The sequence below is a fragment of the Aplidium turbinatum genome, chromosome 6, assembly GCF_918807975.1.
Source record: "Aplidium turbinatum chromosome 6, kaAplTurb1.1, whole genome shotgun sequence".
NCBI lineage: Eukaryota > Metazoa > Chordata > Ascidiacea > Aplousobranchia > Polyclinidae > Aplidium > Aplidium turbinatum.
Window position 1 is genome coordinate 28,070,017 of NC_137477.1, and position 63,683 is coordinate 28,133,699.

General features: G+C 37.6%; 2 protein-coding genes across 3 annotated transcripts; one reads left to right on the forward strand and one right to left on the reverse strand.

Moving 5' to 3' along the window:
- The first annotated feature begins 10,391 nt into the window (after positions 1-10,391).
- LOC145772156 (cilia- and flagella-associated protein 53-like) lies at positions 10,392-32,583 on the forward strand. Of its 2 annotated transcripts, XM_082583998.1 has the most exons (12): positions 10,392-10,596; positions 16,468-16,556; positions 21,929-22,051; positions 22,982-23,091; positions 24,754-24,927; positions 25,730-25,939; positions 26,246-26,416; positions 27,606-27,798; positions 28,297-28,462; positions 29,191-29,293; positions 30,353-30,503; positions 31,128-32,583. In XM_082583998.1, exons 1-12 carry the CDS (start codon positions 10,575-10,577, stop codon positions 31,227-31,229), a joined length of 1,614 nt encoding a protein of 537 aa, XP_082440124.1. In that variant the 5' UTR covers positions 10,392-10,574; the 3' UTR covers positions 31,230-32,583. The 2 variants fall into 2 exon arrangements, with proteins under 2 accessions (XP_082440124.1, XP_082440125.1); XM_082583999.1 differs by lacking the exon at positions 16,468-16,556.
- A 1,551-nt stretch (positions 32,584-34,134) lies between these two features.
- Positions 34,135-41,832, reverse strand: LOC145771533 (septin-2B-like). Its single transcript, XM_082583231.1, has 9 exons — positions 41,804-41,832; positions 39,883-39,988; positions 38,473-38,683; positions 37,866-38,000; positions 37,183-37,402; positions 36,931-37,076; positions 36,212-36,307; positions 35,856-35,919; positions 34,135-35,365 (listed from the first exon to the last, which is right to left on the reverse strand). The coding sequence occupies exons 2-9, from the start codon at positions 39,890-39,892 to the stop codon at positions 35,261-35,263; spliced, it is 987 nt and encodes a 328-aa protein (XP_082439357.1). The 5' UTR covers positions 39,893-39,988; positions 41,804-41,832; the 3' UTR covers positions 34,135-35,260.
- Between the last annotated feature and the right edge of the window lie 21,851 nt (positions 41,833-63,683).

Sequence of the window (63,683 nt, forward strand, 5' to 3'; positions counted from 1 at the left end):
GAAGGGAATTATCTTGCAAATATTAGGATACATAAAATTCCGTGAAGTACTACTACCATGGCCATCTTACCCGGCACAAAGTGGTATTGGTACGGACGAGGTTATATTAAATTCTAACCGCTTCAACAGAGAAAACCTCCGCTATTTTTCCGTCGAATGAACGTTTTTTTTCGTGACTTCAAATGCAAACTTTTCTTCATACTACACATTTACAAAATTATAGTAAGTCGTTAATGAGGCTGTCTGTTGGGTGACCCCGTTGTGTCAACAAACATTAGACAATACTATGGTGTTTACAACATAACATATCGACAAACTAATTGTTAAAAAGTATAGATAAAAAGCCTAATGATCAAGCACAAAAAACTACAAGATTCACTCCGATAAACCAGCATCCTGGATCAGATAACAACTGCTCCTCCAAAATTGCATGTTTACTTGGCATGAGACTACTTGTAGACTTTCTTACTAACAAGCACAGAGTGAGTATTGCTTTGGGAACATACAGCACACTTCGAATGAAAGACTTAATTTCCCAAAATTTCGATAGCCCTCAAGATTTGTCGATTACTTTTTCTAAATAAAGCCCAACCATGGCCCAACAAAGCTTGCTTAAAACTACAAAAAATATGTTAAATCACAAGCGTCCTTCTATGGATCGTGTTGGACTAAAAATGATCCTATTATAATTTCCACCGCTGGTTGACTTTTCGATATAATAGCCCCGTAATAAGCACCAAACAGCCTACATTAGATGCAAATTTGAAATCTCATCATGAGAATATGTTTGTGCAGAACAAAGTTCATCGTTCAATTCTCGTCCGACGCGCAAGCACAAGGGTCTTCAATATGCGTCTTGATTAGTTTGGTGTTGATGCATTACAAGTTTATCAGATTTCTTATGCTTAGCAGTCGAGAAAAACCATTGATCTTTTGAATTAAGTTATATAGAGCTACCATATGTAAGAGAATTTGTCCTCTTTTCTTGAGAAAAATAAATGGTCCTCCGAGGACACTGAAAAATGCTCAAATGTCCTATTTTTAGCATTTGAGTTTTTTGCTTATATTTTTAACAGGATTTTATTGTTGTGTGACTTTTTAGCGACGGCGATTTCATTTTTAAACGGCTACCAAAAATTGGTAAATTTTGGAAAAGTCTTGCAGAATAGACTATAAAAATCAGACTGTTAAGAGAACTGTAAAATATTCATGGGCCAAATCTGACAAATAAATTTGTCTTTTTTTTGCGTCTGTTATTTTGCTGCATAGGGTTATATTTATGCAAAAAAATGTAAAATATTTTTCAAACGTAAAATTATACTTGCATTTTATTTGCTGGCAAAACATGTTCTCTTTTTAGGCGATAAAAATATGGTAGGCCTGGTATTTTACTCTAAATGGATACCATGATCTTAAACCATCCTCAGAAATAAACTTCCCTTCGATAAAAAGCAGCTTTAGATTCGAACACTAACGTATGAGACTGAAAGAAAAGCAGTTTTGAAAATCATCAATACAAAACTGTCACCTATTGATTTTCACATACAGTATTATATCAATGGCAAAACAAAGAGCGCTTTTGACCCTACTATTATTTCAGCTGTTGCGTGCACAGACAGCGCTCCTTTGGATAGCAACTTCGCAAGTAACTTTGAGATAAAGCAAAATACTGGTTTATTAAAATTTTAATAAGAATGCATGTGTATCGTGGACATATTGTGACGTGAAAGGAATGCACAAAAGGTTTTTGCATCGTAAAGGGAAAGGAGAAGTTAATCTTATTCTTTACCAGGCATGAATACACGGATGGTGTCACAACAAGCCTTCTATCAGATAAGATAGTTTCGCTGTGTTATCTCAAACAATCTACTGCGGCTTGAACTTTAGCTTACGTCATCTAACAATGAAATTGAGCACAAATCGTCAAATACGTTTTAGACAAATTTTTGAACAATTGAGTTAGCGCGAAAACAGTGATTCGATTGAAGAAAATACTAGTTTGCCTATAATAAAGAATTAATTGCAGGTTTAATAGTTGTACATCTTTCTTGAGGGAATAATTTTCACAGAATTGTTTTTCTTATTAGCTGTGGTGATGACTACTGATACCGAAAAACTGATCGAATCGCAATTTCTGTAAAGAACCACACAACGTAAAACTGTTAAACTTAACTCAAGAACCAGATTATTTCAGTTCGAGCAAATGCGCGGTTTCAAACGAAAAGGATTTTTGTTGCATTTTGTTCCTTTTCGTATGATAGGGGTGTCCAAAGTCCAGCCTGCGGGCCAAATTCTGCCAGCGATACGTTTTTGGATGGCCGGCGCCTGTTGTTTTACAATGTGTTACTTTTGACCCAAGACCAACAGAAATGATGCCAATTCAACTTGTATTATATTATAAAAAAAATGCTTAAGACAGCATTTTCTTACAAACAAGAAAAATGATATGTGACATGTAACTTATATAAAATAACTTAGCCTACTTAAACCTGCATATTGCTTTGTTGTATGAAAATGATATTAAATAATACAATGTTGCCATATAATGCACTTTTCCTTGAGCAAAACAAGATTATCTGATATCGTCGGCCCGCGGACTCTTCGGCATTATCAAATTTAGCCCACCTGGGGACAATTTTGGACACCCCTGCCTTATGAAGTACGAAAGTTCAGCACTTCTGCGGGTTGGTTAAACAGTAAACACGCGAATTTGATTATGTGCTTTTAAAAATGCGGTAACTTAAAATTAATAGGCTGAATTGGGGTGAGGATTGATCCCATATCTTTTGTCCAGCCGTAGTCTATAGCTTACCTGTAGGCCATCATAACAACAGTGCAGAATCCAATTAGTACCAATGATGCTAATCTTCAGTAGTAATTTTTTAATCTGTTCAAGTAAAACACTTTTGGAACCTATCTATTAGAAATAGCCACCATAAGTCACCACTGCATTATAGAATACTTAACTATACATTAAATTAACGGTTTTGTGCTTTGCAAGGCTAATTATATTTTCATTATTTCATAAAATTTTATGATTTTTCCTTCTTCGATGAATTCTAACATGCGTTATAAAAAGCTGAAAGGTGACGTGTCATGTGACCTGCATTGAGAAAAAAATGATGACGTAGCTACTTGAAATGCGTTCTCGATTAAAATCAGCACAAACTATTCAGAAACAAAATAAATAAGTTGAAAATTGCACAATTCTTGGAAACATAATGAAATTTATTTCTAGATTTCTTTAAATTTTTGCAAAAAACTGAAAGTAGCCAAGTTTATGACCACAATTGACAAACGGCCACACTGAGCCAATCTTGAGAAGTGGTCATACATCAAACTTCAAAATCCAATGTTTGTGTGGTCAACTTATTGGCAAATTGCTCAACATCTCATCAAATCTGGCAGCCCTTGTATAAATCAACAAAGTGCTGCGAGCTTCGCGTGAATGAGTTAGGGTAGCTGGCCGTCTAGGGTATTGCATTGGGCCATGATTTGGGTTTTTAAATATGTCTTTGGCAAGTTTTTGAATTTTTTTTTGGCTAATGCTACACAAAAATTAGTCACATCCTTCATTTGAAATCTAATCACCTTATAAAAAAATTGACGATTGGATGCCACAACCCGGTCCGCCCGGTTAGCTCAATAGTTACGCGCCCGGCTCAAGATCACGCGACGCAAGTTCGACTCTCGGGGTGTGCGCTTGAGCAACGCATTTCAGGACTGCTCTCCATTCAGCGGCACCTAGTGAATGGAATTATGCCCCGGCAAAAAAACTTCAACAATCGGAAAAACTTCACTCTGCCAATCTCGGTAACCGTCCCTGCGGCAAAAGCTTCTAATCTAGAAGTATGCGAAACTACCAGGAATAACCAATCAAGGCTTTGTCAGTCCGAGCATAAAGATTCAAAACCAACCAAACCAAACCAAACAACCAACCCAAAGGTCTCCCTTGCATACGTCAGATCGTCTTGCCTAAAGCCAAATCAGCGTGCAAATCCGACCAACTTATCACAAACATGGGCAAACTACAAACTAAACGGTCTTGTAATATTCAATGACTTCTTGGAAATGATTATTTTCTTTGATGTGCTTAAGAATTCATGGCTTGCACCTAGACATCGCAGCATGCCATGTAAGTTAGCTGTCATTTAAAAGTGTGGCATCAAATTTAGCGCATCAAAGAAGATTTAACTTTATTAATCGCATTTCTATATATTTAAAGTTTAATCAGATCTATAGGAAAGCGTTTAGGATGTAATTTGTAATAACAAAGTTTCAAATGCACAACTAATGAAAAATTAAATCGGATTACTTAAAATGTATAGCCTAATTCAGTTTTTGGTAGAAAATGACATGTCTTCGAATTTTAAAAATATTTAGAATTAAAACCAATTCATGTTTATTTATTGGTTTAACTTGTAATCAAAAAATATAGGCTATGAACCTCATAAAAAGTTGCTAACTTAAATGTTAAGGATCCTTCTCGTTGCAGCTTTAAAAAAATTCAAGCACGTCTGTTTTTCATTAGACTTGCTCTCTTGCATATTTCACCAGATGAAAAGCAAGAAATGTACACATATGGGGTTATCTGTGACGTCAGTGGAGTTAAAGTATTTCTTTTGTGGTTAAACAATCTTTTTCTTACAAAGTGGTCAGCCATGTTAAGCATATTAGCGGCCCTTGCGTGACACAACACTAATTTAAAGCCTGGTGTTAAGTGCTCCTTATCCGAAGTTAAATACCTTGCTACACTTGAAACTAATTTTTAAGAAGGTGTTTTAGCCTTCAGCCCTGCTTTGACATGATAAGATGCCTGCTGTGTTTTTTGCCCTTCAAAGTATTTGTATTCCTGGCGGACAGTCGTAGTAAACCCAGTTTTAAAAACTTGCAACATCCTAAAAATTCAACCTTTAAAAAAGTTGCAGTAATTCATGACAAATCAGAGTATTTTCTCAAAGAAATGTCATTTACGCTTTAAAATTTTACAATTTATCAAGACGAACAAACAATTTGGCCGAGCCTTTTAGTCGCAATGGCAAAGCGCATTGAACATAAATACTGTAAGCTATGATGGAGAAGAATGGTTTTCAAACTCTTTGGATTATGATACACCAAAAAGTTTCGGAACCAACCGGGGCACGTTGACTTATTTTGTCAAAGTTTTTTCGAACTATTGTTTTTCATGTGCTTCTTTTAATCAACTATCCCTGATAGAAATACTTAGTTAGCTTTAGTTCATCAGTAGGCTAGACCTACCAGTAAAATTTACTTTTACTGCGATGCAAAAGGCGTGTCTGCTTTTGTGCATAAATCGTGTTTATTCGTTGCCTGACATCAGTTGGAAGAGGTCTGATGATTAAGCAACTTGCGCAGTTGATCGTGGTCAACCGTAACACGAAAGCAAATGCTCCCCTTTAGACTAATTTGACACTTTGCACCTGTACGCTACGGCTGCAACTTTCAAATCACTAGACTTTTACGGCACACTTGCGACCCTGTCGTGGCACACCAGTGTGCTGCGCCTGCGCCACACACTTTGGGAAACCTTAATGTAAAACGTTTTGTGCAATTGTTTCATCAGGACTCTTCACATCTTTTTTTTCATTATTTATCTGCCCTTCAAGAGGTAGGCCTGATCAACTCAAAATAGCTTAAATGATTCAAGTGACCAACAACATTTATAAATTAGCATCGATACATTTGCTGTGATCTTTTGAAATTGAAGTAAAAAATGTTCAGGTGTCAAGTCAAACCACGAGCGCAACCACTCATTTGCTGATACCTGTTCATTGTTCAAGTGGATGCTGATATTGCTAAATTCCAAATCAACTTGTAAATGTTGACTGCCACTGTGCCAAACAACTTTAGCGGTCACAAAATTTATAGCTACTCAACATCAATTGCGACAACTGTCAGTCGTTGCGGTTTTGTTTGAACCTTTTCAACTAAACTTTGTAATTATATTTTCATAGTTTCAAAACTTCATTTTAGATAAAAACAAAAAGCAGATTAATGCAAAATAACTTTTTGGTTGTAGAGTTAATTGCGCCACTCTTTTAGTTGTCAAAAAGCCTTTTGATCACAGAAAATTTCAATTAAAATATCCGATAATTATCATTTAGGCCTATAAGGTAATTCCTTGTCATTATGTCAGTTTAGTTCTCATGAGGACAGCACTTCAGTTCACTTCAAAGGGCAATCTCAGCATGTCACGTTTTTCTTTTTATCTTTGGCTAACTGGTTGATATAAAACAAGCCACCTATAGCGTATAGGGCACTTGGTCACCTCATGTACCCCTATCAGTGGTTCCCAACCTTTTTTGGCTGACGCACTCTACAGAAGAGAAAGGTATTTTGTGGCATCTTGCGACAGACCAACGATTTTTCACCTCGAATGTATCAGGTTGGTAAAACAATGATTGATTGAATCTTTATCCTCGGACTGGGAAAGCTTCTTGAAGAGCTTAATCCTGGGCCCTGGCAGTTTCGCATGTAGACGCTTTGAACCACTGACGCAGGCCCGGTCACCGAGATTGACAGAGTGAAGTTTCCGATTGTTGAAGTCATGTTGCCGGGGAATTATTCCATCCATTTGGTGCCGCTAAATGGAGAGCAGTCCTTAACGTGAGTTGCTCAAGCGCACACCCTGAGAGTCGAACCAGCGCCGCGTGATCTTGAAGCTTCTTCGTTCCAGAAGTGACCCGCTAACCAGCTGAGCTATCGAAGGTGGAACAAACGTTTCATACCAAAGATTTAAAAAATGGTAGGGCCTACTGTATTTATTGCTTCTCTGCATGACATTCAGCTCTAATGCAGTGTAGAGAAAAGTAGGCAAGTTGGCTTGTTGTGAGTGCCCTTGAAAATGATTAAAAACATCGGTAGCCTACTGCTCTTTCATCAGAAAACAAAATGGGCAAAAACCTTGCCATGCACAGCATTCACCTACAAAACTACAATAGACAACCAGGATAAGTTGTACCGATATCAACTGTGACATCACAAAGCAACAACAAACAGAAAAGTGCCACATTAAGAATTTCTGACCAGGAAACATTAAAGCCACATAGCCTACGATATCACAAAAAAATGCCCTTAAATGATGTAACCAAAACAATCGTGCATGAAAATTTTATCAGCAGCAATGATATTAGCTAACCATTTCAAGATAGATAAAACTGAATATGAGAAACAGCTTGAGGCACCCCAGAGTATTGTTAATGGCACGGTACCTTAGGGTGCTGCGGCACAGTAGCGTATTTAGGGGGGGGGATAAGGGGCGATGCCCCCCCCTCTAATGATCAGGTAAAAAAATAAAAATATATAAGTTACAAATTTTGCAAAAAAAAGTTGTAGCAGAAGACATAATTGCTTGGATGATTCATCCTAGCGCGAGGGGGGGGGGGGGGGTATAGGCTACTTTTGCGATGCAATTTGCCAATATTATTCTGAGTTTCCAAATCAACTTCTAGTTTAATCTTGATTACAGTAAGTTAAAAATATTTAATTAAGCAAGCAATCACTAGTATAGGCTATACACTGCATACAGTGGCGGCTCGTCTAATGGTGCTGCAGCACCACAAATAAGCTCCTGCAAGGACCTAAGTTACACATAGGCTAGGCTACGTTGAATTCTGCAATGGTGAATGTTAGAAGCTACGTAACTGTGTTGCAAGACCTAAGGGGCGATAATAGGCTTTTTCACCAACTTTTTGGCAAGGCTTGCTCAGTTTTTGGCGAAGAAATCCGAATGCCCCGGAGAGCACCTAGACAACAACATCAACCTAACATTCCAGCTGAAACTGGGAAGATCTATTTTAAACAAACAGTTTTTCTTCCTTTTCTTGACAATTGCATGGCACTAATTCACGAGAGATTCAATAAGCACTGCTCGCTAGCTTTTAAAGTCAGCACATTTCTGCCGTCATTGATTCATGAAGATGAGGACTGCCGATCGACGAGATTTTCGACTTCTACCATGAAATGCTGGATGTTGAACCAAGCAATTGCTTTGCAGCTACCATTGAGTTGCGAAGATGGAGAGCAAATTGGCTTGCAGTTTCTGTGGATAAACGACCTGCGACTCTTCTGGATGCGTGTCAAGCTGCTGAACAACTCGACACTAATCCGATTACCCATAAATTATTTCGAATCTTTGCTACGCTTCCAATTACAACTGCCTCCAATGAGCGATGTTTCAGTTCACTAAAGTAGCCTATCTGAAAAATTATTACCGCACGACCATGACCGAGCCACGTTTGGATGGTCTAGCTCAGATGTACACAAGGATATTGTACTCGAGTATGATGCAGTTATTGATATATTTTCCAAGCGCAGCCATCGCATGGAACTGTAAATTGTCGTTGCAAATCGCCAAGAATTTTCAAAAGGTATTCGAGGTCGGAAGGACTAACTTATTGTTTATGTTCTGAAGTGATGATATCTTTTGTTGGTTCATTGATTGGAACAGTAACTTACTTCTACGGATTCGCTCTTGATTCTGGACTCCCCTACCTGACAGTATTCTGACGGTTTCATCTAACCTCCTCCCCCCGTTCTGACGCATCATATGACATTTTGGTATACCTCACCCCTATTAAAAGGGTCAAAAAATCTAATTTTAACCCAAATAGAAAAAATTTGAACCGATTAACAGCCATCTATTTTCACCAAATTTGAGCTTTCTGTGTAGGCTACTATACCATTGAGACTACCCCGTGTGTACTACTCTGAGACCCCCATTGGCATCCAGCCACCAAGTCAGCCGCTACGCGGCTGACTGACACAATGTCTTGGCCCCCCCTAAGAAACTTTCTAAATACGCCACTGCTGCGGCACCCCAGTTGGGAACAGTGGTGCCGAAGTAGGGGGGTGGGGGGGATATATCCCCCCCAATATTTTGGCAGCACCCCCCCAATAATTCAGAAAAAATTAGTTGCTATGAAGTTGTACTTCGATTTAGTTGTTTGTAAGCATCTCGAATTGCTGTTGTTTTTCTTTTATTGATGTTTAATCACAGTTCTAATTGTCTTGGATTTGACGCTAGACAATGAATTAAGGACCTTCATTGAAGGTATTCCGGAAAAATTTGCTGCTAATTTTATTTGCAAGCACCACGGCAAAGAAGAGTCCCTGAAAGATTGGGTGGAGGCTCGATGGCAGCTACTGCAGACACTCAACTGCATTAAGTTATAAAATACTTTACAATCAGTTCATGGACAGAGTTATGTCTGAACTGACCGAGAGGTTTGAAAGTAGCCTGAATTCTGATTTGGCAAAGTATAAAGAACTTGCACGAATTTTCAAGACCGGCTTAGCTCCTGAAATGGTCAAAAATTATGCAGAGCTGAATAGACAATCGATGAGTTATCAAATTGATTCATTCAGCAAGGCAACAGCACCAAAATCTCTGTACGATGCCAAAAGAGCTTACCAGGCATTGTCCGAGTTGAAAAAAACCTCTCTATTCTCAAATACTCCAGCTGATTAAGAACCTCTTTTTGCCCGATAAGCTTTGCTGCTTGTGAGGGGTCGTTTTCCAATCTTCGTAGATTGAAAACCTGACTGAGAAATACTTTGGGACAGGAAAGGTTAAATGCTAGCATTGCTTGCAACATTGACCAAAATATTCTTAATGACATCAGCATAAATGACAGTGCTAATGTATTTTCAATGAGCACTACCGTAAAACGCAATTTGGTTGTAACAAGTTCTTGTGATGTGTTTGAAAGTTAGCATTTTTGTCATAAATTTGCAAATGTTCTTCTGTAGCTTCGATTGTTTTCAGTCTCCTGACTAGTGACTTTGTCCTATAGCGCACTAAGTGTAGTGATTCTAGTGAAGGAGAGGGTAAAAAGAAAAGTAGCCTATAACTTCTGTTGTTTTTTTTGGAAAAACTAAGTATTCATTGGAAGGTCATAGCTCTTCGAATCCAGCTGGAGGTACCAATTTTTCTTTGCTTGTTTCTTAATCTTGCAGCAGTCATTCACAAGAGCACAGGTAGCGCTTTTATCTCCACTATTTCTTGTCTGTGTATTATGCTGTTAGCAGCTAATTTACCGAGGTCCGGTGATTGTTTAATAAACCTAATAGGCCTACCACAACTACTAAAATTGTGTATAAAAGTATGCATCCCCCCCAATGTTCAAAATTGTCTAAAATTTGATAAAATTTTGATTTATCCCCCCCAATCCTCAACTAACTTCGGCACCACTGGTTGGGAACCACGGGTCTTATAAATTAAACTGAATTTGTTCTAAAAAAAACTTTTTCTCTCAAAATTGAAAAACTTAACTGAATACGTTAAATAACAACATCTGTGACGTCATAGACAAGCAAAAATGCAGTAGACCAGTGGATCTCAACCTTTTTAGTTTGAGGACCGGTAAAGTTTTTACACAAACTTTGCGGATCGGTGGACCTTTAAAATCATCCCAAAATGTAATTACATCAAAAAAATGAAATTTAAAAGCAAAGAAGTATAAAAAATTCAATTTAATGAGAAACTTGCAGCTGTCTTTCTAATGAAGTTTCTACAAAGCGAAGTAGCGCGTTGGTTTTGATGAGAAATAACGATGCAAAGCTTTTTTCAGATGGGTAAGTTGTACAAAAACCAACAGTAATTTCAAGGTTTTGTCACTGAGCTTAGGATATTCGTTTTTAAGCGATATCCAGAACTGAGTCATTCCACTATAATTCAACAAATTTTGAAGAAATTTTACACCACCATTTCTTAGATTTTCTTTATTTTTACATATTTCGTTCATATTTTAAATTTTAGAATGATTTTCATAACTGTTGGAATTTTTTTGATATCATGTGTCGCTTTCAAGTTATCGCAGTTTAAAGTTTTACATTTTTGCCACTAGTGGCGCCATTGTGCGTGAGAATATTTTGTGAAAAATGCTCTAAAGTCATCATTTCTTGTCCAATTATGATGAAAAAAGTGTCTATTCCTATGTTCTCAGGGGTGAGGAACTCAATTATGCTTTAAAATATCAAAAAAACAATTGCTTGATATGAAAATCCTCATGTTATTTTTTTTAAATTCCTCAAACTTTAAGGTCCCCCCACTCTCCCATGATTGCATAATTTTTTTTCTGATTGGCTCGATTTTGTAAAGTGATTGTTTAGTTACCAACAAATGAAAAATCTTTCATTGAACTTTTCTCTAAGTGTTTTTATCAGTTTAACTGTTAGCATACCTATTGCAAGCTAATAATTAGATTTACGCTATTGTGAAGTCTTGGACCGTTAGCCGTCCTCTCCTTTAGCTTAGTGATTAAACGCCTGACTCAAGATCAAGAAGCGCTGGTGCGGCTCTGCGTCAGTGGTTCAAAGCCTCTACAACTATACGAAACTGCCAGGATCAAGCTCTCAAAGAAACTTTCTCAATCCGAGGATAAAGATCAAATCAATCAATCTTCTTCTTTCGTATGAGACAAGATTGTTCAAACTTCAGGGCAGGTGATGGAAAGCTAGGTGATTGTAGCTTCGTCTAGTGCTGCTATACCATGCATTCCATTTGGTGCCTTGTAATGGACATTTAGGAATGACATGGTCAGGAATTTGTTCCTCCACGTCTCATTCACAGACTGATGAGGGAGCCAAACCCCACTTGTAGGCTACATGTTGGAATGAAAGCGGCCAACTCCTGTTTGGATTTTGTTTAGCTTAACTTAGTCGGCCAGGACAGGTCCATACCAGGAAAGAGTGCCACCGGGTAAGATATAAAACAATGGAGTTTCGTGTCAGCGGCACACCATGCTGCACACCAAGTGTCTTCATATAATGTGCTTCACTGGTGGTATGATCGCTGAATGGCTGTAATAATTCAGCGGCAGCTGGTACAAACTTTTATAAAACTTCATGAAACTAAAGTTCTTTCGTATACTAGTCTTACTTTTTGGCTTGTTTACATACTTTGAGCATCAAGGCAAGTAGGCTACACAAAATAGCCTGCAACTTTTCCATCAACCTAACATTGACTAAAAACATTTTTTCTAGGCTCCTTCAAATTTACTAACAGTGAAACAAACCGAACAAAGATTAATAAAAATTGCACAGACAAAGCCTAGTCCTCCTTACTAAGCGAGACAGATAACTAAAAGAAGCGATAAGCAGCACATATTGTTGAAAACCAATCAAGCGTGACGTACTCTAGGGGCGATGACTTGCCATACATGACTTGCCGCACTGTTTATAAATGTGTGTGATAACATATTTATTAATTGCTAAAACAATGAAAACTATTAATACTACAAAAAGTGCTCAATGCCAAGCAAAAAGGCAAAGCAGAGCGAATTAAATCAAATATAGTTATTACTATCTGAAGACTTTACAAATTGTTTCACCTAACGGATCATCAGAAGGTCTTATTCAAAGTCTTCAGATAGTAATAACTATATTTGATTTTATTAATTGCTATATATCTTAATATATCTGTTGTGAATTATTATATTCACGTACAGTATTATTAATGTAATATATTCCATAATATTCGTATATTTTGCCGCCCCCAATAATTTGCCGCCCTAGGCAACTGCCTACTCTGCCTACTGGTAAATCCGCCCCTGGGCGGATGTAGACACTACGGAACCAGGCAGGGGCGCAGTATTCAGCAGTGGAGTGAACCAGAGCCAGGGTTGCAGTGCGCAAAGTGTCAGCGCCTGCACCCCACGTTGTGCCTGCCAAGCGTTTTAGCAAAGCGACGTGATATGTTAGTTTTTAGCGTAGTGAAGTGACTGTAAATGGTGACGGTATGCGAGTGACCTGTCAAGCGTAACCCCAAAGTTTGTTAGTTCTGGACAAGATGGCAAGATCTTGCCGTTGATAGTCACGTCCAGGTCACGTTGAGCTTCCCTGTTGTTGAGATGGAAGGCTGCCGTCACCGTTTTACTTTCGCTGAGCTTCAGTTTCCATTGATAGAGGTATCCTGATATGGTCGTCTTGTCTTGGCTCAATGTCGTTTCTAATGACTGCCAGTCTTTCGCAGAGTGCGAGGTGGCCAAGTCATCAGCGTATGCATACTTCTCAGATGTTGTAGATGGTAGGTCATGCATATAGACGTTGAAGAGAAGGGGTGCCAAGACTGATTCCTGTGGGGCACCATTTTTGAGACCCTGCAGTCTAGGTTTTCTAGTTCCGGTGGTAAGTGTAAAACTCCTGTTGTGGATCAGCTCTATAATCATTTTGACCATGTGTCTTTCAAAGAGTAAGCGCAGCAGCTTGTAGACTAGGCCACGGTGTCATAGGCTGCTGTTAGGACAACAAACACCGTCCCCGTTTTCTTTTATTCTTTCCAAAAAACTCTCCTCAATGTCCCAAGTTAATAGTGTGACTTGATCTACGCGGTTGACCTCCCGTGTTGGAATCCAACTTGTTCTTTGGGAAGCAATGGGTCAATTATTGATTCAACGAGCATAGATCAGTCTCTCAAGGATGTTGAAAGACTGATTTACGCATGTATCGAACCAGTATATAATCATGCTTCCAATGCTGTTGATCAGAGCTTGAATAAACCGATTATAGTCTTCAGAAGCGTACCGCGGTAGTCTCCATGTCGACCTTCCAATGATCGACTGATCCAATGATATGGTTATCAGTGACGATCGGTGAGGGAAAGCAAGGAAAGCAGTAGGCTACTTACCTGAGCAAAAACTATGCAAAATATAATGACTGAATTCTAGGTTTAACTTATTATTATTTTTATCACGTCTATTTCAACTTGAAAATTACTGTATTCGTGACTAGAATTACTCGTAACGCTTGTGAGTAGTCTAAGTCCTGACCAAACCGCATGTCTTGCCTATAAATGCCAATTAACCCAAACGCTCCTGTCAGAAAAAAACACTGAGGCTTCAAGGAAATCAACTTGCAAAGTTGCTTTCCCCACGTCCAAAAACGTCAAAAAACGCCTTCGTTTTATCCAATCCTCAGTCGCTTTGCAAAACGTCACCAGCTGATTAGCCAATCAGATGTGTTATGGTTAGAGTTGCTTTCCCAGTGACGTCAATGCGTTCAATCGCTAAACTAACTGGTCATACGCACAGAATGGTCTCTCGTCACGGTACACAGCACAGCATCATAAAGACGAAAAGATTGTTGCTGTTTTTTGATGTCTCCTCGCCATGTAGCCTACTTTAGCCTACTAGCTTTCATAGTCATGCCTTTGCCCTTTTTACAGCGTTGATTTAACGTTACTTCGCCAATGAACGTTCAGGTGCGGATGCAATATTTAGTTCGTGCTTCTATACGCAGGAGGCAAACTTATCCAGCTTTTTGTACAAATTGCTTGCGGTTGTAATGTTTAGGCCTAAGTGTTAGTTTTTGTAGTGTAGGCTTAACTGAATAGCCTATCTGAGAATGAACATTCATGACAAATTAAATATTTAGACAACTATTATTCTATGTCTAACACTGGATTTAGGTCCTGCAACGTTAAAATTAAGATTGTTCATGACTTCTAAACATTAAATGGATGTATGATCACGACATAGGCGAAGCACAATTTGACAGATTTTTATACACGCCTTCGGGCTTCGCCCGACGGTTACGCCCTTCGTGCCTACTACCTTGCTGCAGAATATTTCCAAGTTGCTTTCCCAACGGTTTAAGCCACCGAACGTCAGTGATGGTTATAAGGAGTAGGCCTACGGTAGTTTTCTTTACTTCGAAGGCTCAAGTTAACAACTTCATCCAGGGGTACTTGTGCTGACTTCATCAAAAAAATAGCCTACTTTCCTTCTTAAACAACTTTTTTAGTTGAGCGGGAGAATTAACATCCATTGAGTTTGACGATTTGCTACTACAAAATATATAGTCCTGGTCTGGAGAGCTTATAACAAAAGCGCAAACTGCCGATAACAATCTTTTAAATGCGTTTTTTTCAATGACTGACGGCTCACTCAATGACGGTTCGTCATGAAAATAAGGCAAATTCGCACAAAAAAGGTTAATAGCCTAATCATTACAGAATATCCACTTTGAGAACCACTGGGAACTGGGCTATACTGTGTTGACAAACCATTCCACAGAAAATTAACAGTACAAAGTAAGGATGCACCTTGACGCACAGTAAGCATTTTCATGATTAGGTCATAAAGACATAAACTTACCTCAATTTATTTTAGTATTGGTCATTCACACGTTGGTGATGCGAATTCTAAAAAACTTTCAAATCTCCAGGTCCAAGTTTAAAAACTGGATTTGTGCAAATTTAGGACCTGGAGATAAGCTAAACTCAAGAAAATATAAAAGAAAAATTACAATTTCATCTTCTTCAAACGTTTGCAAAGAAATTACGAATAGAAGTGGAATGTCAGAAAAATGTGAAGAAAAAGAGAAGACAAGAAGTAGGCTTTCCAATGGAAATTCGGTTAAATAACAAAAACTGCTTGTGTTGGACAAAGATGTGATTATTTATCCTTAAAATACAACTTTAAATTGTGCAAATTAGTTATTTTTGCTCAAATTGCTCATTAAATTGTAATATGTTGAATGGTAGCCTAACTATAATTTCTAGAAATAGTGCTGCCAGATCTTTTTTTTGTACTAAAATTCGTTTCATCAAAATTATTTTACATCTGCAGCTTTAATGTTTTATACAAATTGTTGCAACTATAATCGTTCTCGTTAATTTGCTTTTGACTACAATTTTTGTTGTTGTTGCATTTTTATCACTACCCTTTTGGTGGAAATATAATTGCATTTATGATTTAAATTTTAAATCGCCATAAATTATTTCACTTGTAACTTTTGTAAAACTTTTGGAAAGTGAAATTGATTGAACAAAGTTTATTTGAACAGAAAAGTAGTATGTCTTTATTTTATTATGCTTAATCATATCTCTATTTTATTTACTTTTTTCTGAATCCGCATGGTCACACTGAGCCGGTCTCCTGCAATTTTTATTTTTTTGAGTCTTTTATGACATCACAACCAAGTTTTGAATGCGAGACTCTCAAAGTAAAAACTTCGGGAAACTTGTCACTTTTAGAATTTCTTTTGTGTTAAATCGCCCTTGCTACTCTAGCAAGTGTTGTAGGTCTATCTTATTATCGACGAAATAAAAGTTTTCTTTTTTCGCTTTCTTTTCTAGGTTTGGTGGCTGTGCGTTTTTAAGATTATGTTTTTCAAACAGTTTTATTGATGCATATTTTAAACCTTTTGGTTTTGTCATCTTCTCCTTTTGTTGGTGTAAAATTCGTGTGATTACTTTATCGTTCTCCGCATGTTCGCGCCAGCTAAGAAAAATAAATTGAATTGAATTGAAATAGCGACACCACGCGACCAATTGGTCGTTATGACAACAATGAAAGATTACAAGAGTTTTGTATGAGGTTTTGTGTTCACTTGTTTGGTTGTTGATATTGCCTAATTACGGTGCCGCCAATATCTTTTGTCACATCAACTATTAATTGAATTTAAGAGAAGCCTAAATAAAAACAATTACATATTCTGAAACAGACAGCATAAAAAAGTTGAGGATGTTGGTTACACAAAGGAGAAGGAAAAACAGAGAATATCCAGGACCAACACCCCATTCAGTAGCAATAGTAAGCAAAGTCTTTTACTTTTGTGTTATCTTTTGTTGTTGATGTATAAAATTTCATAGAGCTTTAGATGGATTTTTAGAAATTGACTTTACTGATATTGCTTGTTGATAAGAACTCTTTATTTAGAAAGCACCATAGACCTGAGTGATACTAAAGTCACAGTGACTTGACTAGAGACATTTTAGCATAGCCTACTGTACATATTTAACATCATTTTAACTCTAGCCACAAATCAAATATAGTAGAATTTAGTTATAATAACTTCAGCTATAGTGACACTTCTTGAAGGTCACTTTAGGTGTCCCTATAGATGAGTTCTACTGTATTATGAAACACATTTTTGATTTTATTTAACATGTTTTCAAGATCTCGCTTAAGTAACTACAATGGCAAGGTAAGGTGATTGCCATTAATTTATTATGTAGACTAATTGTTCTATGTGGGATTGTGGGGGCACCTTAACTTAGATAAGCGCATGTTATATTTATGTCTCCATGATGTAGGCTAATTTCCATATCGATAAAATTAATAGCCTATATTATATTTTGTGCTATTTGTGCATTGAAATGAATGTGGAGCTATGCCGAAACAAAGTTGATTGATTGATTAGATTATAGTAAACTGTTTAATAGCCATGGGTCAGCAACCTATGGTTCACAAGCAGGATCTGACCCGGCAATCAAAGTCATTTGGCCTGCAGCTTTTTTTTCAAATTTTAGTTTTTACACAGTCCATCAAGTGATAAATTATCTGATAAATTTTACTCTATAAATAACAACATCAATATGATGGCAGTAACAACTGAAAAATCGTTGACAATGCTTGGAGAAACTACTAGAAAGGTTTTGTGTAGCCTCTTTGCTACAAAAGCACATGAAAGACCATGCAATAAGTGTCACAATCAATGTGCAAGGCCTCGCGTCGGGCTGCTTTGCGTCTTGACAGAATGTGCTGTTTTCATTATGGAATTTTGAGCGATGTGTTATTATTGGGTATTGACCTGAAGTAACCTTTGAATGAGAAATCTGTATTATGTAACGCATTTCCGGAATCGTCTGTAAGCATGCAAATCTGGAATGTTCTGTTGTTTTTCATAATTTCTGAGCGTCGTTTGTCATAACGTCATAAGGATGTTTACCAGTAGATGTCCGATTGCAAAATATTTATTATGTAAGAATCTTATACCCTACGTGACATTCTTTAGACTTCTTTAAGCTTCTGCTTGTTGACATTTATTTGCAACTTGACAGAACAATGTGACATTACGTAACCTTCTCGATGTTACTAGACTGAACAAACCTTTTATAAATAGTGGTGTGATTTGCGTAATGATTATTATGAGAGTTTGTTATGGGAGTTGTATTATGACGAGTTGATTATGAGAGTTGTGTTATGAGTTGTGGATTGGTAGTTGGTGCAGAAATTATTGTTGATTGAGAGTTGAAGAAATCGAATACAAGTAGATGAGAATTGGTGCTGATATAAATTGTGTTCGAAATTAGAGTTATTTGAGAAGCCGTTCGTTAAAGTCCTTCAAGAAGTTAGATTATCATTTCACTAGTGGAACCTTTCAACATTTAATTGACTGCTTTTCGGTTATAACCCATTAAACTACGTCATTGAACCTTTCCAAGTCTTTTTCCTGGTAAGAGATAGAAAGAAATCGTGACAATAAGCAACAATATTGTAAACTTACAGTACGGTATCTGATTTACTAGAAAGTGTTTGCAAATGTATCAAGCCTTAAGGATGCCATGGACATAGAGGTGAAGGTTGCAAACTTTAGTGCAAACATGCAATGATGCAAATGTTTGCAATCAAAAACGAATTTCTAATTTTGTAATTTTGATCGATTTAACATCGTGTTTAAACAACTTCAAAGTTGCAACTTTAGAGAAATGTCCAATTTATACAAAAGATGTAGCAACACTTACAGTTGGTATTCAAATTCGAAACAAAACCATAACATGGAAAGTCAAATAAAATGCTCACTGCAATTCTTTCATGCTACCCGGCAAGAGGACAAACCTACAAGCAGTGTTATATTTAATTTTGTTATACTTTTTAATAATTTTTAATAATACTTTTTAAGAATTTTTATTAAAAAATTAATTACATTTTTATTCTGCTTGAGTGTTATATTTTGTTCTCTTGAAGGTTGCATCAAATTGTTCAGTAGCTCTATTCTATTTGATGTACAGCAGTTAATACAGCTTGAGTTTTATAAAAAAAAAATGTCTTGAATACTGTCAAACAGACAGCTTTGATATAGGAGCACTTTACTTATGTAAACAACCAGGATATTGTCAACAACAAACTTGTTTTCGTTGTATCTGCTGGATGGAGGATAAATTTGATTCATTGAACCTCACCAAGAGCCAGTTAAGAGTAGAAGCAGAGGTGGGCAGTAGCGCGCTACTGTTGTAGCGGTGCTACTAGCGGCGCTACTTCTTTGGTAAAAGTAGCGGTAGCGGCGCTACTTTTTAGTTGGAGTAGCGGCTGCAGTAGCGGCGCTATTTTTATTCCAAAGTAGCGGGAGAGGCGCTACTTTTTTTCAGTCGCACTCCCGCTACCGCTACTTTTTAATTTAAATTTAAAAAAAAATGCTTGTTTTTTTTGCAATACTGGCGTGGTTAAGCAGCTATATAGCCTAATCGGCTTGATTGTAAAGTTTCGGTCTTTTCTAGCTGACGTCAACTTCTTCGGCGAATATCTCCGTGTGATGAAGCCTATCTGCCAGGCTTTAGACATTCTACAGGGCGAGTCCAAGGCATGTTAGGCTACGGAGTCTTGCTTCCAACCATCACAATTTGCGGGAAGAAGTTGACCGAGATCATTGATCTTGTGACCTGTGAGGAGTTGAAAGTGAAAGTCCTTGAAGGGGTGAAGAAACGATTCAACAAGTGCTTCAACAACATGAAATGCGTTATGGCATCATGTCTTCATCCCTCCTTCAAGACGCCGTGGCTACAATTTCTGCACTACGTTTCCACGGATGATGCTGACGCACTGCAAGAAAAAGTCAAGACAGATGTAATTCGACTGTTGCGGGAGACATCAAGCCTGGTTGATACCGAGAAGAATGACACCAACACCAGTCATGACTCCGAGGATGTAGGCTATTTTTGGAGTGTTTGCGCCATCCCGTGAAACGTCGGTGCAGAAGGAAGCAACAATTGTGGATGCCTTTTTTTCGGACAAGAGCAAGTTCTTGAGCTTTTCGAATACCGAGTTAAAACATCTGTTCATTAAATACAACACCCCCATTCCTTCCAGTGCTGCGATAGAGAGACTTTTTTCTGTTGGAAGAGATGTGCTTAAGCGAAAGCGGGCAGGACTTAGTGACTCTCATTTTAAAATGCTCGTGTTTTTGAAAGATGCGTAACAATAAATTTCCCTTAGAATGTTTTCCTATAACGATGTCAAAATGACAGCGTAAACGAATGATAACATTCGTTTTCAAGGTCATTTTTGCGTCCATATAGGGACTTGAGTGTTTCCTAGTATCATTTTAGACAAAAGTAACGGAAAAAGTAACGGTAGCGCGCGCTACTTTGGCCCGAGTAGTGGTAGCGGGCAGCGCGCTACTTTTGTAAATTGGTAGCGGGTAGCGCGCGCTACTTTGGCCCAGGTAGCGGGTAGCGCGCTACTTTAAAAGTAGCGGGTGCCCACCTCTGAGTAGAAGTTACTCATAAGACCACTAGCAAGATGTTATCTGCTTCTTTCTACATCCAATCAGCTACCATACCTGAAGTTCAAAATTTTTTAAACCAAAATAACATGAAAAGTCACGTGAATGAAGGCGACATCAAATTTTAGATTTTATTATAAACTGTTAATCTGATCAAAACTTTAACCAGTTTGCAAGCTTTATTACGATCACAAATCGTGAAAAGGAATTGTTGGTTGAAAATTAATGTGGCCTGCGGAGATCTTATTGAGTTTAGTTTTGACCCATGATTGGAAATAGGTTGCTGATTGCTGAACACTGCACTGGCCTCAATAATTACTCGTAAATGTTATTTTATGTTTATAAACAACAGAAATCATACAATTTATGAACAATTGAACATATTGTAGGTTGTGGATCAGTACTGTTCAACAAAGAGAAGATGGTACAGTCTTGGCATTTATCTTGAGTTTATTCTCAGTTTATCCATCTACGTGGCCCATTATATAACTTCAGACATTTGGTTGTACAAACATGTCTAAGTGTCTATCAGGCACACAGAAAACATCCTTTTTCTCTTTTCGGATTGTCACAGTTAAAATGACTTTTGCACCAACTAAACATAGCATATGTTCCCTGGCACTTTGTAGAGTTATTCGAATGGCCTTTTATTGAGATTTTGTCATTTTACAAAGAACAATCATTTCCTTTTTGCATTTTTCTTTGCATTTCCATATACATGTAAGTGCTAATGATGTCATCCTTCAAACACATTGTATTGAACATGATGTCTCCACAACACATTGAGATTTATTCATTGCGTAGATTATTGAAACCACCTGAAAAGACTTTGTAAGTTATGTGGTACATGGTGTGATTTTCTCTCAAAAGCTATCAAAATACTGTTCTTCTGAATCTTCAACCTTAAATGAGCATGAAACTGTTGTGTCACATTCACAACAAAAGTAGAGTACGATTTCATATAATTATTTTGACTTCATCTTGCTGGTGCACTTTTGAAAGTAAAATTGATTGGTTGTATGAATTTTTATCCTTAGACTGAGAAAGCCTCTGTGACAATATAATTTGCACATTTTCAAGCATGTAGGCTACAGAAGAATTTATGATTTACTAATGCATGCCAAAGCAATAAGTTTAACAGAGTGAAGTTCCCGCCTGTGGTTGAAGTGTTATAGCCTGTAAATTAGTCAAACTACTGAATGCAGAACTGTTTTAAAAGTGAGTTGCACACAGCAAGAGATGAACCAGCGTTGCTTGTTCTTGCCATTTTTATCAAAGCAGGCCATTTATCCAACTGAGCTATTAGAGTAGACTTTTCACAAGACATACTGTAATAGGTTTTGTACCAAAAAATTATCATAAAACTTGTTGGTAAAACTACCTCAGGCAGAAGTTTTTGAGAAAAAATGTCACTATAGGATTTTAAGCAAGTGGAGTGTATAGCGACTGGCTGATAGTTCTCTGCATTCCAGTATCTGTAGGCCTACTGCTTAACTTTATATGTGTAACATTAAAAAACTCAGGTGGTGTATTAGTATCATTACATGGCCGAGACTCAACTGTGCTGTATGTCCACTGTGCTGAATGGCCAATAGAATACAATCATGTAAGATGATCAACTTGATTTTATTGCTTACTGATTTTTCTTTATTTATTGTTACCTTTATTTGTGTATCGGCAGAGGGCAAAAGGTCCATCTGGTAATAAGCCTCTTGAGGAGATACTACTCGAGCAAAGAAGAAAGGAAGCGTTGCGTGATGAAGCAATTCGCCTCACCAAGTACAGCCATATGTTTGATCTTAAGGTTTGTATTAAGCAAAATAGTGCAGTACCTTTTTTATATGTTTTTTATATGCCATTGCAGTGAAAGGTGCTTTGCATTTCCTACTCTTTCATTTTTTAGTTACAGAATGACTTATAAGCTATTCCATTTTATCATCAGCCTTCTTCAGATAGTATACTTCCGCAATGAATAAAAAGCTAAATGCCAACCACAGTATTCTAGAGTTTCAATGAAACTGTTCGAGTATTTCATTGTAAGCACTTGCACAAAAAAGAATTCCAAAGATTTGTTGATGAAAACTAAACTGTACATTGCTCAATATCAATCTCTGACACCCATGGGAGAATGGATGACAATCAGTTTCTTTAATTTGCCCATGCATGAATTTGTCTATGGCATGTTACAGGGATTTCCTATGAATCCCTGGCATGTTAACTTGAAATAAGGCTTATTCCCTTACCTCCTATGTTGTTTTCAAAAATATATAACATTGTTTTACGATATACTTTTGATAGATTGATTGTAGGAACCTTGATCTTCGGACTGAGAAAGCTTTGTTAAGAGCTTAATATTGGCGGTTTTGCATACTTGTATGTAGAAATTTGAACCACTGACGCAGTCCTGGTAACCGAGTTTGACAGAGTAAAGTTTCCGGTTTTTGAATTGTCTGTGAATTATTTCATCCACCAGGTGCGGCTGAACGGAGAGCAGTCCTTAAAATGCGTTGCTCAAGGGTATATCCCGAGAGTCGAACCAGAGCCGCTGGTTCCATTTAGTACGATCATTAAAAATATGGTTCAATTAATATAAGTTACTACAGTATGTCGTATATTGTGTTATGTTTTAATGTTAACAAGGTTCGATTGATATACATTATGGTTTAGCATTCCTCACAACTGAATGGCCTATTGTTTCATAATAATAACGAGTATGTACCTCGCTGGTTTCTAGAATGACTGGGAGAGAATTACAGAAGGCAATATTCAGAAAAACAAAGTTAAGCGAAAAGTGCAGCAGATATTGGAACAAAAGAAACTAGAATTGGGTGATAGAAGAGAGAGGTAAAAACTGTGATAATAGTTTTCTGTAGGTTTGATATTTTACTCCCTTTACAAGACACTTTTTCTCAAGAACATGTTATATTGATGTGTGGATATTTTTGCTTTTTATTGCAAATATGGTTTGGAGCTGTGAGATTTAAGTGGTCAACATACGTTTTATACAGTATCTTATATACAATAAATATATAATCAACACTTCAAAAACAAAGCCCAAGGCCAATCATAAAGCTAAGATCGCAACTTCAAGAAAATGAAATCACTATTATCTAAAAAAGGTAACAGCCTGTTTTACTCATGGTGGGATCGTCATGAAGGTTTTATTCAAACGAATATTCTTTTGTTGAAATAAGAACTGTCGCAAAGATAAGGTTTGCAAAGATTCTCACGGAAATACATTTCCAAGGATGTAGCTTTCATGGCTCTCTTACCTAATAAGGTCCCCAACCTCTCATTTACTGTAGACGTTCATCCACTCCTATCAACGTTGTGTAAGGTATTTTATAAATTTAGGTTATAAATATCTATCTATCTATTCTATACGATTTAATGTCTCTCGTTCTCCGTATGCGAGGGTTAGACGCCAACGAATGTCTATGTTTGTCTGATGGCATTTCTCCATGCCACCGGGTCCTGAGGGTTGACCGAAACAAAATCTTCAGTAACAGATCTTAATAATAATTTACTACCCTTTTGCTGTTACTGCTTTCGCGCTGAAGCGTTTAGCTATACATTCAATTAAGTGTTTTCTTTCATGCTCTACGCGCTATTTAGTGTTTGCAAAGCCCATTAGAACAATGTGAGTTTACATATCGAAATTTACTGTTTTTAACCAAAAAATTATACATGTTAAGTTTACGTATTGTACAAGTTTATGATTTTCAATAGTTTGTGTCATGGCGACCTATATACGGGCCATGCCAACTTGCAAGCTTCAAATCGGACTGGATGCTGCTAGCAGTCAGAATTGCTAATGGAAGTTTCTAGTCTGAGTAGTACTTGATTAATATAATCTTTGTCTACTGTATATTTTGCGTGATTTTAGGCTGCTTTTATTCCACCATTATCATGCAAACATGAAATATTGAGCTAGATTATTATGGCACTTGTATTGAACACCTGAAGATCATCTGGCAAAACTGGTAAAAAGTTTGGCAGTAATATGAGGTAAAGTAATCACACTTTGACAATTTGCTTTCTCATACCCATCATTTCAAAGAGATATGAAGAACATTCAGCATATAGACTTCAAAATCTAAATCACATCGGCCTCTAATCCTTGTTGCATGTTCACATGTTGGTAAGGCCTGTACGTATAGGTCGCTCATATTGTTTATTTAGTCGGCCCAGTCTTTTGCTGGTTTTGTAGTCGCTTGGTAGTTAGCACTCAATGTTTCGAGGTGTGGGATCGAGGGAAATCATGGTATTTGAAACAATCTACAAAATTTTGTTTCAAAATAATGATATTTTGTTAAACAGTTAAAAGAGTTGTTTAAAACAAATTAATAAACATTTCAAAAACTTTACAAAACGGAACGAAATTTCAAACAACCAAAGAAAAATGATCTTTTGTACTACCAAATAAAAAATACCCATAATTTTACGCCCTTAACTGCTTGCATGAAATGTGAAAAAGGAAAACGATCATTGAGCAAACCTTTACAGATTAAAGGAGCTCCTGGCCTGCGAAGAAATTGCGTATATTGAAGAGATGGAGGCAAAACATGAAACTATTGAAGAAAGGCAAAACAAGATGTTGGTGAGAGCAAAGGAGCTGAAACAAAAAAGGGAAAAAGAAAGACTTCAAGTCGTTCGTGAAAAGTTGGATCAGCAGTGGAGGTAGGTTAAGTAGAGATAGCTCGCTTCGATAATATAGGTTATATTGCTCGGACGGTATAGAGAATCTCTCAAGAGGAGTGGTGTACGGTGGTGGTGGGTCCCATACTTGATCCAAGCAGCGGGGGATGAGATGATAAGGTTCTCATTGTACTAAGCTTTCGGCACTAACGAGAGTAGGGTGGCCAGCCCAGTTCCTTTCTCTCGGCCGCCTTTACTTCAGCAACTACGCCCACCCAATTTATTACACCCTGGGTAGAGGTGAGCGGTGTTTGTCAACAAACAGCATAAGTGGGGAGTCGAACCAGGTTTGCATAATTGGAAAGCCAACGCCTTATCCGTTGCGCCATCCCCTTGATATCTGAAAGCCGACCTGGAGTGTGGATTTTGTTTTCAAATTTTAGATCATTTGCTACGAATAGTACGAATACTCACATATTTAAATAATCACACATTATAAATTTTATATAGTGGGCTACAGTGATAAATTGGCAAATTATGTTGTGAAATCAATAAAACAGATCGCGATAACACGTAAGGTTTTTTTGCGGCAGGTTGGTTCGGGACGAATTTATAACACGCTGAATCTTTCAACAAAAATCGTATTTTGGGGGTTTTCCACTTGAAGAAGTTATAATAATCGATTGCTTACTTGCATTACTGTATGTATGAGAACTTTTAAAACCGTGGACGGTTTTCTGGGTATGGGTATTTCACGTCTTCTATTTGTCTGACTGGGTATTTCACGTCTTCTATTTGTCTGACTGGGTATTTCACGTCTTCTATTTTTTAATCTATTTTTAAGAGAACAATGTGAAGAACTTCGGAGCATCCTAGCCCGACGTCATCAAGATGAAGTCTCCGTGGATCGGATGCAGCAGCTTGCTCTCAAAGCAGAGTTTGAAGTGAAGAAGCAAGAGGAAGACATGATGTACGCGGAATTGTGGGAGAGAGATCGGCTTGCCAAAGCTGCAAGAGAAGAACAGGAGGCCCAGCAACAAATTGAAAGAAACTGGTCAGTGTTGGAGGAGAGAGTGAAGAGTTTTGTTTAAAAGTTATGAATGACGTCATCGAAAACTTGTGACGTCATCCACACAATAACCCAAGTAGCAAATCAGCCGTCTTTACATTGCTTCAATGTCTCCAGACGTTGAATCAATTTAAAAAACAGTTGATTTGCTGTCTGTAAAGTCACTAAGCTGTAAAAAATTTAATTGTCTTTTAATGATATGTTTTTGAATTAACCATCTGGTTTTCTAGCAAAAAAGATCATATTTTACTGAAATGCAACCAGCACGACGGTTTTGTTTTTTCTTCACAGTGCCATGGTTGGCATGTTGAGAACCCAGAAGGCTGCTCTTGAAGCTAAGAGGGAAGAAGAAAAACGTTTAGTTGCCGAAGAAGCTCGATTGTTGAAGGAAGAACGTGAATTGAGACAAATGGAAGAACAAAGAGCGTTGCAAGAGAAAAGAGAACTCCATAACCAACAAAGGTGAGAATAGACATATATATAAGGCATGGTAAATGGTGTATATATGGTATACAAATGATATATACTGTATATGGAATGTAGTAGTATGTGTAGTAGTACGGTATAGTAGTATTTAGCATATCGTAGTATAATATAGTATATAGTATATTATTAAAAATTGAAAAAGTAACAAGGTAAAGTTACTGATGTGATTGCACAGCCAACTGTTACAAACTATACAACAACCATTTTATGAAAATGTTTAACAAACTTAAGAATTTGAACATATCTATAACAATTTAATTCGTTCACTTCTATGTACAAGCTGCTCTGAATATTAACACTATACTCGCAAACAACGCCGATCACCTTCTCACAACTATGCACTGCAAAGTAATAACAATGCGTCTTGTGCGCTATGTTTCCATGCAGTGGAGGCTGGCGGCTATGATACAGGATTGTGAGGTTCCGTAGTTTTGTGACATGAAAAAGTAATTCAAAAGTGTTGTTTCAATCGAGTTTTTGAACAGTGTGCTGTGTAAAGTTTCAAGTGAAAACCTAATATACGGTTCTACAACAATTTTTATACGGGCTCTAACTTCAAATATATTAAATAAATTACAGATTATTTTTCGTATAAACTAAACAGTTACAAAGCAATATGAAAAAGTATTATGGGTCGCACATCCATGTACTTCATTATAGCTTATATTGCATTGTCCTCTACCAACAAGAAAATCGACATTATTTTAACATTGTTATATCAAATCGTATCATACAAAGATGAGAATGCACAAGCAACAAAAAAGAAGTTTGATCGCTCGTTGTTGTTGATCGGAGAGAACACCAATGAAAACAAAAGATTTAAAAATTATAATTAAAATGCTCTCCGACCTTTATGTGTTTGTTTCATTCGAGCTTATGAATAAAGTGGAAGCTACTGTCGGGTGCGTAACTGACTGGTGAGAGCCCTTGTACGACGCTCAAAAGGGCGCTGGTTCGATACTACTCCAGAGCATGCGACTGTGTCTTTGGCAAGACACTAAGCGACATACTTGAAGGTAGACACGAAGATTGGCTTCATTTTCGTCCACTTAATTCAAACTTTCAACCACCGGGTATAAGCCTGGACACGAGAAAAATAAATATTCTCTTTTGTTCTTGAAATTATTTTTTATACGTTGTTGTTACGTTTCACTTTTTTCCTCAGGATGTATCTTGAAAATTCCATAAAGTTGAAGATGAAGAGAGAAGCACAAGAAAGGCAAGAAGAGCTTGCTTTGGATATGAAGATCCTGGAACAACTCCTTGAGGAATCAAGGAACGATGCACAAGAAGCATTGCAGAGGAAACTACAGAGAAAGGAAGAAGAGGCAAAATACCGAGCCTACCTCCAGGAACAGGTGGGCGTCTCTTGATTTGCTTTAAATTGTACGATGAACCCGCGTCTCTAGACGTTGAATAAATGTAAAAAATGACTAATTTGCTTTATGTTGTGTAGTTGCTCACATGAACTTTGAAACATGTTTTACCACTGTATTGTTTTAACTTTATGTGGTCAACAAAACGAAAATACTGTAAAGATTGTTTGCTGCAGGCCCATTTTTGCCGATAAGAGTTGTTTTGCATCTCTGACTGTGAATCATTGCAAGCTTTTTGAAGAGAACATTGTGCAGAGAATTTATCATTGGAAATACACTGCAATTAATGTGTGTTTGTTAAATGCATGCAGCCATTAAATATTTATAATTTTTCGGAGTTAAAGATAAAATGCATTAAAATGTCAGTGGGCGGCTCCAGGCATTGTAAGATGCGTGAAAGATACTTAGCTTATCCTGCTCCTCATCAGACGAGCGAAATAAAGCGATTTTCTCAATCATGCAAACAAATCATCTTTCCAGTTTGAGGAAGAACAACGAAGAGAAAAGCAACTGGATCGACTTGTGGAGGAAGATGTTGCTGCCATGTGGGCAAAGCGCATCCACCAGTGGAGGTTGGAGAAGGAGGCGAGGAATCGACTCATGCAAGATGTGATGGAGACAAGGAGAAAACAGCTAGAGGAAAAACGTAAGTTTTCATTCTCAAAACAAATTTATCTGAAAACGAGATGAAGGGTTAAAAATAGTGAGTACCACAGTAAATTGATAAAGTCGATTCTATTTGAATAAAAATGATATGTACTGACGAAGCCACACTTTTGTGGCTAAAGGTCTACAATACACTTGAGTTAGTCGATTTAGTGTGGTACTTTTTATTTTGTAATCATTTTTATCGCACTACGCATCCGTATTGGTCTTTGGCAAATTCAAAGGAAGATTTTCAATGAAAATTTCAGTGACAAAGTTTTATTTTGGAATGAAGAGTTTTTTAAATTTGTTGAAATATGTAACTCAACCTACTTAGTGAAATGGCGGTTGCCTTCTAAATCGATATTCTAGAATACATTTAATCTTATTTCACTAAACTGAACATTTTTGTACATGGCGATGGCAGTTATGAATTGTAGTTTCTAGCGTGGTGGACGGTGGTATGTGGTTTAGCGGTAATTTGATTGCAGCCATGTGATTTGATATGTCAGTTGTTCATCAGATAATTTCTTGACCAATGCATCGATTTGTCAAAGAAATCCTTGCACCTCGAGTGGGGAGCGAACGCATGCAAAGCTTAGGCAGTAGGCACTACTTTTGCATCGTTCTACTCTTCAGGCTAATATCGTTAGCATTTCTTTTACGCACAATAAATCAAGAGCCATACTGTGAACTTGATTGCAACTAATTAATCGACTTGATTTTTAGTTCAAACCTTGGCAAAAGAGCGCGAACAGCTCCGAAGAGACAGAGAGGATATGGCTAAAGCTATCGAAGAACATCAAAAAATAGAAGCGGAACGAATCCAAAGGTAAGAAACTTTCTGTGGTGTCAATTAGTGATGGAACCACCTCCGGATCCGGTCAAACTCCGGCCATTTTTTTTTAAACTCCGGGTCGAAGTGATAGTGGCTCCGGTCCGGAACCAGAGGCGTGCGCCAACTGTGTGTGGCTGTGGTCAGGTTCATGACATTGGATAAATCCGATTTTCTTCTGCATCATTGTGGTACTGCAGTAATGCGACCACATGTTGCCTGTAACATTGGTCAACTCCGTAGGGCCGAAGAAAAAAAATCAAATTTTCAGAATGTTTTTTCAAAAAGATATAGAGTAGGCTACAATCACCGCAGAATATTCAGCAGTACAACATGTCGCAAATTTACAACATTGGGCTACAAACAATCACTTGAAAGCATTTTGTTGTTTCATTTTCTTCACGAATCTTAATTCTACTCTCCCCAAGTCACGTTTATGTACTTCCCAGAATCCTTGTTGCATATACACTATGCAACGTGGGGCGGTACGAGGAATGTAAAATTGAAAACGAGATCAAAGAAATCAATCAAAAATCTTTTTCTTATAGGCTTGAAAAGGGCTGTATGATTAGCCGAAAACGTTCGCTTATTGTTTTTGTTTTTTGTTTTTATTATGTTAAATGTAGTGTTGTTGCTGAGTTACGTCTGTTTATGGTCAAAAATCTTCAATATCTTAAATGGAATTTTCCATCGGGTGGATAGAAAACATTGCGGGATATGAAATCTACCCAAATGTTTACTCTTGAATGGATCCTTTTCGAAGGTCCCTAAACATTTCCATGAGGCACATTTTAGAACGGTTGGTGAGGGTGGCATACGACCGCTCGGTTGGAACATTGATTACATGAAGTAGATGTTACGAAAGGCCGGAAGCTCATGCCGGTGTTGCAATTCTCGAGCCGAAACATCCTGCTTCCGGCCAAAATGTTGCTTCCGGTGCATTTTTCTAGGTGGTCGCTTTTTATTTTCTTCATTTATGTAAACAGATTTTTGTATCGGTAGACCAGTGTTTCCATTCAAAACAAATGTAAATGTAATTAATTTTGTTTGTCTTAGAACAAAGGCAATAAACGAAAGTTTCCAGCGTGACCTGAAAGCTCAAATCAATCATGCCAGCAGTATGAAGAATAGGGAGAAAGAAGAAGAACAGCGGCAATACGAGGAAGGGCTGAAAAGTGAAGCTGCTTACCAGGAGAAGCTCAAGGAGGTTAACAACTCACCGTACTTTTCATTCCATAGAGTTGTGAAGTATAAGTTCACAACTCACCCTACTTTTCATTCCATAGAGTTGTGAAACATAAGTTCATCATTTTGTTGCAAGTTTAGTGTAGATTGAATATAACTCTTATGCGCTCCGTAATGTGATAGGTTACAAAATACAATTTTGCTACGAAAACTCAAAGTATAGTAAAATCATATTGGCCTGATATAATTTTTATTCAGTGGTCTTTCGCCGCCGTCGTGGTACCAGCACCACACTCAGCTTCTTATGATAATTCGTGGATGTTTTTATCACATTCGCTGCTGTACTGTACTGCAAAAAAACTGGATTAATGACATCTTTCAGACCTGCGTCAATAAATTAATTATTATTACTTTGGCCATTATTGCTCTTATGCTGTTTTAGACCATGTAAGTTGTTGTTGAAATCTATGATTGCTGCATTTGGAAGTGAATCCGGCCACCCTCGGTAACGGGGACATCACCGGATTAAAACTCTACTACTACTATGAAAAAATGATAAATGCAATGATCGATGCATCTGCAAAAACGTAAATGCTGCTCTGAAATCGCAATTGTGAAAATATTCTTAATTATTTTTTTTTTCTAGGTTTTGACAAGTGCATCTGATAACAAGAACGTTCATCCCAAGAGGCGTCAGCAATCTCAACTGCGACCCCAGTTTGAAGTCGTTGGAAGCAAGATGAATTAGACAGCTGCCGAAAAATGTTTTTAACGTTAATTTAACGTTGAAAGCGATAAACCAAACTTCTCCCGATCCCGTTACATGTGAAATTTTATTGCAATTTATTCTGGGCCAACCTTGTTTAACAACTCCGATACATTAAAGTGATTGTGTTGCATTGGTTGAGCGCAAATGCAGCATCAACCGAAATGCTCAACAAGAATGTGACTGAAGGGTCTATTCGACGTCTAGCATCGTTGAATTAGCGTAAAAATACGCGTTGTGTTTATTTCTAGTTTTTCATTTATCGACGCCATTGGAATAGAGATGTGCTACTTTTTAAATGATGCTAGGCTATTTCTGCATTGCGTCGTGTCCTTTTTTTCTAACTACAGTATAATATCTTTGAGCCGACCTATCAAACGTCTACTTCACATCCCAGTCAGAAAATCAGTCCTTTTTTACATTGATTCAACATCTGCAGACATCGAATCAATGTAAAAAAGGATTGATGTGCTAACTGGGATCATGTGTGGTTTTCGAAAAGCAAAACTATTCTACATGGAAGTTTTCTCGCTCTCTCCGCGCCAGAAAATAATTTAACCAATTTTTGCGCACAAGGGATTTGATGAAGTAGTTCACTTTGTTGGACATGCAAAACTTAGTAACAGCAATAGTTTCAACAAGCTTTAAGCACACGAGACCACATAAAGATGAATAAACGAGTAAACACAATTAACGCTTCAACACATCGTTTTTTGAACGTTTTTAACATTTTTTTTTCTAAAACCTTCAAATTTTTTTTTTATTAGGCTACATTTTTTCGCGTGGTGAACTATGTTTAAACCATTGATGTTGCTGAGATTTGTTAACAAGTTTAAAAAGTAGCTATATCACTCAATGCTCTAGAACGGTAATTTTATTCATATTATTCAAAATTGTTGTTGTAAGTTCTGCAACTTTTTTGTCGATTATTATTATCAACATTGTCTTGGTAACAAAGGCAGGCATGCGTAAATTGACGCCTGCGTGGACTGTTTTATTTATTTCTACTTTGTAACTTTTTACAGTCTGTTTACATTTTATCAAAGATTTCTTGTATAGCCTTTCTAGATCATATGTACTGTCGCCAATAGGTAAGTCAAGCTAGTAGGCTAAATATATTCACTTTACAAAGATTTTAACACCAACAAGAGCATGCTACAACAAGTTAGTTTTTTTTCATAAGTTTCGGATTAGTTTCAAACAGAAACAATTCGAAACATCTCCGTTCTTGCATGCGTTTCGTACTTTTTTTCTTTTTATCTCAGACAAATGGTTCAATATTAGAATGTTGTGAGTTGATCGCTTGCCTTCGTACTAAAAGCTAGCCACAATTTCATGGATCGACGTAGTTGCTTTAATCGCAAGGTGATTTCAGTCAAAAGGCTCAGGCGATAGACAGGCATTCTGACTCAGCGATTCTCAGGTGATAGACAGGCATTCTGACTCAGCGATTTTAATTTTATGAGACACCACGCATTAGTTGCCTGTTGTGATTGATAGGCTATAAACAAACCATTGTTTGTTTTCCAAGCCTAGCCTTCCCAATGTGGGTTGTAGCTCCCGAATTGTAGGTACCCACGCAGTCAGTCATCTGTCCAGCGTGTTATGATGACTGCAACTGAACTTCCTCATTTGAAATCAAACGTTAGGAATCGAGCTGCCACTGTAGTTGGATCTTCTATTAATCTGTGTTTGTGATTCGAACCGAGACCTGTCAAGACGAGGCTTTAAGTGTCGATTTTCATTCCTTTCTAAGCAAACTTATATTCATAACCTTAACTGCAGGCAGGACGTCATTGTTTCGATCTTAAGGTCTCCTCAGTGGAGTAAATCGTACACTAGACAGGAACGCCTTATTACAATATAAGTAATGCAGCGCGGTAATTTTTCCATTTGTGGTACGCAAGGAACCACATTTGGATACTTTCGCCAACCTTGCCATTTTGAAACTAACTATATTTTACGTGATACTGCCGCCTTTTTGGACACTTCAAAATAGCAACGCCCGATATATTATCAAAACAGCTACTTAGTCCAACGAGGACCTCCTATTTTAGAAGCTGATGTTGGTTTGTGAACGGGTTTTCTTCTACACAGGCCATTCATGCGTATTGCGTAACAGAAAAAATTCACCGATTCATTTGATCTTGGACGTCATCACCCGTTGGTTAAACAATGCGAAAATACTATAGCCTATTAAAACCAGGCTTAAAAATCACAAGCTGAACCTATGAAAGTGCCAAACGAAACTACTACCGGTTACCAACACAAGTCATTCGTACGACCCCACAGAAAACGCACCGATTCGACGCGCAAATCCTTGCCATTTTTTTCGAATATTTTACACGTCAGCTGAACTCGATTGATATGGATTTCACAATAATTCCAAAGTTTTTGAAAATTCGGTGATTCTGACGCAATTCGATAGAGTTGAAACATTTCTACCGGACTGGGTTGGAAGATATTTGCGTATCGTGCCAAAGACCTTTGCCTAGTCAAGAGTAACATTATTACAAGAACAAATTTTGGGATGTCTTTAATTCATGAAAACCATAACTTGCAACGATGCACAGAGCAACCTCTACCTCGCACTCAGGCGAGGATCTAGGCGTTTTTTTTCGGGGGGGGGGACAGAAAATCTGCAAATCAGAAGAAAATAACGGAGTCTGATCGATGGATAATTTCAACCATATTAATAACAAAAAAAATTTTTTCTCCGGGATAAGTTAAGTCCCCGTGGGACTGATATTGGCTGTTTAGAAGCATATCAAACCGTTTGATGCGGAAACATACAATTTTAACAATTTCTCACAAAATTTCGAGGGGGGGGTCGAGCCCCCCACCATAAATCCGCGCCTGCTCGCACTTGTTTTCAGTAGAAACGACATTCTTCATCGAACTTTTGATATATTTACAAACTGCACCGAAAACATACTTGCATGGCAATCGCAAGGTACCGTAGTTTTCACATCTATTGACGCGAAATAGACAGCAAGCACATTCAATACTAGTAAATGCTTTCGTAGATTGTTAATAACGATTACTACAATAAAAGTTAGCAGTGTAGTTATACATATATATGTGAGCATAAAAATAGGTTATGACTTCATAGAAAGAAACAGGACACGGTTTGTTTATTTTAGTGACAGGTCAAATGTTGACAAAATAAACAAAGACCATCTCAATGTTTCTATTAGAGTGCAAATGGTTATAAAATTAAACTGGCAGCATATGGAAGATAACACGTTTCAGGCTTTGAACTTGATACACTGATGCAAGGTCAATGATAGATTTATACAACAACAGTGTGGAAGAACCAAGAATGTATGAAAACAACTTTTCAGAAATGTAGTTGGGTTTCGGCATAAAAAAAAACCCGGCTGAGAAGGAACAACTTTTACGTTGACAAACGTTTCAACAACGTAAAACTGAACTGAAAAGTTGAATAAAATTTTGCGCTTATTGACGATACATGAAAACAACGTTATTTTATACTTGCAAATAGATACAACTGATACATGCTTAGTTTCAAATGTTCGATTGCATTGTTTTTACGTTATTCTAATGTACTGCAACAAAAACTTAAGCCACTGCATTTTGGAAGAAACTTGATGGAAATAACATGCGGATTACGTCGTTGCAATAAACGCTGCAGATTCATAGTAATTATTGCTGTCAAATTAACCATCTCGTACATTGAATCAACGTAAAAAGATTAAATTGACTTGGTCTATGTCAGTAAAAGCCCCTCTTTTCAGATCATATCAACGTCGCTAGACGTTGAAACGCCATGAAAAAGGTAATTTTTATTGGCTGGGATGAGTCACCCAGTACACTAGAAGCCTAAATTTGAACAAGATGACGTGAAGTTTGCAGTCTGAGGAATAATGTTTCAAAAAGAAGCGGAAATTTGTATGATATCATGACAAGAAATTGATTTCTTGCCTTTCTACGACGCGAAAGTATCAAACTGAGGAGATTAATGACTTTTTTTCATCAGTTAGAATTTGAAATCAGATTTGGTGAGACATGACTTTGGACGACTGCGGATTTTGCTGCTTGCTCTGAGCCTTCATCTGTGCTTGCATCTGAAGCACCATTTGTTGCATGCGACGAAGCTGAAAACAAAAAAAAACAAGCAACTCAATTTTCACAATTGCAATGAACAAAACCGTCCAATGCTTTCCACTGCTCAAGCTCAGTAGTCATAAGATCAGTTAAAAATTCAGACCATAGAGTAAGACCAACAAGACTAGGGTCTCGATTGAACTATGCCACAGCAGAAACACGACAAACGTGGTGCTGCAAGATTTTCAGCCATCTGATCCAATGATGGGTTATCGCAAGGTGACAATCTACATTTCGTTGTGAAACTTCAGGATGAACAACTGAACTTATCAAAAGTTGGCAGAACAGAAACAAGAATGAAAGGTTTGAAAACCACTTCTTTAGCTCATACAAGCTACACTGAACTGTGCTGTCCAAAGCTCAGTTTACTTCATTTATACCTTCGTAGACTTGCGAAAAACAAGGGTTCATATCAAGCAACTGACAATGAGATTGCTTTGACATAAAGTTTATAGAATCAGCGCAGACGCCATTGCTTACCTCGGCTTCCTTCTCCTGTAAAGCTCTGTCGCTTGCACTGGCACTTGAGGTTGATGTTTCAAGCCTAAAAGAGGGCGCGATTGTTCAGCAAATATATTTTTTCGATATGTCAAACTATATTTATACGTTAGATTACTTATAACTGAAGTAGCCTAGTGAAGGTGTTATATTAATAGGCAAAAACAATCAAAAGAAAAAACAACGCGTTGACCTTTGCAGGAATTGTTAAAAGAAGGTTATAAAACATTTTTGACTTTTAATTGTAACTTTTAGCCATCGCTTGAACGAGTACTTTCCATGAGGAACGAGTACTTTCCATGAGTACTTTCCATGAGAGGGAAAAACAAAACACTCACTGCACGTCACTCGGGTCCTTTGATTGCAGTCTCCTGGCTCTGAAGTTCTCGTAGTGCAAGTCGTGTGTGACTTCCTGCAGGTCTTGCATGTGAGTGCTGCAAACACCAACAGCTTTTATAGCAAACAATGCCGCACCAGGTTGCGTTTAATCAACGCGCATCACCGCCTAATCATAGCAACAGCCCTTTGTCATTATTCGTGCGACTCTTGTGACCGTTACAAGAGTTCTGTTCTCAGATGACATGTGTAACATGTGACCCAGCCATCCACTTCTATAAATGTGCTACCTGAATTCAACAACACCGCTTGCATATAAGTAGCTTCCTTGTACCAGACAGAGTTGGCCATTTTATTTGTCAAAAGCGTATGCCCGATCTTGCGTAGGTGTCAAAAAAGCATAATCTACTCCACTTAGCACAACTTCCTGATTATACGTTTTCCTGCACTCACGGCAACCAACAAGGCTTCATAAACATGCAAAATCCCTCGTGAGTTTCAAAGTTTGAATAAAGTCTAGTGGTCTTTCGTGCGAAATTCAAAAACGATTGCATGGGGAAAAAAGTGATTTCAGAAGAGAACTGTATGCCAGGTCAACACTCCACAGTATATATCTTTCCACACACATACACGTGTTAACTGAGAATCTACAGTTTACAATTAAAGACAAAAACAAACTTGAGAAATGTAAAGTGTCACATTTACAATTAGTTTGGCTTACATTAGCATGGTGCGCAGCTTCAGAAAGTCGCAGTGCTCAGGATTTTCCACCTCGACAACGCCCCACGGGTACAAGCGACCTCTGACCTTTTTGCCTTTCACCTCTATCATCTGGGTCGAACCAACAACAGCAAAGGGAATGCTTTCCTAAAAAAAATTTAAGTTACTAATGTTGATCTGTTTGTTATTGGAATATCTAAAAGCTTAAAGTTTTTTAAACCAGACAGTTTTTGTTTTTTCCAAAGTTACTTGCTTTGAGCAATCTCGTTTGGTCTTTGAAGTCTTCATCCTCGTCATCATCTGCGTCCGGAAGATTATAGATCTGGATGCCGTATTCCGCGATCTCCTCCAAAACCCGTTTCTTCATCCTCTTTACCTCAGCGGAAGTAAGAGTGTCAGCTTTTGAGATGACAGGAACAATGTTGACTTTATTGTGTAGAGCTTTCATGAACTCAATATCCAAAGGCTTCATGCTGAAATCAAATTTATACAATCAATATTTTATAGAACGAGCAACGAATTGGGCATAATCGAAATGGTTAGAAACAGAAAAACAAAAGATAAAATAATATGTGATGACCTTAAGCGTAACTTGTGTTTGCTTCAGGTAATGGCTAGTCGGAAAGAAAGCTATTGCAGTTCAGTTGCGTTTATATTATATAGTTCAATGTTTTCCTTGCAAGCATCTACGACATATAAAAAGCGTGTCGCGAGACTTTAAAAACAGCGTTTCATGAAATCAAGATTAAGTTAGCAATCTTGAGTGCTTGCTTCAATCATATCCGATGATGGAGAATAAATGATACGTTGAACTAATTTATATCAGTACAAAGTGCCGTGCAATATGATATTGAAAATTTCATAAGTTACAAAATAGGCTTTTTCCACAACAGTTGATATTTTTACGCTGTAACTTCACCAATCAATGTGACTTACCCATGGCCAGCCGAGGAAATAAAATAAAAGCAGCAGTGCACTCTGTTGTCGATAATATGGCGACGGTTCAAGCCGCTTTCATCATGAAAGTACCTCTCAAACTGGTCGTCAACGTACTGTATTATGGGCTTGTAGCTGTGGAAATGAGGATCATGTAAGTTTCATTTGCGGTTCAGGTCCATAAAAAACCGTACATTTATTGCACAAGCGTATTTTTTATGGAAATGATTTGAGATTATAGGCTCAATACCAGTTTATGTGTTTTCAAACAGTATCAAATAAATTGATTTCGATCGCAGTGTTTATTTTATGTTGTTTTTTTGTTCATTACGTGACAAACAACCAAAGGAAATCACGCAGCGTGACAGGAATAACTTTATTACCATTACCTGACGTGTGTGACATTATAGATGGTGATTGGTGACATTAATAACATGTTTTAAAAGCTGATTTAATGACGAATTTTTCACCGTTTACTTAAGGTAAAAGCAGATCAAGGTAATGAAAATTGTTCTTACACTTCATACATTGTCTTAACGTTGCTGGACGCAGAAGTGATGTAAAAAGAAAACTTTTATTAGTTTGGGAGACAAAAGTAATTTCTTACCAGTCGGAACAATTTATAGCGTCTCCATACCCAGGGGTATCAACAACTGTCAACCGAAGCTTAACCCCTCTCTCCTCTATTTCAACAGTACTAGCATCGATCTTAACCGTCTGCTTGACCTTATCAGCCGCACTATAGACATGCTTCTCCGGATAGAGATCGGTTAAGAACAAACTATTTACTAGAGTTGATTTTCCCAAGCCGGATTCTCCTGCATAACGTATGAATTAGCAAATCAAAATAGAATGTCTGTAAAGGGTTAAATAAACGCAATAGATGATAATGTAAAAATAATTTGGGCCCTAAAATTGATATAATTTAGTGCATAAATACACTTAAACATGATACTGCTGCTTCAAATACAGAAAAAAAACACTCCGAACAAAGTAGGCCACCACGACAGGTAAAAGTGACTGGAGTGTATGAAGAAGTTTCGGTCGAAACGACTATGTACGTGTTGGAGCATTGATTCTTCAAAAAATGGTGAAGCTTAGCAGACGAAATTCATTGAAATATTTATTGCTAAAAGGGAATAAGTCAATTCTAAACATACGGCCTCAAATTAGAGTAAACGGGCGCTTTGAAGCTTTACGAATGATTTTCAACGTAAGAAAGTAGGTACCATCAATTACAACATGGTCCACGAATCCAAGTTGCATTACTTTTCTCTATGAACAACAAAACCTAAGCTCTAATACGAAGAACACTAGAGTAAAGGACTTCCGAAACAAGCAAAACCAGTAACTAAGTGCTGTGCCACTTGGCTTTTAAAAGATTTTGTTGGTTCACCGAACCGCATCGGCAAGTCACGAAATCAATGATGTGAAAAGAATCTCACAAGAACGTAGCACAGACGATCGATATAATTCGCAACGCTAAAGACTGAATAAGATTAAAATGCTAAAATAACCACTCATCTATGCAGGAACACAGCATACCATACTACTATACTCCTTCACAAATCAGTCTAATCAAGAAATGGCAAGTAGAAGTCAAATTGTTTAAGAGTCCAAGCTTTACTAAACTAAGAACTTCTGTAATGATTACACATTGCCAATAATTTGTTAGCATAACTTTCTAAATACCACTGGCGTCAAAACAGTAAACATTGCAAAATAAGAAATGCAAAGCACAAGCCTGGAAGATCCATTCCTTTTTAAGAATATAAAGCATTTTTAGCGTTTTTATAAAGCGATTAAAGCTGACCTACTACTACTTCTACATTATTATAAACTATTCTTCTTGAAATTGGAAAATAGCCTACCACATGATGATAAATACGGAAACCATCTTGATATGCCTCAACCTGTCATCACCTAACGTCCTATACGTTTGATCAATGGCGAAAGTTTTACTCAATCAAAAAAAAACTTTTATTATTTAACAAGGCTTTAACAAGAAATGCAATACCTGCTACCATGAGAGTAAACTCAAATCCTTTTTTCACAGACTTCCTGTGCACCTGATTTGGAAGGTTGGCAAATCCAACATAACCAGGTGTTTCAGGGTTGTTAAACTAAATAGATAACGTATATAAATTAAATTGCTTGTCTAGTAGTTGATGCTACAATTAGAAAACAATTTTTATCAAATCAAAAACGGCATTTAGATATTGCAACATAAATAATAACATGGATAATTAAATATTCAAGTATTTTTACTACCGGTATATCAAAACTCAATATTTCCTATACAAACATAGTTCCCGCAACTTTACAATAATTAATTTGAGTTTTTGAAATTAAACTGAAATCTATTAGTGTCTAACTGTCTATGGCCTTGATTTTGCAAGTTAGTTCTGGCAACGCTTTAACTATTATTGATTTAAGTTTTCAACTTATGAATATCTTTTTATAAAATCTTGTCACCATAGAGTTAACACTACCATTTATTATACATCATTTGCAATATGTTACCAAGTCATTGATTTGTTGACAATGCATTTAATGAATGTTGTAAAGACAACTTGTAAAGAGACCAAGCGATGATAAATTTTCATTTGCATAACAACTCCGGGATCATTAACTTTGAAGGCATGAGAGTAACTTGTCGAACTAGCCAATTGCTGTGTATGCCAGGGGTCTCCAACTCAAATTGCTCTGAGGATCAAATAAATACCGCATATATACGGCTCACGGGCCGCATGTTTGAGACCCTTGGTGTATGCTTTGTCAAATTTGTTCTTGCATATTAGTAAAAAAAAACACATGAAGGACTGATTCTCAAATTTTGCAACAAGTAAACTTGTATAAATGTATAAGATCAATGTTTCAACGTCAATAATTCTATGAAACAAATCTTAGTGTTGCCAGAACCTTTAGTCATAAATGAACTTGTCTTGACATTTAATCAATAAATTTAATCAAATATGATTTTTAAAAACAAGCTTGAAAACACTTCAGCGAGCGAACAGCAATGGAACATGCATTCTTGTTACATGCAGCAATCATGGTTAGCATAAACTAATCATCCAAGAGCATTGCACATGAAAAGAAAGCTCTGCTGCCTTAGAGCTGCATGCTAAATTTGTTAATCCCCTGGTAGACGTGAATAAACATCACTAAACTTGTACAAAAACTATGATTGGTATATATTGGTTTTTTAACAGAAAAGGTGAAATAGGTATTAAACAAAATTGTACAATACACAAACATATACTCAACTTAACAGTCAGGCCATGAGTCAGGCTAACAATCAGAATCAACGATTATACAGTCTGTATGCAACAGAATGAAGCTATACAGTAATCTATCAAAAGAGCAATGGCTTTACTGGTGTGATTCAATATTCACAAACTTGATGGATACAGGTTCTAGAATATTGTTTCCTACAATCCAGCACAGTGTACAATTGCTTAAAATTCAATTATGCTCTCCAGTCTCCAAGCAATTTAACTGAGAAAAATCTCTTTTTCAGGTTGATCAAACGGCAATGAAACAGAATCGACTTGACACATATCTTTTATAAAATAATCTCTTCAAATAATTGACTTCAAAAGCATACAATGCTGTTTGACATGCATACTATACAAACATCACCATTCACCACACCAGTCATGCTAAAACAATGCTTAAAGTTATTGAATTGTTGTATAGAGCATGCAATTTAACGTTGCCTTCAAACAAAATGGAAACCTGTTAAAAGCATAGCAGAGAGTTGATCATAAAATTAAAAAATACAAACTTTTGATTGCGTTTGTTTAAATCATTATTATTTAACTGACAAAGCTTGCAATTTTACGTTGAATCAACATAAAACATGGTAATTTTGCCAGATTAGGATAATTTGGAAAGTACAGTAACTAAAAATATCGAGTTCTGGGGAGACCAACCTTAACTTTTGGATCACTTCCCTCACGTTCTCTGTTAGCTGCCTCATATTTCTTACGTATTTCGGACGGTTTGTAGTGCTTTACAAAAACAATCAAAGATATGCTTTATCATGTTTGACTAAGGTGAATATATATAATGTACTATGTTATAACTATAAAAATAGTTACAACCATATAAACTGGCCTTGTAATTTATAAGTATGGCTTCCAGCAATGTTACAATTACACCACTTTTCACTGCATTAACATGCAAAGAAAATTCTCAACTACAAAAATTGAATTTATCTCTATTAGTAATAGTAGGGTCTGCTACTATTCAGCGAGTCCAATTCGGCTAGTCCGATTCGGCGAGAGCCCTTTTTGACGAGTTCCCTATTCGGCGTTTTTTAAAAAAAATTTTTTTTAATTATTGGGTATTGTAGCCTAATTACCATTGTCGCTTTTACATCGTTTTAACGTCGCTAAACGTTGAAATAAGACCCTAACCCCTAACTCCCAACCCTAACCTCTAACCCTTACCCTAAAAGGCAATGATAATTAGGCTACCGTACCCGATAATTCAAAAAAAAAATTCAAAAAATTGCCGAATAGGGAACTCGCCGAATAGGGCACTCGCCGAAACAGGCCATTCCGGTAATAGTAAGCCACTTCATTCAATCAAGTCATAAAAACATCATTACTCTACATGCCATTGCTAATTTATGGAAAGCTGTCATTAGTCCAAAAATTTTCATAAAAATATCTTTTTTTACTTGTTTTCAAATTAGGTTTCATTAGCTGCAAAACTGTTGTTTCTCTAACTTGTCACTATTTTATGATATTATTTTTAAAAGATGGTACTGCTATTTTGCATTCATCAAATGCTGGCATTTGCACAACAATCTAACCTCTTAGTGTTATTTATTAAATAAGAATCGATTTCGCTATTAATAGCATCTTCAGCTTATTCAAATAGAAAAGCGTAGAAAAGTTATCTTAGGGTTAAAAAAACATTTCATAATTAACGCATTTTCTTTACAATATAATTATCTTCGAGGTACAACAGTTTACAACATTAGCAAGAATGCATTCAAAATTGACCTAATGTACATTGATGTGGTCAGTGAGAATTGTTGTTGAAACAAACATAAGTACGTATTTCAAGGATATGTTTGCACACACCATTGAACTGTTACATAAATACTTGAAAAATACAATAATTACATATATTGCAAAGGATTGATTTTCAAACCACAGGTCTCCACACAGGGCCACATCTCCGCTCATTACAATGGCCACCTGTGGAGTCTTTTTTTTTGCATATTACTTTTACTGATCATGGCTGCTCCTTGTTCAAAACATGTTAAATTGTTTTGAAACTTTTAAATATTGCAATCACTTTTAGTTGCCATCAGCAACTGATGCATGCAAAAGTTTAGGGACGTTTGTGTATTGGGAACTCTGCAAATCAGACAATGCTGGACAAGCCATTTAAATGATTGTTTAACCAGTGTGAACAATTTTGAATAAAATTCTAACTAATTCTGCGATAGCCGAGTTTGAGCTCTGAGTCTAATTCATTCTCAAACTGAAGATTGGTGATGCTATTAGGCAAGCTTCTATTTCAGTTGTGATCTGGGTTTTTTTTTTTTTGGTCATTTATCGGTCATTGCCCGATTTTTTAGTAAAATGTCCGAAAAAAATACAGTTACTTCGGTCAAATTCCCGAAAAAAAATAATGTTGTAGCTAGTCAGGAAGTGCATATTTTGGTTTTTATCAGCTACTTGAAAGAAAATATTTTCATCAGAAAAAATGACCGAAATAAATAAAAAATGACCGAATTTTTTCAAGTCATTTCAGACAAATGACCGAAAAGTCTCAGCGAAAAAAAAAAAACCCAGGTTGTGATCTTCCAATAAATATAATACGCCATAGTGCTTGGCCCAAAATGGTGTGACTGTGTGAAACCACTTAATCCACATAAATACCACTATTAAATGCTTCAGAATATAAATATCAAGAATGTGACATGTTCTCCAAATTTACATTCACAAAATATTTTCAGTGCTTTTTAATCACTTTCAATTTTGTGTTTATGAAACTTCAAGTTTTTTATCCATTTTGTTTGTGCCTGTACTAATCTTTTCTTAGCTGCAGTAAATCCAAATATATTTTTTATTTTCCAAAATCACTTAATTAGTGGATCAACAGTTTTTAAGCTCAGTTCGTAATTTAGTTATGAACATTCATATGACTGAGTCTAGAACAGAGTGAGATAACAGGTCTGATATTAAAATAGTAAAACCACACAATAGAAAGCATGCAATTATTTCATTAAAATACCAGTTATAAAAACATTTGCTGGTTTGCAATAAAAAACTTCTCATTTTAACTTGGTATGGGAATATATAGAATGATTTCAAAATCCAAACAGTACATTTAGTAACTGCTTTTCAGCAACATGTATATAAACTGTACAGAATGCAATGAGCAAATGATTGCAAAAGTTATTTTCACTACCCTACCACTGATATAAAACAAGTTTAATAGATTATTATTTTTCCTGAGATTAAATTAAAATTTAAGTACTATGGCATAACCAAACCATCAAAATTGAGCGTAATCAATTGTTAAAAAACAATGAGCATATTGCACAAGATTTTCGATACACGACTAAATGCCGTGGTCCGAATGACCTTATCCCTAGGCCGCAAGAGACAAATGACGCAAAGCCCTAACGCCACAAGACTTGGTTATTTCTCACTAAAATGAATTGGTTTTTGAATGAAATATAACTAACCTAATGTGTGTATGAAGCAGCGAAGAACGAGATTAACTGGGGGGAAGCCATACTTACACTTAGAGTTAATAATAATAATAATCATCTTGTTTTTATTTGCGCCCATTGCGATAACATACCGTACACTGCAATCACAGATGCGATACAACAGACGACAGGAAGCAACGAAGTGACATAGTCTTCGAGTCAGCTGCACCCCTTAGTTTGTCACATTCTTTCAATTATTAAACTTTCTCTTCAAACTTGTCCACTAAGGTGAATTAGTATGAACTGTTATATACCAAAAATTGCGCATGACTAAATATTTATCTCAAGTTAAATATTGCTGTTTGACTGCACGTCCAAACCTAATTGGTTGTTTTCAAAAACAAAAAAGTGCAGCCGATCTCCTGTGTTGTTCCTTAAGCAGCAAGGGGCGAGATTAACTGCGAAAAGCCAGACTTACACTGAGTTTGCCAAACCTTTCTGATAAGTCAGATTTCTTAGCAGACGTGTCCATTAAGATTAAAACTCAACAAATAAATTAGCGGCACTTTCATCCTTATTTTGTTAAGTGCATGAAAACAATTTTTGTTTGCGAAAAAAATGAAAATTGAAATTGCTACTATGGCAAATGAAATAAATAACAATTCGTTTTAGTGGGAAATAACCAAATCTCATCTTTATTTTATTAAGTGCAAAATCAAATTTGATATTTTGTTTGTATAAAAAATAAATATATACCGTATTGAAATTGCTACCATAACAAATGAAATTACTATTATATTTAAAAAAGTAATTTTTGTAAGAAATAACCAAGTCTTGCATCATTCATGTAATGCGTCATTCAGACCTTGCACCTATAGATGGCATCACTCGGACCGCATCATAAAGGCATGTATCTTAAGATTCTTAGCACATAAATGAATGGCAGAATGTTAACGGTAGTTAATATCAATTTTCATGATAAACTATTCAACACCATGATGAATGTAGGAGTAGGTACTAATAATAACTGAGCTGCTAGTATATAAATAAGCACATGCATGAACGCAGCATTAGTAATGACGCCAAGCATTTGCATCTAAACTATCGTTTAAAAAGAATATGAAGGTCTATCAATTTCAAAAAATGTTTTATCTACAAAACTTCAACGTAAACACATGAATGATACTCCCAATTGTGGTTATTTGCACACCAGATAATCACGTGGTTTGGTTTATCATATAAATATGACATTGCCAAGTTTGCCAACTATTTCCAAACATTTGTTATTAATTACAGATAATTGCAAGTAAAATTCTATTAAACGTAATAAAATAGCTGGAAAATGAATGGTGTGGTTAACCAAATTTCGACTAGCAATGCACTACGATACACACGAAATGGGGTAATCACATAGACCTACTGTATGTGCCAAACATCTTCATACAATTAATTATCTGATTGATGATTTAATCAACTTGCTGAGTACCCTAACAAAAGGTTTGTCTAGTAATCTGGTTTTTCATAATTAGTTAAACGTAACATTTTCATCTACAAGGTACAAATGTCTGATTTGATTACTTGTGTGACGTTTCAATTAAATCAGTGCTTTGTACTTTTCAACTCAGTTACATTCTTGCGTTCTTTTCTCGATAATTGCGTGGCATTTGACATGACTTGAGGTGAGTCTACTACTGTAGTGTAATCGACTACAATATTCCACTTTGACTTTTACAATTATCAGATTTATTCCTATAAATGGCATACAATTAATAATAGCTCAGTTGGTTAGCGCGTCACTTCTGGAACGAAGAAGCTTCAAGATCTTGAACAACGCACGTTAAGTTTGCACTTGAACAACGCACGTTAAAGACTGCTCACCATTCAGCGGCATCTATGGGTGGAATAATTCCCAGCAACAAGACTTCAACAATCAGAAACTTCACTCTGTCAATCTCGGTGATCGGGCCTGCGTCAGTGATTGTGTCAGTGACAGACCCTAAAAACCTAGAGCTACAAGTATGCGAAACTGCCAGGATTAAGTTCTGCAAGAAGCTTTCCCGATCAGAGGATAAAGATTCAATCAATCAATAATTATATACACTTTAAGATTTAGTTTTAACCAACTGATAGTTTTCACTTGAACATTAGATGGGATTTAGTTTGAATTGAAAGAGTTTGATGCAATATTCATACAACAATTGAACCATTTAAGAATGCAATTGACCAATTCTGTCTGTACTGTGTATTATACGTATGTAAAAAAAACATTAACATTTCTCAAGTATCAGTAAACCTGCCATCTTTTGTTCTATGTTTAAAGTAGGCTATCACTTTAAAACAATTATAAACACAAGTGTGATTGTTTATCAGTCAATGTAACATGAAAAACACAACTTCAGCAAAATTTTATTTTATGTTGAAGGTACCGTATTATACAATATGTGGCTAAGTGGAAAACTCTAACTCTACTCGCTCCTTTCAAATTTCAAACGACACAAAGTATTACCAAAGTGAATGTATGTAATTGTTCTTACCTTTGAATCTGAGCATATGATGAGACAAGACATGAAAAATAAAATGAAGTTTTGTTAGTATCACAAAATGTTCAATTAGTCTTTAACAACTACTGTGTGGTTCTAAAACTCACCTGACATGAAGAAGTTTATAGCAAGCCTACTGCAATAAAAAAAGTACTAGATTACGGTAGGCTATACAAATTTTCTGAAATACAGGGTCAATATGTGTATTGTGTATTTGCAAACCATTGATGTAATTGCAACCACTTCACAAGTATTTTGTAATTGAAAGTACCGGTAATTTGACCGAAAAAATTTAACAAACTTTTATTTATCAGTAATGTGATTGATTAAATAACATGATGCGTTCTACTGATGCAAATTAAGCTAAACTATGACAAGATGTATAAATTGACAATCTGCTTTTATTCCGACATTTTGTTTAGTCTAGCATGGCAAAACACAAGATCATGTTGCTGAGTGTTTTGCCAAGCTAGACAGGTAGTCACAACCTGCTCTATCTCTCTGAAGAAGTTTTTAGTTGTTGCGATACCTCTTGTGATAGTTTTTAGCATAATTTGCACAAGTAGAATGCATCATGTTATTTAACTACTGTAAATGCCTGGAGAACAGCCTCATTTAATTTTCAATGTGATTGAATCTTTATCTTCAGACTAGAAAAGCTTCTTGCAGAGCTTAATACTAGCAGTTTTGCATACTTGTAGATCAGAGGAGACAAAGGCAAAGCTGCGGCCCTCAAAGAATTTTGTGTGGCTCGCAAAACAATCGCTCATGCATTAAAGACAAAAAAATCTCAAAGCTGTTTGATGCCTTCACTGGTACACCTTTGCTATTTTCTTGCCCTAAACACTAACTTTCAAGGTTTAAAGTTAGAAATTGACAAAGTGGCCCGCGACCGCAAAAAGATTCGTCACCCCTGTTGTAGATGTAGAGGCTTTGATGTTAGAATTAGATCACATTCACAACTTGTGTAATCTTTTCACTTTTAAAATCGAAAGCATTTTTTTCCTGAAGTTTTTTACGGACCGTTTTATCAAGCGGATCGTGCAGAATTATTCTATCAGAATCCTGGAGGCATTTTGAAATTAAAACAGCAACCACAAATGCGCTATTGTGATTTTAATACACACAAGTGACACAACAATACTACCAATTCATTACACGCTTATGAGTATGAAAATATCTTCCTTAGAGTAAAAAAAGAAACTAATAAAACTTTTCTGTTTTTGTTAATATAAAGTCCCTAGTTTTTGTGAACCAACCCAGCAAACTGTCCACTTGCAGCAAGACAACAAACAGTTTACCAGGCTCATTTTTTAATCGTAAATCGATTTCCCTATCACAGTATCCTCAAGAGCTCAAGCAACCTTAAACTAACAGCAGTTGTTTTTTTTATTTTTCCTTAAAAAACTCACATGACGTAAACAAAAATAATTGATAAATCGTTTTCTACTCAATAACGGTCTCACGAATTACCCATAAGTACCCATAAGCACCATAAGTACCCATAAGTCGCGTCGAATTACCCATAAGTACCCATACGTCGCGTCGAATTACCCATAAGCCCCATAAGTGGCGTCGAATTACCCATAAGCCCCATAAGTCGCGTCGAATTACCCATAAGCCCCATAAGTCGCGTCAAATTACCCATAAGCCCCGTAAGTCCCGTCGAATTACCCATAAGCCCCATAAGTCGCGTCGTATTACCCATAGGCACCATAAGTAGCATTGAATTACCTAGAAGTAACGTCGAATTACCCATAAGCCTGTATAGTGTAGAGTGTAGTCTATAGCCGTCTAGAAGCCTAGTAGTCGGCTGCATAGCCGAGTGGTGAGGAGCACTGGCTGGGCGTTCCAAAATATAGTTCGACACCGCTCAAGAGCAGGACACTTGAAGGCATGCCTAAAGGTGGACACAAAGATTGGCTTCATTGCCTTCCCGTCCGCTTATGTGTAATCTGCAGTTTGCTGCAGCAAATGGAGTGTTTTGTCCGATAAAACACCTTAACATTGGACAATTTTCCCTATGAACCAGGTGACTGCAGCATAGCAATCGTTCTCGCACTCAGCCAGAGACTTAATTCTTGCTTTAAACTTGATAATTAAAGAAAAAAAAGAATAATGGCAAGGGTGGGAATCAAACCTGTGTCACCAAATTCAATAGCCCTTTGGCTTAACCACTCCGCCACGCAAGCGCTCGTAAAACCTTCGCTTAATTTGGTTTATATGGGTAATGTTTCGAGAACGCTCACAATATTATCAGTTTAGTTTGTTTTTATTTCTGACCATCACAACGAAAAAACAATATACGACAAACTTAGCACAGATCTATAAAAGGTAGAAGCGACAAAACGCGGACGTTATAACGTGCACGATACCAAAGCAGGACAATCAGTTTAACACGACACGGTCGCAAGTCGCAACAGCAACCTGCAGATTACATATACGCTGACATGAGGCGTAAGTAATTCCACGTTGCTTATGGGTAATTCGACGCGACTTATGGGGCATTTGGGTAATTCGACGCGACTTATGGAGCTTATGGGTAATTCGACGCGACTTATGGGGCTTATGGGTAATTCGACTCGCGTCGAATTACCCATAAGTTGCGTCGAATTACCCATAAGCAACGTGGAATTACTTACGCCTCATGTCAGCGTATATGTAATCTGCAAGTTGCTGTTGCGACTTGCGATCGTGTCACTTAAAGTGATTGTCCTGCTTTGGTATCGTGCACGTTATAACGTCCGCGTTTTGTCGCTTCTATCTTTTATAGACCTCTGCTAAGTTTGTCGTTTATTGTTTTTTCGTTGTGATGTTCAGAAATAAAAACAAACTAAACTGATAATATTGTGAGCGTTCTCGAAACATTACCCATATAAACCAAATTAAGCGAAGATTTCGCGAGCGCTTGCGTGACGGAGTGGTTTAGCCAAAGGGCTATTGAATTTGGTGACATGGGTTTGATTCCCACCCTTGCCATTATTCTTTTTTTTCTTTAATTATCAAGTTTAAAGCAAGAATTAAGTCTCTGGCTGAGTGCGAGAACGATTGCTATGCTGCAGTCACCTGGTTCATAGGGAAAATTGTCCAATGTTAAGGTGTTTTATCGGACAAAACACTCCATTTGCTGCAGCAAACTGCAGATTACACATAAGCGGACGGGAAGGCAACGAAGCCAATCTTTGTGTCCACCTTTAGGCATGCCTTCAAGTGTCCTGCTCTTGAGCGGTGTCGAACTATATTTTGGAACGCCCAGCCAGTGCTCCTCACCACTCGGCTATGCAGCCGACTACTAGGCTTCTAGACGGCTATAGACTACACTCTACACTATTGTTCCAGACAATTGTTCACCTAATCAAACGTCATATAAAAACCGTTCAAGTCTACTGAATATTACGTCATGGAAGTTGCTAGAAAATGTGCCAAAATTGCACCATCGTTCATAAGACTTGTGTCAAACCTGTTTAAACCTGTTTCAGTTTGAAACCTGTTTAAACATGAAACATTGGATTACCAGCTTTGAACACCTGTTTTGAATTGCGTGACAATGTCTTTCATTATTGCGTCACAGAACTGCATACGTGAATTTGAGATATTGATATCTGTTCTGGTCATTCGTAAAATTGTTTGTTGGAAGTCAGTCTCATATTTAACTGTTTGCTTGGTGCTTGCTAGCTGGACAAACTTTCCGTCTTTTATCTAAGTAGTTTGTATTGTAGTGACAGTTTTTAGAGGCGTACGGTGTTGCGTTCCATTTTCGATAGCCGCGGGCTAATTTCACAGGAATACACTTTTCGAAAAGACGTTTCAAAGAGTGTTTCTTTTTCGGTCATTACATGCAGACGAACGGATTCGGGAATCTTACGTTACAATTTTCCCACGAAGAGATTATGGTTTACCGTTGTGACCATAAAAAATAAAGACGTGGCTTGTTAGCTGGTAGGCCAAGAAGCACTTCGAAGCATAAAAAAATAAAGACGCTCTTGTCAGTTGGAATTTAGAAGCAGAAAAAATAAAGACGCTGTTGTCAGTTGGAACTTAGAAGCACAAAGAATAATAAAGAAGATCTTGTTGGTTGGTAGTCTACAGAAGCAAAGAAAATTGGTGACATTTCTTCTCGGTTGGTAGGCTACTGAAGAACTTTAAGCTAAAAAGTAAAGACATTTCTTCTCAGTTTGCTACTGAAGAAAAATAACTTTGACATTCATTGGCAAGAAAGAAGATTAAAGACAATCCATCTGTGCTTGAAGATTCAAGTGAACGAATCCAAGCAAGTTTTGTGGACTTTTGGACTTCATATACTCGTACAGCTACGGTATCGTGCATTTAAATTTTTTTATTTTTATTTTACGGTCTTTGCAGTTAAGTTTTTTATAACTACTGTAATTTTGTGTGTTTGTGTAACTTAATTTTTTAATTGTTAAATTTAGCCCCAACATTTTAATATGTCTACACTCGGTGGCGACAGGGACTCGGCCGCCGTCGATTCGACTGAGTTTAAGCCTGATGATGTTCTTTGCGGTCGGGCAGGCCAGTCTGGGGAGGGACCCAGTAACGATGAGGCTAAGTCAGTTCGAGAGGCCCGGCATCTTAGAAGGGATATTTTGACTCAAATTGGGGAACTTTCTGTAGCCCTAGGTTCTTTGAGTGATAAGCAGGAACTGTTAATTTTTCGATCTAACTTATCTACTCTAGAAGAGGAATTACGGCATTTCCATGCTCTTTTGAGTAACATTTGTAACTCTGCAATTCTGGCAGAACTTCGTGATAGGGTAGATCCCGAAATTAACTCGTTAAAAAATAACTTCGAACAAAAAGTAAATGAGTTCTCAGATATGTTGGATGCTGACATACATCCTGAGGATAGCGCCTCAAATGTAAGCACTAGGATGTCTGAGAGCTCGTCACGGATAGTTGCACAAATTAACCTGCAGCTAAGACGAGAGGAGCTCCAGATACAAGCTGACGCTGAAGCGAGAGCTGCTGAGGCCGCCACGAGAGCTGAGACCATACAAGTTGAGGCCGAAGCGAGAGCTGAAGCGAGAGCTGCTGAGGCCGCCGCAAGAGCTGAGGCCATACGAGCTAAGGCTGCCGCGAAAGCCGAAGCGAGAGCTGCTGAGTTCGCACTCAAAGACGCACAGTTGAGGGCTGAACAACGTAAAGAGGTAGCTTTGGCTGAATATCGTTCAGAGTTGGGCTCCCGGCGTAGTTCTAAGAAGGGTTCTTCTAGCCATTCCAGAAGTGAACATAAATCGCAGTTTAATTTACATAACCTTTTCCAGACGCCTGTTCAATCTGTAAGTGGACCAGTGCAATCCACATGTTTTCAAGCTGTTTCAGGAGGTCTCGGGGCCGCGGCTAAGGGTCTTCCGAAGGCTGTAGAGCCAAGGTCTGCGAATTACAACCGAACTCCTCCCCCAGAGCGTACAGGTCACGGGGCCGCCATTAGCAGTAATGCTTTGCCCCCTTCACAGTTTTCTGCGCCGCTAGTTTTTGATCGCCCAGCTACACGTAATTTGGGTGGTTGTGAGAGGCGTGTCGCGTCTTCTGATTTTAACGTGTGTGAGGATCGTGATCGGGCTGTGCACGTGACTGAGCCCCCTCACCCCCTTAAGGGATATAGCTTGTCTTCTCCCGCTAAATCGAGTTCTCAACAGCAGGATTGCTTCTTTGAATACCAAAATAGTAGGACGATTTTCGATAAGGCGGCCTTGATTGGTTACGATGGTAATAATATGCCATTTGTTTTCTTTAAAAATCGTGTTACGGCCTTAATGGCAGCTTCGCCTTTTAAACGAACTCGTTTGACTTTGTTACAAGCAGCTTGTGTTAGAACAGCTGCGCAAACGATTGCTAATTTGGTTTCCGACACTCCAGGCTTGTCAGAGGAAGACAGGATAGAAATGTCGTTAGCTCGCTTGTCTCAACGTTTTGGAGTTCGTGGAGGTCTTTTCGCCGAACCGGAAATTAGGAAGTACCGCTATGGTAGCAAATTGACTTCGATCTCTTCCAGTGATTTGAAAGAGTTTAAAGATGAATTGTCGCAGTGTCTGCTTTACGCGCAAGCTTATGGTCAGCGTGATAAATTAGAAGGACGTTTTGTTTTGGATTTGGCTAAGCGACTCCCGTTTGACGCTAAGCAGCGTTATCTTGACTTTTTAGGTGATCAGTATGGTGGCACTGATGAGCCTACTTTTCAGAGTTTGTTTGAATTTGTAGTACGGGAGGAAACGCGCAAGTCGACTGATTTTAGCATTATGCTAATGGGCGATTCTGGTGAGTCGCAGCATTTTAAAAAGTTTGGCAAAGGAAAATTGCCTTCATGTCCGATTAGGCAGACGTCGGTAAAACCCCATCATAATGTGATTCCAGGGAGTTCGCAGTACTCGACTGCTGTTGGCGCACCGCGCGGTGGTGTGGCCAGACGTAGTGACATACCGGCATGTTTTTATTGTTCGTCACGTGGTCAAGTTGAATATCATTTTTTGTCTAATTGTAAAGAATTTTTGCGCTTGACACCTAAAGGTCGGAGAGATGTCATTGTGAAAGCTGGCAAATGCTTGAATTGTTTGCGCCAGCATATGGTTAGGGATTGCGTTCATGCAAACAACTGTCGTAAGTGTGTCCCTAACAACGATAGGAAACATTATTTTCTTCTGCATGAATTTTATGTGATGTCACGTGATTCTCTGGATTTGATTGGCAAAGATGATGCTGGTGCCAGAGTTCCTGTGCGTAATGTTAAGATTGGAAATGTTAAAGCAGCTTTTAACCGCGTTACTGCTGCTCGTGTTTTGAATCCAATAACTGGCAAATCGAAGTTGGTGTATTGTCAGCATGATCCTGGTTCGCAGTTGACGTTTGTTTCGAGTGATTTGGTGTGCGAACTTGGTCTTAAACCGTACGATAAAGCGTCGTTTAAAATGGATACCCTGGCTGGTCAGAAAGCTACTTGTGCTAACCTTGTAAAACTCAACATCCAGTCGTTAGAGACAGATGAACTGTTTTGTGATATAACTTCGATGGTTAACCCAGCTTGGGCTGACGATGTTAAAACTTTACCGCATAAACAAGATTTAAATGGTTTCCGTCATTTTCATGACGTGAATATGTTTCATTTGAATGATTGTAGTACTGTAGATGTACTGATTGGCAACGACAACGCTTATTTGATGTGGGCCAAAGAGGAGCGTGTTGGTGAAAATCGTAGTGAACCGCATGCTTTGCTCACTCCTCTCGGTTATGGTTGGCTTGTGGTGGTAAGTCACCCTTAGATGAAAGCGTTGCTAATGTGTGCAGAGTGCAGACGTCTTCAGAATCGGATGTCATCTCTGGCTTTCAGCGTAAAATTGAGTCTCGTGATATGGAAATAGCAGACCTGAATAAAGTCATTCAGGATTTGACTTTGCAAAATGAAACCTGTGAATTGTCTCGCAATGACATTTTGGCTAGAGAACTTGTTGAACCGAATATTGAGTTGAAAGATGGTCGATTTGAGATACCTGTACCGTTGAAGGAAGTTATTAATTTACCTAACAATCTTGTGTTGGCGTCAGATAGAGCTGCTGCTTTAAGGAAGAAGGCTTTAAAACAACCTGAACTTCGTGATTTCCTTACTGACACCATGAAAGATCTTAAATCTAATGGCTATATTGAGCGTGCTGGTGAAGCAGGAAATGTCAAGGGATTTGAATGGTATTTACCATACTTTGTGACGTCACAATTAAAAAAGCGTATTGTTTACAATGGCAAGTCTGAATTTCGAGGAACTTGTGTTAATGATGTAATGTTTTCGGGTCCTGACTTGTTAAACCCTCTGGTAGATGTCTTGGCTAGATTTCGGCTTAATGGATTTGGTTTCGTGGCCGATATGACCAAGTACTTTTTTCACATTCTGGACTCTTCAATACGTAAGCCCAATTTCATTGAACTGCTTACGTACACAGGCAGTGCCGTTCGGATCGTGAACGAACGCCCTTTGGTACCTTTGAGTGACGACCCTAGCGATTTTACTGTCATCACCCCTGCCTCACTTTTGACCCCATACTTGGACCCATACTGTGCTGTTGGAAAACCACATGATCGTGACCAATTAAGAAGGGATTATCGGTTCAATTTGTCACTTTCTCAGCAGTTTTGGAGTAAATGGATCGATTTTTACTTGCCAGGTTTTCAGGGCCGGAAAAAATGGTTAAAAATGGCCGAGAATTTGGAGCCTGGTCAACTTGTAGTGGTAGGTTCTCTCCAAGACATTGGTAAACGTGGGAAGTATCAACTTGGGAGGGTGCATGAGGTGGTTCCACAAATTAGGAAAGGGAAGCCTGTGGTTCGTAGAGCTAAAGTTGCCGTCTGCAACTATGATGAGAGTACGGGGAAAGTGAAAGTAGACTACGTGTTGAGGGATATTTCGTGCCTCGCCCCCGTAAAGAACACCTAAGTGTTAGGGTTTGAGCCTGGTTCTGTCTGCGGTGGCCGACTTTTGTTTGAGCCCGGAACAGTCGGTTATTATCGCAACCATTGTATATAGCGTCATTTTAGCGTGTACCTATGGTACCAATTTCATGTATCGTCGTGTATTATTCTTATTGCTGTTCATTCTTTGCATGCCCTTTGTATTTGCGTATCAACTTAAACGTGAGTGATTCAAACAATTTGTGTATCATGTGTTTTTATTCATTTGCTCACAATTGTCGTTAATTCTTTTTTAGTTATGCCATGTCAGACTGTCATAACTAGGGGCCGCTATGTTCCAGACAATTGTTCACCTAATCAAACGTCATATAAAAACCGTTCAAGTCTACTGAATATTACGTCATGGAAGTTGCTAGAAAATGTGCCAAAATTGCACCATCGTTCATAAGACTTGTGTCAAACCTGTTTAAACCTGTTTCAGTTTGAAACCTGTTTAAACATGAAACATTGGATTACCAGCTTTGAACACCTGTTTTGAATTGCGTGACAATGTCTTTCACTATTGCGTCACAGAACTGCATACGTGAATTTGAGATATTGATATCTATTCTGGTCATTCGTAAAATTGTTTGTTGGAAGTCAGTCTCATATTTAACTGTTTGCTTGGTGCTTGCTAGCTGGACAAACTTTCCGTCTTTTATCTAAGTAGTTTGTATTGTAGTGACAGTTTTTAGAGGCGTACGGTGTTGCGTTCCATTTTCGATAGCCGCGGGCTAATTTTACAGGAATACACTTTTTGAAAAGACGTTTCAAAGAGTGTTTCTTTTTCGGTCATTACATGCAGACGAACGGATTCGGGAATCTTACGTTACAATTTTCCCACGAAGAGATTATGGTTTACCGTTGTGACCAACTATACAGGCTTATGGGTAATTCGACGTTACTTCTAGGTAATTCAATGCTACTTATGGTGCCTATGGATAATTCGACGCGACTTATGGGGCTTATGGGTAATTCAACGCGACTTACGGGGCTTATGGGTAATTCAACGCGACTTATGGGGCTTATGGGTAATTCGACGCGACTTATGGGGCTTATGGGTAATTCGACGCGACTTATGGGGCTTATGGGTAATTCGACGCGACTTATGGGGCTTATGGGTAATTCGACGCGACTTATGGGTAATTCGACGCGACTTATGGTGCTTATGGGTACCTATGGGTACTTATGGGGCTTATGGGTAATTCGTGGGACCCCTCAATAACTCAACCGCAGCTTTCACCAGTGATGTTGTTCAATAGCTGTTGTATTTCCGTTTGATTAACTTAGATATACCACACTTTAATAGATTACACACAGACCACTTTATTGTACTTTCTCTCAGCTGAATCTATCTCATGCTCTAGTCTCGTAACAGTCGCACGTAGTACAAACGATAGGCTAGTGAAACGTAACAATGGTTTCTATGACGAAACACTACATCCCTCCTTTTTTTTAAAACTTCAAAATACGGTACAGATCATATAGTTAATGCAGCTTTAACATTGAAAAAAAACAAGAACATGAATGAGCTTTTATGAACTGCTACAGCTGCACTTTAGTGGCGACTCAATTACGAAACAATTGGTGACACAAACGGTATGTACAACTGTACATAGAACATCAGACCAGGCTATTACTATTTCGACGATATGCCTTAATATGCAAGTATGAAGCAAGACATAAACAAATAAGAAAATTGTTAGTATGTGGTAGGTTACTCCAATACACGTAAAAACAGAACTACACAATATTACCACATACAGTAAACATGTTTATGTGAGAACACAGTCATTAAACCTTGTTGGTTTAGTTATACAGCGAGAAGATCTACGTTCTGGCATTTGTAAACGTGGGGTTGATAGATTCATTGAATCTGATTCATCGACAGTGACTAGTGGTGAGTCGTAAGTCTCACTTTCACAAGGACTATTGTCTGGACTGATATACTTCTTAAAGTAAGACGAATTACGTTTTAGTTCAATACCATCTTTATCCATAACAGTAACCTCACCCTTTTCTTTCGAGACAACTGTTTGAGGGACAGGTTTAAATGTAGGAGACAATTTAGAAGTTTTAGGATTTCTAACTAAGACTTCATCACCCATTTTTATTTCCGACTCTACAGCCCCCCTTTTTTCGTCAGCATAGCTTTTACTTTTCAATTTGTTCTCCCAATCACGATCTCTGACTTCTTCGTCGAACTGTTGTGGCTCACGACACAATTCTGGAAGTTTCGTTTTCATTTCTCGTCCAAACATCAAATAGTACGGAGATGCATCAGTGGATGACTGTGGTGTCGATCGATAAGCCATCAGGAATTTACTGATCTCCTCTTTCCATTCTTTTCCGTCCACATGTGCAATTCTGATCGCTTTCATCAACGTTCTGTTTTGTCGCTCCACCTCTCCATTTGCTTTTGGCCACAATGGCGTCGACTTTTCATGCTTTATGCCGTACTCGGTTAAGAAATTTTCAAACTCTGAAGAAACAAATTGTGGCCCATTATCAGTTCTCAAAGAAACTGGCACACCAAATCGTGCAAACACAGGCACAATTGCGTCTAATATTTTCGTGGTGGTAGTAGACTTCAAGACAGCTATTTCATAGTACCTACTGTAATAGTCTACAATAACTAAAATGTTTTCACCGCTTGGCAACGGTCCAAGAATGTCAGCAGAACAAGCTTGCCATGGACCGTTCGGAGGAACCACTCTTGTCATCGGCTCCGGTCTTGCATATTCGCTTGTCACTTGGCAACCATGACATTTCCTACACAACTTCTCTGCATCACTGTCCATTTTAGGCCACCACACTTTCGTGCGTAGTCTATTCTTAGTTTTAACGATTCCCTGGTGTCCTTCATGTGCGAGCTCCAAAACGCGTTCTCGCAAAGACTTTGGAATTACTAGTCGTGTTCCTCTTAAAATTAATTCACCATAACAACAAAGTTCATCCTTGACATGTAAATAGCTAAATTGAGAACACTTTGACCAATCGCCAGATTTGACATATTTTCGAATTTCTTCAAACTCCTTGTCACGAGCAGACTCTCTTTCAATTTCTAGCGGTGTTAATGCAACTGGAGTACTGCCTATTGCTACTAACCTCACAAAATCGTACTCTTCATGCGAACCGTCTTCTTTTGATTGTGTGGAGTTGAGTCTTGATAAGGCATCTGCAATGTTCGTACGTCCCGGTCTGTAAACAACTTTGAAATCATAAGCTTGTAACCTTAATTAAAACCCATCTTTCTATTCTGGCAGAGGGTTTGGACGTTTTGTTATAAATAAACTGTAAAAGTTTATGGTCTGTTTCCAGCTCAAATTCCTTCCCGAACACATACAGATTAAAGCGTTCACATGCCCAAACTAACCCTAAAGCTTCCTTTTCTGTTTGGCTATAACGCTTCTCAATGTCAGAAAGACTCCTTGACGCATAGGCAATTACGCGCCATAACCCATCCTGTAGCTGTGTAAGAACAGCTCCTAAACCGACTGGTGATGCATCTGCAATAATGCGTGTCTTGCAATAGGTTCGGAAAAATGCTAATGCATTAGCTTTGGTCATCAATGATTTCAGCTGTTCAAAAGCTTGTTGCTGCTCCTGCTTCCACTCAAATTTAACTTCTTTCTTTGTCAGATCAAGTATAGGCCTAGCGATCGTAGCAAGATTTGGAATAAATTTAGAAGAGTATTGAACCAATCCCATAAATGATCTTGCTTCACTTGAAGTTTTCGGTAATTCTGCATTCAGTATTGCTGCGACTTTTTCCTCGCTAGGACTGACACCTTGCTTGCTCAGATTGTGTCCAAAAAACGTCAGCTTCGGTAAACGAAATTGGCATTTATGTTTGTTCAAGGTTAATCCGGCTTCCCGTAGTTTTTCTAAAACATTAATCAATCTTTGATCATGTTCTTCTTTGTTCTTCCCGTACACAATTACATCGTCTGCGATGTTGGCTACTCCTTGGCATTTCTTCAACACATCGCACAGAATCTTTTGGTACTTTTAGTACGGCAGAATCCCATCCTCGTCGCCATTGTTGTATTTCCGTTTGATTAACTTAGATATACCACACTTTAATAGATTACACACAGACCACTTTATTGTACTTTCTCTCAGCTGAATCTATCTCATGCTCTAGTCTCGTAACAGTCGCACGTAGTACAAACGATAGGCTAGTGAACGTAACAATGGTTTCTATGACGAAACACTACAATAGCGATTGACGGCAGTGCTGCCACAGCAAATTCGGAAAAAGCACAAGATTTGGATACAAATGCACAGGATTGCAAAATTGAACCTTTGCGACCCATTTTGTGCCAATTTGAAAAACAACAGGACTCTGAAATCAACAATTTAGAGAAGATACATGCTTACTAATCACTGTTCTCTTTCTATTCATGGTCTTTAATTTAGTTCAGTTGTTTTTATTTCTGTCCATCAAGTCAAAAAACCAAATATTACATATCTCACAAAAGGCTACATATCAATCAGTTTTGTCTTCTTGTATCGAACTTTTAAAATCAAGATAATCCAACCATTGACGATTAAAAGGCTGTTTATACCACTTTTTCGTTTTGGGACTTGGTGAATGATTGTCATTATTTGATGTACTTTTTTCGCTGCTCTTGTTATCTAGTATCGAGCAACACAACCTCTGAGTTTGACGACAAGCAATTACTGTACTCTCTTCAGATCAAGTTTTTAGTTAATCTTGTCAGGCCTGATAACTCGAGTAAAATTGGTCAATATGCCTAATTGCCTAAGTACCATACGGAACCGGAAGCCTAGTTACCAAAACCTGTTAGTTCCAGTCCTTAATTCTCTACCAAACTCAAACCATGGTAGCAACGATTAATTTGACTTTGATCAAAAAGCACAAGATTTAGTCAAAAATCGATCGAAAAGCACAAGAACACAAGATCAAAAGTAAAAACACAAGATCTTGTGCTAAAACACAAGCCGTGGCACCACTGATTGACGGCTTTCAACTTTCTCTGTTTTAGCAAAACGTTACATTATGACGTCATATCGATGATTTCATCAACAATAACTTTTAAGAAATAGCGTCAGTTTCAAATTGCTGTGAAGTAACAACTATTCAATATCAATGCAGGGGTACTTTGTTTTATTACTTTTATTTATTTGAATATTTATTTTTGGAAATAAAATAATGTGAGTTATCTGGCAAAACTTGTTTGATGTTTACGATTGTAAAGCAACAAGGGTGAATTCATGGTAAGATTTTGTTATAGAGGTGAATCACAGCGATATTGAATAGGCTTAGTTCCGGGCCTAGTTGTTACTTTACAGCAAGTTGAAACTGACGCTGTTTCAAGTTATTGTTGATGAAGTCACCGATTTGACGTCATAATGCAGGTGCGGATGGGGGACGCAGGGAGCCCGGGCCCCCCTGAAATTTTGTGAGGAATTGTTTAAATTGTATGATTCCGCATCAAATGGTTTGAAACTGGTTCTAAACAGCTGATATTAGTCTCATGGCAAACTTAACTTATCCCAGGGGAGGGGAGAAATTTTTTGTTATTATTATGATTGAAATTATCCATCGATGAGACTTTGTTATTTTCTTTCATATAACTTCAAATACATTTCAATAGCAACATTTGTTAGAGCTGACTCAGCTGAAACCAAGGCTAAACCAAATTACGTCAGTTGAAACAATTTGAAACCTTGATTGACTGTTTTATAGTTTTTAGACTTCATCATAATTTAAATCACTTACCATATATGCCTGCAAACATAAAAATATCCAATTGGTCATGGACACTGCATAGGCTACAGGGTTTTAAACCAGATTTCAAGTTTACTTTGCATGCTTAACAATTTTTATTCAAGCAAAATTTATTTTTTAAACATTTAGGCCTATAATTGATGAAAATGGATGTTTTAATGTTTGTTTTATAGCATAGCTATCATATATTTCGTAGTATCATTGTTCATATCTGTTTTATATTTTACTTTCTTATTAAAAATTGAAAGCCATCAATTGCTATTGAACAGCTACGGTTGCGTTATTGAGTGGAAAACGATTTATCAATTATTTTTGTTTACATTACGTGAGTTTTTTAAGGAACACAAATATTATGGAAGAAAAACACTTTGCACAAGGTTGAAAACAATAGATATTCATTACAGGTCCCTACAGGCTCTTGACGCAGGGGCCGGATACCGAGATCGGAAGAATGAAGTTTCCGATTGTTGAATTGTTTTTGCCGGGAATTATTCCATCTATTAGGTCCCGCTGAATGGAGAGCAGTCCTTAGAATGCGTTGCTCAAGCGCACACTCCGAGAGTTGAACCAGCGCTGCTTGATCTTGAAACTTCTTCTTTTACGGAGATACGCTCTAACCAACTAAGCGACCGCTTAAGGTCTTTCGCTACCATTTTGATTGCGTCGTAACATAGCCAACAGCTGTACCTTACAATGCATTGTTTTTAATTTTCATTTACTCTGCTTTTTTATGTTTGTTTATATGTGGAGCTATTGAAACAAAATAAGTTGACTTGACTTCACTTTTATATGAAAAGTTACTCTCTCTCCTCGGAGTACTACCTTAACGTGGTGAGAGAGTTTCCGTGCCTCAGTGACCTCTAGAGCGGTACTGGCGGGAGCTAACTGCTCCCAGAAGGGTCACACATGCCAGGTTGGTCGAAAGGTAGAGGCCAGACAAAACGTAGTCCAAAGTACCCAAGTCCCCAACGGCTGAACAGGCGGATGAAGCCAGCCAAGCTCAAGCACTGTGAAGGCGGATGAAGGCTGCAGCATGCCACCAGCTCCAATCGTCTTGGCTTGCCTTGCCATTGGATAAAGCTGATGGCTTTGCCAAGTTTATGTGTGCTTGTTGAGTGTGTGCCATCAAGTCCACGCTAATCAACTCACGCACAGGCGTTTTCGCAAGACACTCAAATATGAAAAGTTAGTTTGGCTTTTTCTGAGTTTGAGATCTGGCATCTCTGATAACCAAACCGCTAGAATTAAGCTCTGAAAATGGAAGAAGCTTTCTCTTTCTCAGTCTGAGAATGAAGATTTCGACAATCAATTACTGCAGTTTACTAGAGACTAACTTTATTTGCCAATCAGATTCTATCATAGTAACTTACAATACACAATAAACTTACATCACAATAACAAACAGTTAATGAACATAGAGGAACACGTAAGTACGTTCAGTGTTAACAAATTCAATCTGATTAACCAGGAGCAGCGAAAGATCATTTGGTGGTCTAGTCAGCTGCTCCCAACTAGCTATAGTTTACCTTTGATTTCAAATTTGGCAATTTTAACTGACTGATCGCTAGTCACTAAGAAACAAGCAAAACAGCATTGTAAATTTGTAATTGTGAGATGATACTTGATTAGACTCAATCTCCAGTTGCTGGAAGGTATCGTACTATGGATGCGACCTAGTTCGTACCATGAACAGTTCGTACCCTCAGTTCGTACCTTGAAAAGATCGAGAGAAAAAATTAAAAAGCTAAAGTCGCTGATCGCAGTTTCCGCAATCATTTTAAAATTTTTCCCCTGAAAAGATTGTAAGAAAAATTAGCTCAAAGCCGAAGTCCGCTGATCGCAGTTTCCGCAAACATTTTTCCGCAGTTTCTGCTAACCCTTACCCTAATTCTAACCATAGAGTAATCTATGCTCTAACCCTCGCTGATCGCAGTTTCCGCAAACATTTTTCCGCAGTTTCCGCTAACCTTTACCGAAACCATAGAGTAATCTATGCTCTAACCCTCGCTGATCGCAGTTTCCGCTTACGCATGGATCACGGAATTAGAAATTAATAAAAATTAAAAATAAGAATTAAAAATCTAATTAAAAGAATTAAAAATCTAATTCAGTGATCCATGGCTTACCCTAACTCTAACCATAGAGTAATCTATGCTCTAACCCTAGTCCCTAACCCTCGCTGATTGTAGTTTTTGCAAACATTTTTCTGCCATTTTCCCCTAACCCTAACCCTCGAGTTTGTTTCAAATTGTTTGGGGAAACTCCGATCAGCGACTTCGGCGTTGTGTTATTAAACTGCGATCAGCGACTTCGGCTTTTTTTCTTTTTTTTTCTTTCGATCTTTTCAGGGTACGAACTGACTGTACGAATGGTTCAAGGTACGA

Bases quoted from the DNA above. Each gene is read 5' to 3' on its own strand.
- LOC145771533 (XM_082583231.1), bottom strand. The intron at 38,001-38,472 runs GTAAGAAATTAC...TCATTTCCACAG, and splicing joins GCTATAAATTGTTCCGACTG to CTACAAGCCCATAATACAGT. The intron at 36,308-36,930 runs GTAAGCCAAACT...TGGTGTTTGCAG, and splicing joins AAGCTGCGCACCATGCTAAT to CACTCACATGCAAGACCTGC.
- LOC145772156 (XM_082583998.1), top strand. From the start codon at position 10,575: ATGCAAAGCTTTTTTCAGATGG. The intron at 22,052-22,981 runs GTTTGTATTAAG...GCTGGTTTCTAG, and splicing joins GCCATATGTTTGATCTTAAG to AATGACTGGGAGAGAATTAC. The intron at 24,928-25,729 runs GTAGGTTAAGTA...TCTATTTTTAAG, and splicing joins AAGTTGGATCAGCAGTGGAG to AGAACAATGTGAAGAACTTC.